Genomic DNA, 60,948 nt, shown 5'->3' with positions numbered 1-60,948 from the left:
CTATACTGATTTCGGCAATCTGTATCAATTTGTTCCTTTTCGAATTCAAAAACAGCTAAGGTTGAAATAATGGGATGCATTATAATTGTCTTTGAACAAAATAGTTTAAAACGATTGTTGGTTATTGGTGTTATTTTCAAGAGACTGGTCATTTTTTTACTAACAAACATAATGAACTACGAGAACGGATATAGTTAGTGTATTGAATAATTATCATTTCACCTTTGCCCAGTGTGAAGCCAATAAAATAACCAATGACTAGCCTGTATGAATAATATATTCATTGCAATATATTATAGACGCAATATTGTTTTAACTACCAATGTCTATTGTTTGTTGAGTCTTCACATCTGACTTAATAAATCTCGTCAAAGATGAACAGTTGGAGTAAATTCAGAGGTATGTTAAAATCACAAACCAATAATTTGAATATAATATATGTACATATGTATTTGGAAACGATTTTCATTTATAAATATTGTTAAGCTCATCACATGTGCAACAAGTAGTTAGAATTGTAAAACCAATTCAATGAACTATTTTCTTATTATTTGCGTCAGAGGTCTAAAACATTTAGGAGTAGCCATTTTGTCGTGACCCATTTTGTTGTAAATTATAATAAAATTACAAATTACAAATTTTCCTATGATCTTTATGTAATTTTTATTTTATACTATTAAATAAATTAATACAAATAAATATGTACTACGTGGGGCGTATTTAGGGGGGTGATATGGGTGTTAAAACATCTACCCCCATCGACCGTATTTTATGGTATTCCACCAAATTTCAAACTTACTGTATAATTTGTATAAACCTTGTGTACAACTTGTAGGTTTTACATATACTGTCTTAATATAATAATTTATATGAATACGTGGTATTTATTAATGTAATACGGGGGGGGGGAAGCAGATCCCCACTTATCATAAGTCTATTACATTTTAAAACATCCCCGTTAAATGAATCCTGGATACGCCACTGCGTTCCACAGAAATTTTGGCGAATCTGTGAATTCTTAATTTATACAAATCTTTATTTCGGCATCTCCAAAATGTCTTGGTTTTATCGTTGTTATATGCATCAAAAACATACGTGTATAAACATCATGAGTAAACATTTCACGGTTCCTTATACTTTTTATTGATTTCATTTTGGCTATGAATTACTGGTATTCAATTAAATTCTTGTACTTAATAAAATTAATATGTATAATATGTTACAATTAAGTATAATTTGTACTTCTTGATGATTTTCAATTTAAAAGAGTTAAGTACAAAAATTATATTAGTCCATATTTAAAAACGAAAAACGATCGAATTTTTGCACCAAACGTATAAAAAAATATTAAATATAGGTATCAAGCAATAAATATTATCTTATCTCAATATGTTTAAAATCTTTATTGCAATATAGGTAAAACTAGTTAGGGATCTTTTATATAGCACGCTTAGAATCATACCCTATATAGTATATGCACAATAAAAATTAAATATTTAATGCACGCCGAAATGGCCTCTACGTCGAAATTATTTAACGCAAAAACGTCCGATTCCCTCACGCCAATTAAAAATAAAAAAAGTTCGGAAAAAATTAAGTTTTTTTTGAAACTTGATTAATAATTGTTAATAGAATTATAAAATAATTTAACTATATTTGCAATGTATTTTTCATATTTACACTACTATTTAAACATAGTACTATTATTTATAATAGTGTACATCTTATACATAAAAATGGAGCTAAAAATGTATAACATTTCATCAATTGAGAATGTCTGGGCTGATATGGCTCAATTTTTTTTAATTGTTCGTAATTGACAGGAGAAGGTTTTTACGAAAAAAATGTTTGGAAAAGTGCTATTGTTTAATAAATATCGATAACTGCGCAATTGAAAATGAATTATTAAATGAAACTCTAAAAAAAACTATTAAAAAACTATTATTTTATTTTTGGTATTAAATGATGGGTATTGCATAAATATTAAATAACAAGTGCCAAAATAAACAAGAATGTTAGTTCGAAAAATTATTATGCATTTCAATTAATGATTAGACGCGATCAGGACATTTTTCTACGATGTTGCGGCATGCATAGGCGTGCGCACGGTGGTGGCCGGGTGGGCCGCGGCCTCCCTGCGGACTCTGGCTTTTTCTTTAATAAATGTACAGTCAACTCGCGATATAACGAATTTCAAGAGACCGAGCAAAAAGTTCGTTACATCGAAAGTTCGTTACATCGAAATTCATTATATGAAAAGCATAAATCAACAAAATTTGTTTAAACGATGTTTAAAAGAAAATTTAAAATTTATTAGATTTTTATAATTACATACCTACATACAATATGAGATTATTATTAAATATTTTATTAGATACATTCATACATTTTTTGTTTATTACATACATACATATTTATTTTTTAAAAAAATAGGATTTTTATACGTGGCGTGCTCTCGAACCATACAGTTTGTGTTGGCGAAAGATAGGATAACAAAGAATATTGTACACTCTGTTGCATTAAGGGATTGATATTGTTTTTTACTAATATTGTCATTATTAGTGATATATATAATTTTAAAGGATCAATTTTAATAAATTATTAAAAAAATAAATGTTTGATGTTTTCTTTATTTTTATATTTCGTCACCGTTCACAGCACTCCATACCTCTTCCACTTATATACCACATCCTTACACACTTATTATTAAATTAGTAATTTTTTTCAAAATAACAAAACAATGTTTGTCGGGTCAGCTAGTATAGTATAATCATATAAATTAGTTGAGCATAAGTCTAGCAATTAGTTTATTACATTGATATATATATTACATTACGTTAAAGCACCATTTTATGTAGATTATTTTATAATTGTATTGACAATTTTATTGTAAGAAATTAACAAGTATGCAGTGTTGTACATAGATAACTAAAATATTATCTAGATAAGATAACGGATAATATATTAAAATTTCATCTAGATAATAAACAAATAAAATTAGATAAAAACATAATTTTAAACAGTTTTATCATTCAGAACTTACATTTGTAAAATGGTTATTTTTCCATGAAAAAAAAAATTATTAATTATGGTTTAAAATAATCTTGATTAATTTTGCTAATTTAGACAACATTTTCCGTCCAACAGATAGTTTTGTATTTCGTCAATGATGGTATTTGCTTTAGTTGTAATTGTACATCCAACCGTTTCAGGAACTATTTTTTTAGATGGCCCAGGTTTCCCAAGCCTGGGGTTATCTGTTGTATCAGAAATTTCAGAATCATCTTCATGAATCCGTTTCCTCTCTTGAGAAATAAATTTATCCATGTTAAATTGAGAAATAAAGACAACTAGTTACTAACGTCGAACAATCGAAAATAACTAATAACAATGATGATCGATGGAACGTTAACGTAACAAAGTATGAATGTACGTATAGGATACTAAAAATAGTATTACTAATGTTATTAATACTGGTCTCTGACGGACAATTTATAATTTTTAATGCATATCTGTATGTATGTATTTTATATTTATGAAACTCAAGTTTGATTTAATAGGTACCTATATCATAATTTTAAAACCATTCCATATAAATCGTTATATTTATTTTATTTAATTGTACGTATTTACTAATAACTAATAAGTTATTATATTACCTTGTTGCTATATTCTCTGTATTCACTAACACGATTTAAGATCTATATAAACTAATACTATATAACCGTGGCCACTATTCAGTGGTTGGCTTTTTTATTATTTACCTATTACTTTAATCTAAGTTTATACATTGTTTATGGAACGTCCCAGCCAATGATTGACGTTTTATGTCCATGTGATCACACAATTATTATCTATATTATTATTATATGAGTATAATATTAGTTATTAAGTATAAGTATATTAAATTCCGGGCGGAAGCATTGGGCAGCAGGTATCGTCCAGTCGTCGATTATACAGAAAAAAAAAAGTTAATCGTTATAAAATTGAATGGTATTATTAGAAATACGTTCATTTTTATATGTTGTCTGTGTGCTGTGTAAATAATTATACAACACCTTTTTTTCGTTTATAAAATATGTATATTTAAAATTTAAAACGTACATACGGTAACACTAAGTGTTTATTATTTCTCGTTTCACTTTCCACAAAAAAAAAAAAAAAATATCTTTTTAAAAATTGTCTATATAATTTATCTTAGATCACCATTTTATTTAAAAATATGGATAAAAAGATACTTCAAATTATTATTATCCAGATAAGATAAAAAGATTCATTTTTTAACTAGATAATGCATAACACTGCAAGTATGTAAGTAATATTATAAGTTTTCTAGATTCTAGAAAAATTGAAATTAAAAAAAAATAAATTGTGAAATTTCTAGATCGGGTAAAGTATGGGATCTATTCAAATAGTACCAGAATTGAATTTTTAATAGTTACAAAAATGACTCTTTACTTGTTGTAAGAAAAATGTTGGCAGATTTTAAAAGAAACAAAGGCAAAATTTCCATATCAAAAACCTTCTATGTATGAGCGTAGGTAAGGATAATTTATGGGGGGAGGGTTGATATATTTAGGTAATAATTTTTATTATTACTTATTGGTTTAATTCTTCTGATCAAGATCATGTACACAGACCGGACAAATACACGCAAAAAAACAAATTATGGTAAAACCAATACGTTCCTCGTTTAACTCAGAATTTAATATGTATATGGGTTAAGTGTTTAGGTTTTTACTGAAGGCATAAGATACATATTTTATGACAGTAAATAATTTTAATGAAATAAATATAATCAATTTTATTTGAGTACGACTTTTGATTTTTAGGTATTTATGGAGAGTTGATTAAACATTATACAACGTCGAACCAGTCTTTTCCAGAATTACCTCCAATTGACTTCAAACCTTTACCGTATAAAGTAAAGTATTCATTTAATTGTATTTAAGTACATTCTGATAGAAGACAGAATTTAAATGTAGTAAAACTATTTACGTTGGAATTGTATAAAACCTAAAAAATACGTTTCATTGTGTTGTATTTTGAAGTTTATTTTAGCTAAAGTTTTGGATGGATAAGTTGCACCTATAATTTGTAATATATTTATAAAAATATTTTGAAAATTGGATTAGATATACCTATATACAAGTACATTTTAATCAGTTATTCTCAATTTTTTGGTATATAAGAAAAAACTTATAAATCATGTAAATTTGGTTTTGAGATTGATATTTTACTCGATAAAATAATTTCTTATGTATTGAAATTTGAATTTTAGAATGTGAAATACCTGTAATACTTAACCCTTTTAACAACTTAAGTAGAATAAAATCATATTTTAAGAAAAAATATAATACTTTTATAATATTCAATAAGATTTTAAAATACATAAAAATAAATGTATATAATACATTTTTAAGGGTCCATCTTATGAAAAAGCACAGGCTATGCAATTGGACAATGTGTTCCCTCAAGTGCAGATGTACGAAAAGCCATTGTACCTCCACGAAGGTAAAATGCAATGGTTATTCGACCATCAAGGCAAGCGATATTTAGACATGTTCGGAGGTATAGCTACGGTCAGCGTAGGTCATTGTCATCCGTCAGTATAAGTTTAGCCGTCACAACAGCACCGCGTTTGACAGTAAATTGAAAAACGAAACGACATTTTTCAGCCGAATCAACCAAGCCATGGCCAAACAGCTGAGCACACTGGGACACGTATCCGGGGTGTACCAGCATCCAAAAATGTACGAGTACGTGGAAAAACTGATGATGAAAATGCCGGGTGATCTGAAAGTAAGTACGTAAAACTTATATATTACCACCGGGAGTCAAGCTAATCGTACGAGATGACGGTTCGTCGAGACAACGAATACACCCGTTTAGCCAGATTGTGCCATTAGAACTCAAAAAAAAAAAAAAAATCGGTTCGGTGCAAAATACGCCACACTCCTAGGGCCCAGGCTATAGCCCGGTCCCGCAACACACACCGTGTACCTGACCGCGAAATGTTACAGACCGTGTACCTGGTCAACAGCGGTTCCGAAGCTAACGAGTTGGCCATACTGCTGGCTCGGTTACACAGCGGTAACCAAGACATCGTGTCCATCGAGAACTGTTATCACGGCGTGTCGGGTAACGTGCACGGGCTCACGGCTCAGTCGGCGGTCAAGTTCAACAACCAGCCGACCGGCAGTTTTGTCCATCACGTGATGTGCCCCGACGTATACAGAGGCATATGGGGCGGAAACAATTGCAGAGACTCGCCGGTCCAAACGCACCGGTGCTGTGAATGCAAACGGGACCGTTGCCAAGCCGCCGACATGTACTACGAACAGTTGAAAAACAAGTTTTCCTATTCGTTGCCCCGAGGAAAGGTGGCCGGTTTCTTCGCTGAATCTATCCAGGTTAGTTTGCACCAGGAGCGAACCCAGGAATTTTTTATTGAGGGGGGAGGGGGCAACATTTTTATTTTATCTGTTCTCTAATTATAATTATAGTTTAACTCAATACCAACAAATTACTTTTTAAAATATAGTATGGTTTATAAATTAAAGGTATATTATATAATCTATAAACTTTGTATATTGAAGACAATATGAAATTACACTATATACTACAGGGGTGGTTCCAGAGTTTTGGTTAGGAGGGGGGGAGAAGCAAGTTATAGTTCTACAAAATCTTATAACAAAAAGAAAACAACAATTTTTACAACAAAAATTCAAGTCGTCTATTTTTAAAATTGGCAAAAATATCAATAATATGATCTATTTGATCTAAAATATCTACTTTATGATACTTATACATTAATTACACATAATGCTGATAGTCCTGCGCCGAAAATTTCAAACCGATGCCTATCACCTGCCGAATATAATATATTTTGAAAAGACATATATATTATATATCTTTTCAATATGACGGTACAAAGCCCCCAACACTAAGGTGCACATTTTATGATATCATAAACATAGAACCTATACATAGAACGTTCTAACCTTTATATTAGATAATCTTGGTGTGAGTTCCAAATTATTGATCCATATTCTAAAATTGAACGAACAAGTGAAAAATATGACACGTAAACACACGAGGTCATTAAACTCCCAACAATTTCGGTTTAAAAATCCAAATACACGTATAGATTTATTAGAAATTACATTTATATGTTCTGTAAATGAAAGATCACTGGTGAATGTAATGCATAAATCTATTACTTAATATATAATTTTAATTTTTTATCATTTATTTGATATTGTGAATTTAAGTTTTGCTTATTTCTTGTAAACGTTTTTTGGAAGCATTTATCTGTGTTCAGATTAAGATCATTGTTTATATATCATAAATTAAGTTGATTAAAATCATATTGTAATTTATTGGAGTCTTCTAAAGTTAATGTAGGCATATAAATATTTAAGTCACACTACCGTGATTATTAAAATCGTTTAAAATAGGATTTAGTATTAGAACTTAAAGATGTTACGATTATGATTTGTTTACCGTTTTAAAGATATTTTAATAGCATTTTTTTTTTTTTTTTTAATATTGCTGGTTAAATTATATTTTATAAATATAATATATAAAATAAAATAAATAAATAAACTGGCGTAGGGAAAGTGGCGTCCCCATCGCCCGGTACATCTTAATAAACATATCGCAATTGTCCTACCCTGACCTTAATTGGTTGGGATAGCCTGGTCCTCCAGGTTGGGGGTTTGGCAACGGGCTAACAACCCATCACTGTAAAAATATCTTGTTAAGAAACCAAAACAAAAGCCTTGGGACAGAGTTATGGATAATGAACATTAGAATCGGACTGGACAAAATGGATTAAGGATCGGAACTTGGAATGTGAGAATTTTATACAAGGCGGGAGCCCTCCAAACGCTAATAGAAGTGGTTGAAAGATATAACGTACAGGTTATAGCGTTACAAGAAACTAGGTGGCCAGGAGAAGGAAGTTTCACGTCTAGCAATATGGTGTTTATGTACGGGGGAAACGAGAATAACAAACATGAGAACGGAGTAGGATTTCTGATTCATAAAAGTATAATGTCTCAGATCAAACAGTTCAAAGTAGTAAATGAGAGAATATGCTACATACGAATAAATATGAAACATCATGATCTGGATCTATAATTTGCACATACGTTCCTACAGAAACGGCAGATGAAGAAATAAAGAATAGCTTTTATGATTCACTAGAAAATATTTATGATACTCTACCAAATCACTGCGTTAAGATAATAATGGGAGACCTAAATGCCCAAATAGGACAGAAGGAAATACATAAATCTGTTGTAGGGAAACATAGCCTACATGAAAGAAGTAACGATAACGGGGTAAAGCTAATAAATTTTGCTATAAGTCGAGGAATGAATATCAGTAGCACACAGTTCCCAGAAAGAATATCTATAAATATACATGGGTATCGCCAAGTGGCGATATATCAGTCAAATAGATCATGTACTAATAAGTAATAGATACAAATCAAATATTACAAATGTTAAAAGCTATAGAGGAGCAGACGTAGATTCGGACCATTACCTCGTGATTGGAGTTTTCAAAAGTAAAATGGCAATAAAGTGGAATAATGAAGAAAAATTAAAAGCAACTCGAAAATTCGACGTTGAGAAGCTTAAAGAAGAAGAAATACGGAAAAAATGTCAGAAAAAGCAAAGATCGAAGAGATCAAAAGGTATAAACACAATCCAAGAGAATTCTTTAAAAGGTGCAATTAAATCTGGCTTTTTTCCACATATATTATACCTAGTAGATGAGAATAGTGCCTTGATCTGGTCCAGAAATGATAGCTAACGAGTTCAGAGAATATTTCAGAAAATCATTAAATAAAATGCCGGATAATGACAATAATGACCAAGAAACCAGAGCATATTATACAGTAGACCAGGAAGTACTAGCCCTTAGTTTAGATGAAACAAAAATGGCAATACACACCCTGAAAAATAATAAGGCACTAGGTGAGGACAGGATTAACTCAGAATTTTAGAGAATAGGAGGTCCAGAAGTAGAAAGGGAATTACATTCAGTAATTCTACAAATATGGGAAGAAGAAAGGCTTCCAGAGAGTTGGAATGAAACATTTATCTGCTCAATATTCAAAAAAGGAGACTAAATAAAAGTAAAAACCTACAGGGGGATAACCCTATTAAATACAGGATACAAGGTCCTATCATTAATAATATTAAAAAGATTAGAGAAATACGCTGAAGAAGCCGTGGGAGAATATCAATGTGAATTCAGGAAAGAAAGATCAACAACAGACCATATATTTGTCGTGAGACAACTAATGAAAACGCACAAAGAATACGAAAAGGACTTGTATATGATTTTCGTGGACTATAAGCAGGCTTATGATAGCGTAGACAGGGAAAGGCTATGAGAGGTGCTCAGGGCATTTGGTATTCCTATGAAAATTATCAAAATGGTAAAATTATGCAACAGTAAAACGTATAGCACAGTAAAATTAGGGAATGAACTGTTCATAGCTTTTGAAATTAAAAGTGGACTACGACAAGAGGATGCCATGTCACCCATACTTTTTAATTTGGCATTAAAAAGTTTGATCCGAGAGATGTCAAACTGATAAGCCTGGTCATCTGATGGAGGTATGCTACTTGCATACGTAGATGATATTATAATCACTGGAGACACTCAAACAGAAGTTCAAATAAATCTGAAGAAATTAATAAAGGCAAGTAAAATTATGGGTCTAGCAGTAAATGCGGAAAAGACAAAATATATGGTAGTAACAAGAAGACCAGAAGATAGCTCCAACCATAAAGTAGGAAATAATGAATTCGAACAAGTTAAAGAATTTAAGTACCTAAGAATAACTCTTAACAACAAAAATATTATGCATGAGAAGTAAATATGAGACTAAATGCAGCAAATCGATGTTATTTCGCAATGGAGACCCTCTTTAAATCAAAAACACTGTCAAAAAAAGTCAAAGAAAAACTTTATATAAGCTACATATGACCAGTACTGACTTATGCATGTACCACATGGTTCACAATCAAAGGTGATGAAGAGAAATTAAGAAGATTCGAAAGGAAAATCCTAAGAAGAATATATGGTCCAGTATTTAATACCAAACACACAATAATGGAAACTGAGATCGAATTCCCAATTAGAACATTTATACAAAAAGGAAAATATTGTGCAATTTGTTAAAAGTATAAGAATTCCATGGACCAGACGGATGCCTAATAAAAGGAGTAATGACTTGGACGTTAGCGGGGAGGAGACCAAGGGGAAGACCACGAAGAATATGGATAGACAGTATAAATGAGATATGGAACGCGGCAGCCCATGGTGTGGCGGATTGGCGAGTAATAGCGTATGATAGAGAGATATGGGAGGAGGAAGTTTTGACGGTAAAGATCCTCGATGGATCGTAAAGCCGGAGAAAAAAAAAGTATAATAATTAACAACATGCTAAACTATTGAAGACGAGCTAATTCGTTAAGCAATAAAAGTTTATTATTTAAAGTTATTCAAGTATCTTTGAAGTCATCAACAAATAATGAAAATTTACAATAACGCAATATGGAATTAATATCTTTCATAAACAGCATAAATAATAAAGGTGATAAATGACTATCCTGTGGTACTCCAGAAGTTACGTTTATAATTGATGAAAGTGATTCTCTTATTTTAACTTGTTGGGTTCGATTGGATAAATGAGATTTAAACCAAGAAAGGATTGGATCATGAACTCCTATAACTTTCAGTTTATCGATTAAAATATTTATATTTACAGTGTCAAATGCCTTCTTAATATCAGTGTAGACTGCTTCAACTTGAATTCCATTAGATTCCATTACATTTGTTAACGTGGATTTTGAGGTATGGACTGGAGGATATAAGCATCAGATAGAGAAAATTGGAGGCAAGGATGTATGTCGGGATGGTCCTTAGACCTTAGAGAAATAAGAATAGAGAATTAAAAGAAATGGGGATGGCTCAGAAATAAAAGAAATGAGAGATGTTTGTAAATTTGATACCCATTATGGAAAATACAGATTTGATCCTTCTTGATGTTGAAATGACTGATTATTTCCTAATTCTGCTTCAAATATGATATAATTTATTGTTCTTTTCACAAGTATGCATATTATGTGTCCAAATTTTTCTGCGATATATTGACCAAACGCATCAAACTGATCCTTCGTCTTTTTAGTAGTGGCTAAAGACTGCAACACTGCAACGTGCAAGTTATTTAACTCAGTTTTTAGTGAGGCATTTTCTATTTTCAAGTTATAAAATAGAACAGCTAAATTATCTAATGAACTTTTCAAACTAGAGACTTTTTTTCGTAGAATGTTAATTTATTATTTATAATCTTCATACCATTGTTGTATTTTTCTTCGATAATTTTAAGTAGTTGCATAACATCATTAATTGAATATTTGGATTTCGTGCTAAGAGTATTTGTGGTCCTAGTCTTTTTAATTAGAGTATCAATTTGCTTTTGCATTTTTATATTTGTAGCATTTTTCATTTGTTATTTAGGTAACTACTAATCTGTTATTATTTTTTAAACTGAAAATATACTTATGTCTAGTATAAATCTGATAACTATTAACAAATTATTTATTTTAACGTCGTATATGTCGTATATTAATTTAAAATGTAATAGATATATTGAAGTCATCATCCCTGTCTTGCTTAAACTGGGTTCCTAAAAAAAACCCCTTCATAATAGTCTTATTTATTAATATTTAGTAGGTACACATTTCTCGGATCCGTAGTGCACACTTCCAATTTCGGACTACACACTTTGTGTCGGAGTTGGAGCGGTAGTAGCTGTTACTATTAAACCATCTTGTATGCACCACGGGTTGTCACAAATTTCATTAATTTTTATGAGTTCTTCCTCGTATAAAATCCAGTACTGTAGTCAGGAATAAACTATGACCGTAATTTAATTTTGTATATTTAAAGGGAGTTGGAGGGATCGTTCAATTTCCGAAGGGTTATTTGAAAAAAGTCTACGACTTGATAAGAGCCAACGGTGGATTGTGTGTTGCTGATGAAGTGCAGACGGGTTTTGGAAGGACGGGCGAACATTTTTGGAATTTTCAATCACACGGTGTCACACCCGACATTGTGACCATGGCCAAAGGTATTGGGAACGGATTTCCAATGGCTGCCGTTGTAACAACACCCACGATTGCACGGTCATTGAACTTAGCGTTTCATTTTAATACTTTTGGCGGTAATCCTATTGCGTGTACCGTAGGTCTGACAGTGTTAAAGGTACCTTAAATGGGACGATAGGACATGATTAGTACTCTTTGTGTACATTAACTTAATCCTGATTTCGATTTACAGATAATCGAAGAAGAAGGTTTGCAACAAAACAGTTTAAAACTGGGAACATATTTCTTAGATAAGTTATGCGAAATGAGACGTGAATGGAATATAATTGGTGATGTACGAGGCAAAGGGCTAATGATTGGGGTAGAATTAATAGAAGGCAATCAAGACGACAGCGATCAAGGCCTAAGTAATCCTTTAAATGGCCGAGCCATTTCTCATATCAAAAACAATTGCTTGAAGATGGGACTTTTAATCGGAATCGGCGGAAACAAATCAAATGTAGATATTTTACGATTTAAAACATTAACATTTAAAAGACTTAATAACTTTAATTTTTATTTAAATGTTTCCTTTCCCTTTTTTAACGAATTAAAAATATACCATCAAAATATATTGTTGTATAGTTTGTAGTAAAAATTATAAATCAATTGAAGATTACAATGACACTATATTATTACAGGTGTTACGGTTCATGCCTCCCATGTGTGTAACAAAAGATGATGTTAATTTCACTATTGCTGTCTTGAGACGAGCTATGCAAAACTATTATGAAGCAAAGCATCAGAATAATCTTTAAATATATTTTCATTTATTCTAAAACAATAATTAATTTGTCTTCAAGTATTGATTTTATATAGATATTACTTAAATATTATTATATGTACAAAGATAAAGTAACATGCGGTTAACTTTAAGATTATTAATATACAACATATGTATATAATTATTTATCAATATTATAAAATACATTCTCCTTCGTGCAACTGACACCATTCTGGTGTAACTGCGTCTGCTTTAAGGCCCAATGTTACCAGTCTTTCGCGATGTTGCAAAAACCTAGAATGTAATAATTTCCAAAAATAAAACATTTATATTTATAATATAGAACTTTTACCATTTTAAATTAAGGAAGTCAATAGAAATTTTTGATTTTTTTTAATTTTAAGTAGTAAAAATATTATATAAATATTTTTTCTCTTTCACTAAATAATTTGGAATAGAATTAAATTTCATAAAATATATTGAATAAGAATTATTGCAAGTTATGTGGTTCTAACAACTATTATATTTTGCATTAAAAACTAAAATTAAACCATTCATACTTGTTCAAAATAGTTTTAACTATAGTTAAACATAATATATAGTTTTACTATACTTAAAACCTGACTCCACATACATTCAAAACTAAAGAGCAAAAAAATTGTTGTCCCAGCTGATTAACATTCATATTTTCAGTCAAAACGGCTTATATTTTAGTAGCTTAATATGATTTTATAAAACAATACCTATATTCAGCAGCAAGAGCATTGGTTTTTGGGTTAGCCCATAATCTTTCAGCTAAAGCTGCAGCTCTTGGCCACACTTTCGAATCAACAGCTTGATCATCAACATATTCAGACCACATGCATGTCTAAAAAATAAAAATTACAAAAATTAATTTCACCATAAGTGATCTTATATAATTTTTAATACTTACTTCTGCACCTAATAGAAGTTTTGGGTTATTCACTATAGGCATTTGATTGTTGTAAATTATTTTCCAATTATGGTAATTTGTTGGATACCAGAAACCATGATCTAGATAGTAAACATCTTTTAAAGCAATTATAGTCTTGTAACCTAACTTAACAAGCTCAATTAGAGAAGTTGCTTCTTCCCAAACTTCAATAGTATATCTTTTATTGTCGAGATATTTTTGTATGATATCGGGTTCAGTTAAACCGCTAGACCAAACAGTAATATCAGAATCAGCATTTCCAGCTTCTTTATCATATTCACTAAGTGAATTAGCATGGAACTGAGACCACAATTCTAAATAATCACTTTCATCTAAGCTTTTGTTGTTAGCTTTCATCCAATTAATAATTTCAGCTGTAGAGTTCCAGCAGTTTATAGCAACCTATTTTTAATAACATATAAAACAGCATTTGTAATTGAATTGGATTTTTAATTTTTAAATTTACCTCATCACCACCCATGTGAAATGCTTCACCTTTAGGAAATGCACTGATTAAATCTTTATAAATTTTTCCCAGCCATTTATACGTGTTGGTATTAATTGGATTAAGTTGTCCACATGGCGGTTGTACACAATATTTTCTCCAAGGTCCCTTATCCACACAAAGAGCCATTTCACCATAGCCAGATGCTTTACTCCACTGCCAACCATTACCTGCGTGTGCTGGGGAATCAATTTCCATAACGATTCTTACTCCTCTTACTAATGCATATCTAAGAAGATCTTTGATATCTTTATATGAATACTTTTCTTCATGGCTATATGCTCCGTATCTATGGTTAATAATATTCTATAGATAAACACTTAGTAAAAGACATATAAAGTCTAAGTTAACAAATTGTAGGTAAGTAAATAAATTAAATATAATTCTTGTTAAAAATATTGGTTAAATTAAAATTAAATATTGAATTGAAGAGTATTAGCAGAATTTACTTTGCCATTTGTGGAGCACTGGGTAAATCCAATGGGAAACTATGAGTGTCAGTGGCATGCCAATGAAATACATTTAGTTTAGAATGACCCATGGCATCAATTTGTTTTTTAATTGTAGAAATTGGGAAATAATGCCTAGAGGTATCTAACATAAACCCACGATAGGCAAATATAGGTTGATCACTAATTTGAACATTTCCAGCAATCACTAATTTTTTTCCAGATGCATTTGAACCATATGTAGCAATAAGTTGTCTTACAGTTTCTAAACCATTCCTTGCTCCATAAACGGTAATTGCTTCAATTTTAACAAATATTTGATTTCCTATGAATAACGTTCCATAATATAGTTCCAATAAAGTTTAAATCATATAAATTAAATGGAATAATACCTTCAGTGGATATTTTTAAATTATAACTTTCATTTGTAGTTAATTTTATATACCCAAATGGAGTACTGGTACTAATCGATATGATTGGAGTATTATCATATGATACACAATTAGGAATACAAAGTTTTTTTAATGAAGATATAAAAACTTGAGAAACTTCAGTCATGTATTCTTTACCGAGTTGATCAGCTACTGATGATGTATCAAACTTAATATTATCAACACTGAATTCGATTACCGATTTTCTATTATATAAAACCAATAATAATACATAAATAACATATAAATTATTTAAATAAATAATATGAATAAATATGTTATTATTTTCTTTACTCAATAGCAGTCTTGATTGTTGGCCTTGGCCAAAGTGATCCATAACTTCCACAGGTTAAACGGCAAACATCTACAGACCCATCGATTCCACTGTTTTTCTTTTCAGCTGACACGATTTTACTGGCGATACATGTATTGTTGATGCATTTAAATGACTCACTAAAATTTTTTTAGAAATTGCATAAAATATGAACAATTGTAAGTATTTAGTTATGCCGAAATTTAATACAGAGTTAACTATTACTAAAACAATGAGATATAAATTATTTTCTTTGAAAATAATTTAAATACCTACACGTAGTTTTGGTGTAAGTGTACACAGTATAATGAAACATTGTACTCAATACACACTAAAGAGTTTATTGTATATAAATCACTAAACTAGTTTACAATTATTGTCTGCCATTCATTTGTAATTTTAAAAAATAAAAAGAATAGTTGTTTTTTTTAAACATAATTAAATAGTGTTAAATTAGACTAAATCATCCAATACGTTGTAAATTCTTGTTTATATAATTTAAAGAGCCAAGTTAACAAATATGTCACTTGGGAACAGATTTTAAAATTCCGCACTTTAAGAACCTCTGTGGTGTAACTACAGAGGTGGCTAAGGAGTGCTTAGACACATTTATTTTTATAATGGTACTGAGAATATAATAATAATATAATATAAATATTGGATACATGTAATGTTGGGGGAGTAGATTCATAATGTAACATTCCAAAATTTGAACTCTAATTGCGCTACTGTCAAACTTATTGTATCGTTGTACCCATCATAAAAAAAAAAAAAATAATAATTTTAATAACAGCATTAAAATTGTTTAATTTATATATATATTAATAAACATTGTAACATCGGTAGTTTTAATATAATACGAGAACTATTAGTATTAAGTATGATCATTCAACATGCCCTTTCTATTCATATTGGTTCAAGAAAAAATTCCGTTAAATATTAAATCTATTGGCACAAATCGTAGAGGACAAGAGGTAGCCCCTTCCCCCAAAGTCATAATTAGCCCCCATAATTTATTAATGTTTTGCAATCTACTAAAAAATTAACAATTTTAAAATTTGATTTTTGATAATTTGTAAATTATTATGGCAGAGAAGTCTTTGCAAAAACCAATGAAATTGTATTATGTTGCAGAATTTGTGAGATAAAAGTGACGACTGACAAAAAATTTACCGTCGAGCAGCATATTTCGCGTAATAAACTCGTTAACGGAGTTGAACTGAAAAATATACAAGAACAAAGTACAAGTCAATTTCAACGTTTAATTACTAAACAACCTAAGAAATTGTCTTTTATCATGATCTGTGTCATGCATTATTATCCGCAAATATTCTAATGAAAAAATTATAGAACGAGGCATTAGTATTTAGATTGAGTTTTGATTGTCTACCTAAAAGTGGATAGAGTGCTCTTCGCCTGATATAATGATTAATGTGAGTCGTTTCTATTAGATGTGTGTTGCCGAGGTTGTCTTCTATCTAGTGTCAAACTAAATATTTGGCGTTGAAATAAGGTGGGATAACTTTATTGTTTGGATATCCTGGAGGTACTAAATTTTTGTTGAGAGTGAAAGTGATATGAGAAGATTTCTCGTTGTTTATTTGAATTTTCCATTTGGAATACTAGTTTTCTAGAAGATTTAGGTGATTTTGTAAATGTTGGCTGGCAAGGAGTGGATTTTTATCTGAAATGTAAATGACTTTGTCGTCAGCAAAGTCAGCTATAGAAGTATGAGGAGTGGTTGGTTGATCAGCTATGTATATATTACATAATATAGGGGAAGAGATAGTGCTTTGGAATACAAGATATGATTGAGATTGTTCTTGAATAAATTCAAGAACAACGAGAAATTTCAAACAACATTTTTTCTTCGCTAAATGTTAGTTGAAAAGGTTGAAGGGCGAAATAATAAAATCTGCTCCCACGTGGCAAATTTGTTAGCCCGGGACTACTTCAGACGATTTAGTGCGTTTTAAATGTATAAAAACATTTTTTCAAACAAAAGAGTCAATTTTATAACTGAATATCTAACAAAATAGGTAAATTTTAATTAATTATTTTTTTAATTTAAAATGATTTTTTAATTTTTTTATTTAATTTCATACTTAATTAAAGTTAATTCATTTTTATGCTTTTTTTTGTTATTCATTGTATTAAAAAATCCGAGTCCTAATTAAGATATTCGATTTTTAAAAATTAACAATCAAAAATATTGTGTAGTTTCTAAATTATTAAAAGAAACTACAATAACTTATAAACTCATATTATGATATTATTGTTGAGTATTATTATGTAAACATTCGACAACAGTACAAATTAATACATATAATAAATAATTTGATTATTGGTTTGTGGTCAAGTTGATATTTTTTTAAGTTACCCGCTTTATTTTGGAATACGTTAGATTTGATACACACAAAAAATAAATTAACACGACGATATCATACAAGTAAACAAGTCTGAATATGTGCTGAACGAAAACAAAAAAAATATTAATTAAAAATTGAAACTGATTAATTTGCAAACTAAATCGCTAAAATGAAAAAATGAAATGCAATCAATAATTTCTGAATCAGTTTTTAATATCAATGAAATTAATTAAATTATCAATTCATTATTAGCTAATTTAAGAACATTGCAAAAAAAATTATATAGAAACATTTCAATTTTAATTAATTAATAATAAAAATAAAATTTGAAACAAGACAATCGAAAAAGTCGAAATCGGTTTTGCTTTTCGTTTCTCTGTGATTAAAATCATATTTATGATTTGTCCACCCGAGCGCAATAAGAATTTTCCATCTTCTACCAATCAAAAAAAAAAAAAAGGATAGCTCAACATGAAATTAAATTATTTAGAAGAATTTGTATTTTAATTATGTAGGTACTAATATTATTAAAGTGTACACAATGAAATGTGTATAATAATATTATTAACTATTATGTAAGTGCAAATTAAATTAACTAAACTAATAGTTTATTTCGTACGTTTCTAAAAAAAAAAAAATCCTTTGAAAAAAATTGGCCGAGAAAAAGTATACAGGCAATGTCTAAAAATGAAAATTAAATACCAACAGCATTTAAACGGAAAAAGTTTACAATGAAATTAATTTACACGCCTCGAAATCGAAATAAAGGTAGGTAATCAATAATTACGGAATATTTTTGAAACACCATCGAAAACGTGTTTCAAGTAGCATGATAAAATAATATATGTAAGAATAATATATTATACGCTTAGAGACTACAATTAGATTAGACACAGTCATTAGTATATTTTTAGACGATAAAAAGTCTAAAAATAGCAGCGTACTATGTAAATATACAGATTTTTTTTCACGTACTACTAAACTTTTTATACATCTAATTAAAAATTTAAAACAGAGTTCAGCTGAAAAATTAAATTTTTATGTAAATTTACAACGCCCGTATTGAATATTTTCTCATATAGGAAATATTAAATATTTAATTTGATAAAAAAATTAATATTTTTTCATTGGACGTTCGAATGTTTTTTAGCATTTATTATCAAGTATTATTAGGTTACAACTCTAAGGTCATTGCGCAGCTAATCAGTTTTGTAAAAAGTATTAGTCTACAGTGAGATGAGTACAATAACACAAATAACAATTGATCGTCGGCAAGGGGAAAGATAATATAACATGAAATAAATTGCAAAGGGACGTTGTGGACAGTGTGACCAATGCACGGTAATTTGCATCGTTATCATATAGACATTGCCGCCGTCCGAACCTCGAGTGTACGTCTGGTCTATGATTTACTCTTATCACACGACACGGGGGTATAATAGCACTCGCTGAAAGCGTGAAATTATCGTCCAAACGATGATATAATACTCACACGAGATAGTGTTCGGAAGTGTCGGGACCGTCGGCGTTGTTCTGGCGCACATTCAGGAACAGAAACAGCAGCACCGCTCCGGCCGTTAACGTGCAACACGCCATCGTCTTCCGTCTCTTTAACATTACGTAGTACATGTAATACATGGTGTCGACCGGTTTCGTTTACGACGGGGGGAAGGGGCTAATACTCCGCACGCCGAATTCTACTTCGCCGTCACGGGTATTAAATAATAACATTCAACCAATGAAATAATTTATTCCATAGTCACAAGTTGCGACAACGCGCTCTGAATGGCGAACGTATTCTGAGCAGAGCTTTGACAAACGGTAAACTACGTCGGATCCGGGCGGCGGTCGCGTGCCGTTATGGTGGCGATAACACAAAACGCGGGACGTCGAACAAAAATGTTGCGCGATTACCGTGGTTTAAGATTTTCCAGGGACTATGTAGACGCGCACACGCGCGCGCTTGTGCACGTTCCTTCTCAACACGCCGTTGCGTAGAAAAGACAATTACGAGTGCGTTCGCGCATTACCCCCTTCTCACATTGTCGTTCAGCTGAATGCGAAAACAAAAACCGGACGGTCGCAAGTTTTGGCGCGGCCGATATTGTTTTATTATTTAATATTAGACGCGCTAATATACGAAAACTAGACTACGGATTTCGAAGGTATTTGTTTTTTTTTCTATTGCTCTAAAACGAAGCTGTCAGCTACAAATTCGATTCATACAGCAAAAAATAAAATGTACAACATTTTATTTTGCTTTTTTTTTTGTTGCAATTTTTGTATATTTTGTATATTTTTTGGGTATTTTGAGTACTATTTTTTTGCTTTTAAATTACATTTTTTTCAAAATATGTTTTAAGTAAAGGTATTTTAAACTAGTCGATAACCCAGAAATAGAAGCCAATTTAATATACATAATAAGTAATTTCGGATTTTTGGCTACTGAAATTGTACGCTTAGAAACATCTGGGATGCTATTATCAGAATAATCCTTGTATTATACAGAAAAGATTAAACAACAAATTAAACAAGCTTCGGGAAAGACTGGAGAAACCAGTTTCAAAAAACCTTAATGATTTACTAAACAAAAATGCATGAATTAAAATTCTTACCACACATATCAAATATTTTAAAAGGCAAAAAAATATTTAGAGAGAAACTTCCCGAAAATTTAAAATGTGATGATTTAATCCAATTCAAATTCTCTCTTATTTCAACTGTTGACATCGAACGTAGTTTTTCTAAATAGAAGCATGTATTGTTCGATCGTCGAAGATGATTTTTATTTAAAAACTTAAAATAAGTTAGCTCAATTAATTTAACTCGGATGATATAAGTAAAAAAAAAAAAAATTTTGTAACTATTACTTAATTTATTTTTTATGAATTATAGAATTATAGAATAAATTTAATTTATAGATAAATAATTATGGAAGAAAAAAAACTCGGTAAAACATTTGTAAATAATTTTATTATAATACCATTTTTTTTTTTTTTAAATAATTTAATGAACTAATAAATAACTATAATACTATTTTTTCTGATGAATAATATTTATAATACTTTTTTTTGAAAAATATATACAGCTTTATTGCTTTTTTTAATGCTATTCATTAATTTGTATTGCTTTAAAATCCGTATGCTAACAATAACAATATCAGCCGATATCCATTCAATCGTCATTTATGTTATAACATGAGTATTCACTATTTATTACAAAGTGTCATCGCAATCACGGTCATTCAAAGTTCGCTAGATTTCTCTTCTCACGACCACCTGCTCGTCCACATAATTTTGTTAATCATCGATTGTTTGGGATAATCGTTCGTTACTGGACACTTTTTTGTATCGTATTTTGATTTCAATTACAATATTTTTCAGTGCGACTTAGCCGGTCATCTTCATGAATTGTGTGTGTGTGTGTGTGTGTACAGCAAGATAATAACGACGAGGGCCCTGCTAAATATCCTCCGTAAGGAGGGGGAATGAAAATTGAATATACTATCCCGGTAGTTTCAGAGCCTTGAAAGCATAAATGAGAGATTTATGGATTGGATCAATATTCAAAACTGTGAAATTATTGGAAATCGTTAAATCCTTCTACACAAGTGTCATATGCATAGATATTTATAGATGAAATAAACACTGCTATCGCAGTGTAGCCTTTTAGCAATACAATCATGATAAATCAATGTTAAGCAAAAAAATCATGTATTCGTTAAATTACTTTAAATTGTAATCGCAAATTCTTGTTAAATTACAAAAACTAGAATTATTTTGATTTTTATAAGTTCGTCTTGATAAGGGTTGTCATACGTTCTGGTACCCTGGTATGTCACCAGATTATGACTACGGTCCCGGTTGTCCCATTACACCCTTCAAAATATCGATTAAGTGTACCTAACTAACTATCAAAGATTATAAATGATCATTTAAAATTGTGTACACAAAAACGTCAAAAAAATTTAATTTCACGTGGAACACTACTCTGAAAATATTATATATTAATATAAAATATGAGGTTCAGTTTTTAGTTTCAATGAAATTATTTGATGAAAAAGTCAATAATTATTGTAAAACATTAGAGGAATATTTAAAAAAGTGGAGTAACCCTCTTATAAAATTTGACGTCTTTCACGGATAGATCTTGCTTCTTCCTTACAATGGAAAGAAATTTAAAAGATAATAACTTATATAAAAGAAAAGTGTATTGATATCACGAATAGTTGCTTTGAAGAAATATTGTATGATACCTACAAATCTTTATTGACTAACAGATAGTCGATGAAGGTTGGAAAAAAAAAACACTTGTATGACAAATGGTTACATTTCTTTCAAAAAACTGATATATTGGATAAAAAACATCATTTAATTTTGATATACCAACACACATACATCATGCCTAGTCTTAATGCTAATGTTAAGAGATTATTTTCACTGATATGATGATGATATCTGATACTGATGGCCTAGTGGACCAAAGATTGCAATTGTCTTAAAGAATAAACTATAGAAAATATCAATCAATGCAGATTTAATTTAAAAATGACTTGTTCGGAATTGTAAACGGATGTTATGGAAAAATCAGTATATTTGAAACAGATGAGTCAGAAAAGTATAATATTTTAATTAATTAACCAAATGTATTGTTTATTTAATTACTGTAAAAATATAAATTAAAATGTATTAGATGCTTTAAAATAAGTATGTAACTGTATATAGTATATTCTATTGTATAAACTAAGTTCTATGTTATTATTATTTTATATATATATATATATATATATATATATATATATATATTATATTGTGTTCTAAGTTTTATAATTCAAAATAATTAAAAAGAACAGGTAGTTGAGATCATTTTTATAAATGCCCCGATCTGTACTTGAACTTTTATGGCAACTCTAGTGTAGACGATTTTTGATGAACTTAAATTTTAGTACAAATATTATTTGATACGTTATATTGTTATATAATAGTTAATCAAATTAAAAAGTAAAAATTAATCGGGAATCTGAATTCCAAATTCCTAAACAAGAGATTCATATTTAGAAGATGCAATGTTACAAAAAACCAACTCGCGGAAAAATGATTTTATTCAATGTAATTATCAATGTATTATGTAAATTAGTACTTATCTGTGATAAAAATTGTTCTGTTGTTTTTATGTTTTAGTAGTATTTTAGATTCTAAGAGAAGCGATATATATATTGATATTACACTTGTATATTTTTATTGTAAAAAAATCTTTTGGACAGGAATTCAATTATTTTGAACAGATATCAAATTTGTTGAGTTATCGAGTTAGATCAGGAATTTAATTTAAGAAGTATTTTTGTAATGGTAATTTTATAAATTTCACATATTATATATGATATAATAATATAAATTATTTTAAATATTACTTAAGTAATACAAAAATTATATAATTAACTTTTTTTTGTATTATAAAAGTATAATATATAAGTTTTATCTTAATATATAGTAGCTTGCCTGTTGTTTAATATTCTATTAATAATAAAAATAAAAAACAAATATAATATTTACAAACCTTTTTTTTAATTTTGTTTTTTCGTGAGAAGTTGGTTTTAAAGGTAGAAATTGTTTGTATTTGCAAGTAAATGGTCTATACGCTACTGAATAAAGAAGAATACAAACAGAAAATAGGTAAAACTACATGGTTTTATCATTACCGGTACTCGGCCGAACCCGAAACTGGTCTTTAACGACATAATATACCTTAATTAGACATTACAAATGTGCATTTATATTTGGGAACGTTATCAATAGGTTTTAAAAGAAATAAAAAAAAAACTTGTTATTAATTGTAGACCCGTATAATAATTTATATCTTTCATTATTTTAAGCAAACGTAACAAAAAACTGTCCGGCGAACTATTGTAAATGGCCAAATTTTTGTTGGTTTTAAGTTTTTCTGAGTTAGTTTTATTATTTGTTATTATTTTACAAAGATAAATTATATCATTCGAACATATTCTTCGAGTATTTAATATAAATGTACGATAGATAGAATATAATGCACGAATTACTGGTCTTTTAAATTTAAATGAGAAAGATGTATTGTCAATGTTTGTAAAAATAAGGATATACCTAATTTTAATTTTTTTAAAATTGATAAAAAAAAAATGTAATCAGTAAATTTTTTGAAATGTTAGCATTAGTTAGCATTAGTTAAAATAGCAAATATAAATTAAATGTAAACATATACAATTTTTAATTGATATAAAAAGTAATAAAAATTATAAAATTATTATATAATTATAAATTATAAAAATTTGATCAAAATAATGAGTAATGGTAAAAATGTAACATTAATTCCAGTTTTCTTCAATTTTTTTATCGTGATTAAAAAAAAACTACTGAAAACATTTATAAATTCTACATCTAAGGTACCATTATTCTCCAATGTCTGAATTAAAAAGTTATTGCATGAAATTGTTGCCGCAAATTTATCAATATTTGATCACAATATTTAAATGTATTTATTATTAATATAAAAATCATTATTAAATAATATATTTTATAGAATAAATTATTTACTTCATTTTTATTGTTAGAATTTAAAATTATAAAATTGTTCAAATTTATACATTAAGATAAATTATTAATTTATTGTTGAAATTTTCAAATAATTTTTAAATGTTAATTTTCAATTGTTTGATCATTGTTGGTTATATATTGTTACAAATTGCCGAAAAAATAAAATCTGTTTTGAATATTAAGTTTAAACATTATAGTTCATTATTCTACATAGAATACCGGTTTGTTATAAAACATGAAACAAGTTATTTCAGTGATATATAAAAGGATGTTTTAAATAATAATACATATTGATAAAAAAATATATTAATTGAGTATAATCATTCAATCACAAGCTTTGGCACTTAAAATAAAATTGTATACAATTTTATTCCAGTATTTAATTAATACTGAAACAAAAAATAACTTTTTTTAGCAATTAAAATATAAATAGGACGACATTTAAAAATTTAATTAATTTGACATTTAAACAACATTTAACATTATTATTTTTAAATTGTATTTCATTTCGCGTAAAATCATCACCAAGATAATTGAAAGTGGCCCATTTAAAAATGCATCTAAATAAAACTTATTTATTATCTAATAAATAAAATGAATTATCTACCCCGAAATTATACTAATTTCTATGTCAGTTATTTATAGGTTATAATTTCATAAATCATAATAAAAAATTAGAAAATTATTGAATAAAAATAATATTATTAGGCAAATCTTTACAGCTGATGGAGGGGAAAAACTATTATAAATTATCAATTGATTGATGTAATATATCTACTTTGTTATTACTGTCAACAATTTTTGTTTCATTTTTTGATAATTTATTAAATTCCAAATTTAAAAAATTTAAAAGTCAAATACCTAGTAATATTATACATTTTGTTTGAAAAGAAATTTGAAATTTTATATTAGTTATAATAAAATAAATATTTTTCAAGAACAATGTACCTATATTATATCAGTCATCTGTTTCTATTTTGACTATTTTATTTATTTATTTTTTTGGTTAGTAATTTTTTAGTAGTACTATTGTTTTCATATTTTTATTATAAAATTATGTTTTAATGTATAAATTTAAATCTCTGTAAAATCAATTTTGTCCTTGTTCCAAGTAAAATTTAAAATAAATTATTCTATAAACTTTTTAATTAAATAATTTCATTTTAGCTGTGAATTTATTAAATGTACAATACATATTATTTATAAATACTTTGAGATTTTACTATAATAAAACGAAGTCTTTCTACAGTTAATGCCTATATCTAAAATAAAAAAATTAAAAATAAAATATAAATAATTATTAAATATTTTGACACATATACGATACTGCATAAACGTTTTAGCAGGAAGGTGTATTTAGATTATAGTTTTATCATAGGCATATCGTATGTATTTAATATTATCATTATTATAGCAATAAACCGGTTATTATATTATAAAAAATTCAAATTAATTGTAAGTAATTTAAATGCAAAAAATTTTAAAATATAGATAAGTTGATTGTTAAATAATTTGTACTCTACTATAAATGTATCAATACTTACTGTGAATAACACGTATTTTTCGTCGATGTTCGGTTGGATGAACTTCTTCCAGTCTTAAACGCCGAAGTAAGATTGTTAAAGAACTCATACCGGTTTTATTTAAACGTGTATTTATTCCAGACTAGTATTATTTTATGGAAGGAGTTAAATAGGGAGCCATCGACTTAATATTATGATTACGTCACACATAACTTATGTAATACAGTGAACTGAGTGAACATAAGATTATAGATATTATTTTGAACAAATATTTTTATTATTTAAACATGGTTTTGTTAGAATTATTTAAAAATATACATTTGATTTACATATTTTAGAAATAACAAAGGCTCAAAAAAAAAAAAAAACTATGAAATTAACTATGAATACGTTAAAAAAAAAAGACAAATATGTACTTAGTAAAAATTAGAACAATATGGGAATATATGCTAAAACAACTTATTATAATTAATTTGAAAAAGGAATATTTAATAGTGTATTATTTGAATGCCTTAAAAATTCATAGGTATTATAAAAATATTAAATCAAAAATTAAAAAAATGACAATAAAAATAAATATAAAGCTAAAAATAAGCTTTAGCAATAAATGTAACATAAAAAAAATAGTTTAATTTGCACAGATTGGTACTTCTTTGACTTAAATTTTTTTTAGTTTTTAAAACTTAAATACAATCCATAAAAGTTCAATAAACAGGTAATTTTGTTTGATTGACCTAAATTGTAAAAAAGAAGAAGTGTTTACGAATATTTTTAAGTTTAAATGTTCTTTGGTTTTCACGCAAAAGATTTTTGTAATTAGAGTAAGATATTTCCACATTAATGTGTGTAATTAATGCACATTTAAAAAATTATTGGATCATTTATGATAAGGTCTTCAAGTTAACCACCTATGTCAGTATTCAATTTATGTCAGAGTTCAATATATTTTAAAGTTTAATCAAATTATGAAAAATTGTATTCATAATTATACACTTAAATGCTTAAATTAGGTAACAGACTCAACGTGTAAAATAATGACGATGTTATGAAATACCATATCAACTTAGATGTGTACTTGTTACCAACATAGATACACATTTCACACGATATACCTACCTATCGTGTTATATTCCCATTTTCTCTAGCTGCCGTCTTGCGACTCTATATATAATGTCGCAAAACGGCAGCTAGAGAAAATAGGAAGCTAAATATACTTAAATGTTGGTTTTTGCCCATTTTAAGCCTTTAAATTCAAAATTATTTAAAAACCTTTCTTATCGCATGCCTAGACTATAATACAAACATACCCTGAACATTTTAATTCGTTAGCTATCATAGTTTAAGCTGTGCGTTGATTATGAATTATGCAGTTGGACTATTTATTTTATATAAAAATATTTAGATTTATTAAAATATCGTATAAATCAAATTAGTTATTGTTATATACCTTATATATTTTTTCTAGAAGTCAGAATCATTATTGTCTTCGAGAGTAATTGGCCTATCCCTAAACTACCTTGGTCATGGAAGAATAATTAGGATTTGAAAAATGATATCAAAACCAGAATCATTAGATGAGGATGACATGACATTCCAACATAATATTTTATAAATTTGAAATTATTTAAAATACAATAATATTAATAAGCCAATAATTTTTATATAAAATGTTTGAGTATATTATGTTAGTAAATACAGAAAATTAATTACAAAATACAATTCAATTAATTTTATTTGATAACAAAATGTAAATAATAAGGAATAAACGGTGTTTCAAATTTTACTGAATAGAAATCTGACCATCAAATTATGGAACGAAAAACTTTGTAATTATAAAAACAATGTTTTATAAAACATTTTTAGTTTTTTTATAATTTGTAACAAAAGTTTTTTTTTTTTTTAGTAATTGATTCTGTGAACTTTTTTGCAATCGAATATAACTATTTAAAATTATTATTGGATTTAAAAATGATAATAATATTAGGTAATAATTACAATTTAATAGGTACTTATATGTACCTATACAGGTGTATAGTAATTATAACTTATTGGGGTACATATCTTAAATGGTGATCCATCAAAATATCTCCAATACAAAATATGTTTGCAAAAAATATTTCAGTTTTGATTATTATTGTTATTATTCTTTATTATAAATTTAAAATTATCTCATGCTTCATATAGCTTTAAAATTTGAGATTATGAGCGATTTCTCTTACATACTGAAGAACTGTCATTTCAATAAATTTCTCTACAACACAAAAATCTTTCGACATGGTCCTTAAACTTTTTCCTTTTTTTTTTTTGGACTTGGCTCTCCAGACATTAATTTTTTTAATTTTTCGAAAAAGTTATAATTAAAAACATAATATATTTCTAGATTTTTCTTGGAAATACTCTTATTCTGTATATACTATTAATACTTGTTATATATATATTATCAACATGTTATATAATATCTACATTAAAAATATTTATTGTTTTCTCTTAAAATTATTTTTACTGGAGATATTTTGTGACGGAGATATTTTTAACAGTGGTATTTTGACATGGAAGCTTTTAAACATTAATAACTAATAATACATTCACCTTCGCGGTCATTGCACCATTCTGGATTCATTCTATCTGGTCTGAGTCCTAATGTGATAAGTCGTTCACGGTGTTGCATTAATCTATAGTTTCAATAAATTACGATTTTTACATTATTTCAGTTTTAATATGATTAAATTAGTTATTATAAATTACCTATATTCAGCAGCTAATGCATTAGTTGACGGGTTAGCCCATAATCTTTCAGCTAGAGCTGCAGCTCTTGGCCACACTTTAATATCCAGACCGAAATCATCAACAAATTCAGTAAACATACAAGTCTAGCAAAATTAATTATACAAATAATAAGTAAAATAATGTCATAAGATTAATATAAATAAATAAGGTATTACTTCCGCTCCTAAAATGTGATCCGAATTATTACTCATCGGTAATTTGTTATTATAAATCAATTTCCATGAATGATAAGTAGTGGGTGGCCTTAATCCATGATCTAAATAATATATATCTTCTACAGCTACGACTACCTTATAACCCAAATTTGCTAAATCTACAGAAAGTGCATTTCCGTACCAAACTTCTATTATGTATCGATTTTTGTCGAGATGCTTTTCAATTATGTTTGGCTCAGTTAAGCCACTAGACCAAACAATTATATCCGAATCAGAATCGCCAACTTCATTATCATATGCATTTAAAGCTTTGCTATGAAACTCGGACCATAAATCTAGATACGCACTTTCAGTTAGGCTTCGATTATTGGTCTGCATCCAATCAACGATTTCAGATGTTGTATTCCAACACTTCACAGCAACCTACATGTGTATATACATTTAGAAGTAACTGCATTTTTTTTAAAAATTTTTGGTAAGTAAATGTATTTCAAATTTACCTCATCGCCACCCATATGGAATGTTTCTCCTTTAGGAAATATGCTAACTAAATCTTTATATAATTTTCCTAACCATGTATACGTATTGTTGTTTATTGGATTTAATTGTCCACATGGTGGTTGTACACAATAATCCCACCACGGGTGTTTACCTAAACAAACAACCATATCTCCATATCCAGATTCTTTACCCCACTGCCACCCATAACCAGCGTGCGCTGGAGAATCAATTTCCATAATAATTCTAATTCCTCTAACTAACGCATATCTTAGAAGATCTTTGATATCTGTATATGAATATATTTTTTTTGGACTGTAAGCACCATACCTAAAAAAATCAATTAACATATTCAAATAATTTTTTATTAAGGTATTTATCTGTTATTTTGATAACGATGACAATTTCATCGCATCAAACAATGATATGTAATTTATGTTTGAGTATGACTACTCAATTGTTAGTAACCAAGCAATTTAAAATATAGAATTGATAGTGATTAAGATTTAATAAAAAAAAGATGTATTTACTTATAATATATTGTGTGTTTTACTGTAATTATTAGGTTATTATTATAAATCAACCAACATTGAACATTTTTTCAATTCAGAGAATATTTTTGTAAATACCATTTGATTAATATGTGGATTTTAATCAGATAAACACGTAGTATGCACATTTATTTAAGTTATCAAATGATGATTGTGAAATCAAGTTAAATACATGTGTGTTTAAACAGCTATTTACGAGTTATTTATTTAAAATTAAACAAATATAGTTTTAAGTTATGTATTATACATATTATATACCATATATAGTTATATAATAACAAGTTCTGTTATTGATATGTTATATGAATGTTTATATTGATTATCTTTTACGATGGATCGATTACAATAACTGGTATGGACGTATAATTTATATTTATTTTTATTTAATTATTACCTAAGGTTATATTTAACAGTAATTATTGAATTATTTAAAAAGTATACAATATTAAATTGAAAACTCTTTGAAGATTTGAGTCAAATATTTCATAGTATTTGATTAATTTGTTGTATCAAAATATTTTCTTTGGTAGTAGGTATAGTCTGTATTATATTACACTTCGTTAAACTTAATTATACGTTGGTAGTTAAAAATTTTAATCACGTCTTACATTGCCATTTGAGGAATACTAGGCAAATCTAAAGGAAAGCTATGGGAGTCAGTTGCATGCCAATGAAATACATTAAGTTTAGAATGACCCATAGCATCGAGTGTTCTTTTGATTGATGATATTGGAAAGTAATTCCTCGAGGTATCGAGCATAAATCCTCTATGTGAATACATTGGTTTGTCCATTATTTGTACATCTCCAGCTATCACTATTGTCTTTCCGGAAGAATTATGCTCATACGTTGTTATCAGCTGTCGTAGTGTTTCAAATCCATTTCTAGCTCCGTATACGGTTTGTGCTGTTATATTAACAGTTATTTGATTCACTATAGACATTTAAATTACATTAGTTTTCTCTAGAAGTATAAAATTAGTATTACATTCTCTCACTTACAATGATCGGTGGAAACATGTAAATCATAACTTTCGTTAGTTGACCATTTTAGATTAGCGAAAGGAGTAGTTGTAGTCACAAAAATTGTCAAATTATTAGTTTTTGGAATACATTGGGGTTCACAAAGTTTTTTTAAAGATAACATAAATACTTGAGATACTTCAGCGATGTATTTTTTGCCAAGTTCGTCAGTCACCGATGATGTATTAAAAACAACATTATTGAGTCCAAATTTGATTACTGAATCACTATAATTTAAGAAAAATTGTACTTCATAAAAATAATAAATTATATTTATTGTAATAAAATATTAATAAATCCTTTATTTTTACTTTATGGTAGTCATAATAGTTGGCCTTGGCCAAAGTGATCCATAATGCCCGCAAGTTAAACGACAAACATCTATGGACTCTACAATTTCAGTATTGCTTTCTTTACTTTTATTTTGATATTCGCTTATAATGCATGTATGATTAACGCATTTATATATTTTACTAAGTAAAAAAAATTATAAATATTAGTGTGCTTATTTTAATTGAGTTTTTACTAATTTTCAATATTTTTGTACTTCATGTTAAAATATGTAACGTTATGAGTAATCTGATAAGTACTAATATGTATTTATTATTTCGGAACATCATGGATTTTTACGATATTTGTTTTTATATTGTTAGTTAAGCTTAAAGTATAAATACCGTTAATTTATTATGGAAATTTAACATAACCGCTATTTTTAAATTTAAGGCATAAACTAAAATATTGAAAAAATAACCCTGAGCGAAGGTCGAAATGATATGTTTCTTGAATACTTTGTCTTACATAGTTATAACTTAGATTAGCATGAAATTAAAAACATTTAAAAAAAATCGAAAAATAATCTATTATAAGGAAGTACTTTTATTTCTGATCGAAAGGAATCTTCTATTATTATTAGAGAATTATTAAACTTTTTGTGCAAATTTATTACCAGAAAGTATTATTGTAGCAAAAAACAAGACTTATAAAATTAACAACATTTTCATTTCACTTAGTGTTTCAATTCGTATAAGATTCTTTGAATATTAAGATGTACAAACGAATAAAAATATATTATTGCAACTCTAAATTTACCTGTTGAATAGTGAATTGGATTCGGCAGTGGCTAATTTAATGGATAAGAACTGGCACTGCAGTAATAGTATACTGGTAATATACCTCCAGCAATCCATGTTTTGTATTCTTTTTAAATATAAAGAAACTGTATAAAGAATATAATGTATATAACCATATTGTGAATATTTTATATTGTTTTTGCATCGAAAAAAACTTATAGATCTTATCATTAAAGTAACAGATATTAAATTAAGAACTACTTACTTATCATTCACATATAAAATATAAAGTTTTCTGATTATAATATTATCAAATAAATGAAAATAGGTATAACATACTTTTGGAAATAATAACTAAATTTAAAACAAATACCTTGCAGTTATATGTGCACTTATATCTATTTTATTGTATTCTTTTCTGGAATTATCAAAAAATAATTTATGTTAAAAAATAATTAAAATTTAAACATCAGCAACCAAAAATAAATAATCATAAATTATAATATTTAATAAATAACTCAAATTCGAAGCAGTGAATTTTACTTACATATAATATGACGTTCAACTGTTGAATAATTCTTCAGTTCTTCGTGTGTTTGATCTAATGTTTTCGATTCGAAACCGGTTTTATTCCATTATAATATATTAGAAGGTCCATAACAATATACATTTCCCACTTTCTTGCATTCAACATTAGCACTTATCGAAAGTGTGGTAAATTGTGTAATATTTGATACCTACCTAAACGTTTTTAATATGTCATGTTCGTGTTTCCTTTGACAGAGTATCATTGCCTGATTATCATATTGACGTGCTACTGTGCTAGTTGTAAATTATCAATCAGCTATTTTCCTCTTCCAATTTTATACTTGTCTATGTTTGTTGGAAACATAGTTAAGTTCAGGAAAACTAATTAGTTAACTTGTAAATGTACACTATGATTTATGAGCGAGTTGTTATCCTACTTTTACAAATTTATAACTATTGTATAAATTATTCATTTAAATAAAACTTGTAGACCATACAATTTAATTAATCGAGTATTATTTTCTGATTCGGCTTTATTCTATAACTACTGTGTATTCAAATTTGATATAACTGTTCAAAATGTAGGCACTTTGCTCTTGCGAATGTCTGCAAGATTAAGTCGGTCCTACCCGACTGGTGTGTTTGGTTGATATTAGTCAACACTGCAGGAAAATCATCGTTGTATATATATATATCAATTAATTAATTAATTAAAATAATAATATTAAATTAATCTACAAATAGTTTTTTTGGTCTTATTGGTATATCGCCCTATGAGGTAAGCAATGGTTTTGTAGATCTAATATCAGATGCACCTGTTCACGCAACTGAAACTTTTACGGATTATATTCTAGAAACTTTTGTTGATGAAAATAGTTTTTTTCCGTCATATTTGTGGACAGAAAGTCCATCATCTGAATATAAGACAACAAATGGGCCCGAAGCATTTCATCGAGACTTCAATAATTAGTTTTATACAAATCATACATATTGTTGTAATGCAATCAATACGTTGATGGAAATTCAAGAAGAAACTTATTTAAAGATATGTAGTATTAAAAAAAATATACAAATATTATAAGAAAAAAAGTTCAGATAACATTGAGTTTATTTTAAAAAAATACTATAAGTTTAAATTTTAAACCCATTGTATTTTGTAACTTTAAACTTGTAAGTTCATAATGACATAAGGAATTATTTATATGACATCGTTCCAATTTTTGTCGAGGAAAAAATATAGATAAGTAAATAGATAAAATAATATTTTAATAGTATTTTTATAATGAAAGACCAAATATTTTAATCTAATATGACAAAATAAAATAAAATATTAATAAATTATTAGTATTAAAATATTAATAATAATCTGGGTATTCCAGCAGACTTTTCACTTATAAAAAATACCAATTAGGAGTCGTTTACAAACATACGTAAACCAGGATAAAGGTATTTTTAAAACCGATGGTTCAATTTTATATTGCAATATTTGTGAAATTTTTATATGATTTAAAATAAAATATTTTTGATTTAATTATAAGTGTACACGAGTATTTAAAATAAATGTATATTTTGTAGCTCATTACAAAATTTTTAGGAGCATATTTTGAGGATTTTTTTTGTGTATATAAATCCATTCCCTATATATAACTAAATTGTGAATATTTTATTAAATAATATAAATATTATAATGCATTTGTAATAATTTATTACAAATGCATTACATATCTTGAATGTTGAGTATTTCTGCTTATATTGTGTATCAGTCTTAAATGTCTTCCAAATTATACCGTTGATCCACCAACACAACAAAACACTGTGTTTTAATCATCTTCACATAGGTCACAAAAAGCTTTATAACCCTCACTTAGGAATTTCGAAAATTAAATTTGGTCATTCGTTTGTGCTAATTTGTGCACTTATTCCCGAAATTTGTGCTTTCATCGTTCCCGAGATATTCAAATTTTGTTGTGGGAGTGCCGAGGATATGCTCAGCACCCCCACTTTGGAATTAAAAAATTAAATGATAAGTTTGATTTTAATTTTGTTTTTAGCCATTACTTGTACTGTATAGTTGATATACCGGCGCAATAGATGTATACTATACAGGTAGTGTTTCAAATTCGGCGCAATTGACGAATACCGTTTATAAAAATTCGGGACCCAACTAGTGTAGTCATTTTAAATTCGGAACCCAATTTGGATGCAGCTATTAAACTATTATACTTACAGTTTATACCTGTATAAAATTATACGATAAACAAATAAATCTTACTAATTTTTAAGCAAAGCTAATAACTATTCATAACATCTTTAAATAATAAAAGGTAGTTAAGTGATAAAGAGTTATACTATTTGTATTATTAATTAATAATCAATTAATAATTATTGGAATATTCATAATATTATAATTTTATAAATATTAAAATTTAGAGTGTATATGAATTCTGAATTAATATACAAGGGTATATACTGGTATATATATATATATATATTATGGTTATTAAATACTCAGGGTTTAATGTTTTTTGCCAGCGTGCCCGGACTGTGTTTACCCGTGTATTCTAATACCCGTTTACAACCATAAACTCTAATTTATACCAATGAATTTTCGATAAAATGTGTACAAGCCAAAGAATAAATAATTTTTGACTACAACATGGTTAGTGCGTTATCTGACCATACGAACTTAATAGCATAAGCTTAATAATATTCAACAATATATATATATATATTTGTAATAAACAAATAATCGTATTGAATTATGAAATGTACATCTTTATTAATTGCACCGTATAAATAAATAATGCTGTGCATATGAAGTAAACAATCATAGATTATTCTTATATAGTGCACAAATTCATTAAATAGTAGATAGTAGGTATTTAATAGTTAAAATACTGTTTTTCTAATGTTTTAATACTCATCAAAAATCTATACTTGAAAAGTATTGGGTTTCAATAATAAAAAAAAAAAGAAAACAATATGAAAGAATTGATTTAGTTTTAGTTACTATTGTATATATATTATTACTCCAGGTACACAGCTGTGTATAATATATTAGAAAATTAAATAAAACCAATCCAAATTTTCGTTTTAATGTATTCAAATATTACCTATTTAATATAATTATTATAAACATTTGTATTTATTATTATTAAATCTGATAAATTGCGTAATCAAATAAAACGTTTCAACAGATATATTTTCGATTATAGTATACTCGGATTACAAATTTAAATATGAAATTGTAATTATTCATAATAAAAACGATACAGAGATAGATAACGAGTAGGTATTCTATTTTTCACAGTAAGATAGATTTAGAGGAAAATAATATTATAAAGCGTTTACCTTATAATATTATTTTTTAGATCAAAGTTTGATGAGGATCATTTATACATGATATATATAGCTAACATAAAATATAAATAAACATAAAAATATTGATGAATATTTTTATTAGTAGTTACAACATATGTTAATATTTATTTATTTTTTTTTTAATTAAACTGACTTACATTATTATAGAATACAAGCAAACCTTCATAGTTTATACAAAATTAATATCTAATATGTTTTATTTTTCAATTTTGAATCATATACATTAGAATACTCTGAACTAAATTCTATGATGTATATATAATCAGTCGTTATTAAATACTTGAATATCATGGAAAAGAAGTAACTATTTAAAAAAAGTTAGGATCTTTACATAATATAATATAAATTAGTGAAGTAATCAATAATACATTAATCTGTTATTAGTTTCATGTTATATTACATAAGACGATTTTTCCAAAGAACATATACTTATTTTAAATATTTAAAATAGATAAATAAATATACAAATAAAAAAATGTTTAAATAAATTTAATTATTTACAGAAATAAATTTACTTTTTATTTATGTATTCATTTACGAGTATTAACAATTTAATAATTTTTGTTTTATTTTGTTATTTTATTAAAAAATGTTGATGTTTAAAAGAGTACTTATATAATAAAATATTTGCCTTATTAAACAATTCTGATTTAAAATTGTGTGAGCCTAACTTAAATTATTTTTTTCTTACATGTTGTACTTACAGTATTATATTTTTTATACACATACATTTTTAAAAAATTATTCGTTATAATAGAAAGTAGGTAATTAACTAAAATTAATATTTTTTAAATGTTACTAAAATATTAGTAATAATTATTATAATATTATCTGGTCCTTAAAAATTGTAACTAAAAGTAATATTTCATTTTGTTATTCAAAGTAATTATTTTATGAAAAAATCAATTTAATCGTTAACGTTAATGTCATTTTCTTCTTCTGGACTGGTCGAGCGAGATTTTGAGCATGTTAAATCAACGGAACCTACCATTAATGATAGATTTCCATTCATATCAGATCTAGATTCCTGATGATGAGCCAATCGTATATTCGAAACATCATTTCCTAAAAACGTAATATATTATTAACGCTTTGAAATATTATACTGATAATTCTACTGTTTACATAAACTAAATAATATTTAGATTTATAAGAATTAATTTAAAACGGCTTCAAATAAGTTTATAGATTATTTTTAATTAATTAAATAAATAAGTAAATTGATTGTATGATGTATTTAACACTAAATTGCATACTAAATTATTTATTTTTTATTGAACGAATATTAATTAATTTTTTCAACTTAAATACATATAATAAATATGTTAATATATATATATATATATATATATATATATATATATATATATAAAATACTTTTATTGAAATATTTTCAATCTTATACAGTTTTTGCAATATAAGTACATTTTTTATAGAAAATAAATAAAAATTGATTGCTTGACCAAAAAAGCGTATAGCTGAGAAACTATGAAATTTTTTATTTTTTCACATTGGTTAGTTTCGACACGATATTATAAATGTGTGTTTAAATAATAGCTTTAAATATTTATAAATAATTAATTACTTGCTTGGTTTTCATACTGAACATTTTTCAGTCTATGTAAAGCCATTCTATTTCAGAATACGAAATTAAATATACATATTGTGATCAAAAGAAAAAATATAAATTTTAAAATTATTAAGAAGAAAAATAGTCAAATCAATAATTGGTGTCGGGTTATGTGTTCGAAAATGATATGTTTGAATAAAATGTGTTCGAATGAAAAGTGTTTGAAAAAGCATATGTTCGGATGAATTTTTGTTCGAAAACTTGGTAATTATTATTTTGATATTATAGATATTAAGATATATATTATCTATAATATATAAAAATTAATAATCGTATAATCCGACTATTATACCGTTAACCAAGGAAAGACAGACGTGTATTTAACATTAATATAGTATCTGATATAGAGCAATATATTTTATCTACTCGTTATGTTATCGTAAGCGTAATCAATAAACATAATATGGGTTTCTGTAACATAGGCACCAACTGTAATTTACCGACTGCTGCAGTATATTTTTTATAATAATTATTGACAAATATATATATATATATATTTGTATGTCAAAATATAATATATATTCATAACACTTCTTCCAAAAATTCAGAACTAGAACGAAAGCTTAATTGAACAATTTATTCAAGGCAGAATTGCAAAAAAATTAAGGTATCCCGACAACAACATGAAAATAGAATTAAAAATTTAGTTTTAAGATTTAAAAATAGTAATCAAAATAATATAGTTTTTAAGAGGCATTGCGTACAATTTAAACATTTAATAATTTTTTACTATATAAATAATAAAGAAATAAATAATTTAATAAATGTTTTTTTTTAACAATGAGTTTAATTTTTCGAACTAACACCCATTCGAACAAAAATTCATTCGAACATATTTTTCATCGAACACTTTTCATTCGAACAAATTTTATTCGAACACGTCATTTTCGAACACATAACCCCTCATCCAATAATTGCTTTCGTAAAAATGTTTTGTGTATTGATACTTTTAAATGATGTATACAATTTTTAATTATTCATAAATTATCCGAGAAAACGTGTATTCAACATAAATAAATCACTCTGTATTAAAATGTTATGATCTTATTTTACCAGTAGAAGAATATGGGCAGAATAACTTGGTAGTTGCTGCATGTGTGGGCGGTCCGGATAAGGTTGATCTCTCTGTTACTTGAAAGCTATAATAAATTTGAAATTTTTTGATTATATTTAAATAATTTTCAACATTATTTAACACACTTTTGAAGCATTCTGTAGCTTCCCGGCACATGGGTAGGTGATGAGACGGACGATTGGGTAGGCGGTGATGTCGGGGATCCTTTTTCATCAGTTAAACGAGTTGTTCCTTCGGGTACTTGACGGCCTAAAAATAAATATACATTTATAAATAAAATTAGAACCATCTTTTTTATTTTATTATTTACCTAATAAAAGGGTTTGTGTGTTTAAACCCATACAGCGGATTCTCCAAGCATCTTGAATTATTTGAAGTCGAGCATGTTTACGCCATTTAGCTCTACGGTTCTGAAACCACACCTAATCGCAAATAATGAAATTGGTTGCGATTTATATTTTCTTTTCTTCTATTATATCAAATTTATTTAAATATATTTATATTTATATTTTTAACATCAAATTAATAATAATTAATAACTTATCATAATTACACACACACATATATATATTTAATTTATAAATCAATTAAGTATTTTAAATATTATTTTTTTAATTTTTTATTCTAATTGTGTTATATTTAAAACTTAAGAATTTCAGATTTAAAACTTCTAACAATTTTTTTAATTAAATTTTCATAAAAATAAAGTTTTATGGTTAAAATGATTTAAAATCAATTTAATAAAGTCATAGTTTATTTCATTTTACGAATTGAAAAAAAATATTTGTTGATTAACTTGATTTATTATTATACATTTATATCACTACTATAACAATTTCTTTTAGAATATCTATGTGTTAACAAAAACTAATTAATTCTAACCTGTACACGGGCTTCGGAAAGATTAATCCGAAGAGCTACTTCTTCTCTCAAAAATACATCCGGGTAGTGGGTTTTCTGGAATAGACTTTCAAGTTCTTGGAGCTGTTGTGGTGTAAAAGTCGTTCGGTTTCTTCTCTATTTAAAATCAATAATAGTATAATTTTATTTATCGATAATATAGATTTGAAAACTAAAATTCCATTCAGTTTGAATGTAAAATACAGTTTTTATTTATTTTATTAATTGTAGCGAACTTGCCTGTCTACGTCTACCAAACATGTACTCCGATAAAAGGTCGCCGGGCAACGGCGATAAGTAGGGTCCTCCGGCCATAGCGCACCACGATAGGGATGATTATGATTTCGAAATTTAACTGACAATACAAGCATCCCTCCGGAAAATACGGCTTGTCTAGAAGCTTCCCATTGGATGCAATGTCCGACCAATGGTAGCGTTTCATTCGGTCGCGCCCTGTATTTCCCTCCCGTATGATAATTGCGTAGTAAAGATAATATAATAAAAATGAAATAATATAAAATGTATATCGTGTTTTATTTAAATTTATAGTATAATCAAACTTGAAATGTTTATTAACTGTACAATTTACGGAATCATACAGTTAAGTATAGTTAAAACTATTTATCTAAGTCACACATATCAATAATAATAAATGTTAGAGGGCAATAATGGATTATATAACATTTATATATATATATGAATTAATTTATGTTGAAAATATTAACTAATGTACATTTTTAAAACTTTTACTAAAAAAGTTTTCATAATATGATACGTATAAGTAAGGCATTATCATGCTACTGTGACGTTCACATAATTGAGGGTAGTTATTAAAATCACATAAATAATATAAAAAAGATGATTATTTTTATTTCCAAATTAGTTTTAAGTACAATCAATTATTTTTAGTTGTTTTAATACTATTTCTTAAACATTGATCATAGTTTTAATAGTTTATTTTAAAAAGTAAAGTATTTTTGTCGTAAATTATAATAAAAATATATCTTTTTATCACAGCAAGTTGAATAGCAGTTATACATTAAATTATTATTAAATATTAAGCATTTAGATGTTATTGGATGATTATACTACTTAATTAATATAATAAAATCTTATGATTCATATGAGTTGGATAGCAAATGGAGTATGTTCTTATTTAGAAAATACCTTAAACTAGTTGAAACTATTGAAATAATGTAAATGTAAAATTAGATTATAGTTAAATATATATAAACTACCTAAAGTTTTAAGTTGCAGAACAAATCATGACTATATTAATTACTACTATAATAAATTAGTTAATTGCTCTTTATTACTCTACTGCAGTATTTTTTAATACATTTTACTATACTAAAAATGTTTAATCTATATACGAATTATCTGGTATTTAATTTTCTGTCTTAAAAATTAAAACAAAAGTGTTGTTAGGTATAAACCTGAAAATAAGTTTATTATGCATATTGTAGTGTGCAAAAATTGAATCTTAGTAAGACTAAACGTGTTTAATCTAACTTAAATTTAATTTTTAGATCTACAAGATAAAATTGAAATAATTTTAAAATTATGCCACAAATTTTATTTTTTTCCTTTTTATATTTGAATATACTAAAAATTTAAAATTAAATTAAAAACTTAATGTTCATATATATTATAGAGTTTTCATATTTATTTTTTAAATATTTTTAAACTATTAGTACTATTTTTTTTTTAATCAAATAAATATCATTCACAATTTTATAAAGCTAAGGTTGATTAATACAATCAAGTCGTGATAACTATAACTACGAAAACTCGAAAAACTTGACAACTCAATTTTTTATTTATTCCCCTAGAAATTCTCATAATACTCAATGTATTGTAAGTCTTGTTAACTCAAATATAAAATTGTGATAAATAACTTAGTCGAAGTATATTATTATATCTGTTATATCTGTACTCTGTATAATAAAAAGTAAACGAGTAGATAGGAACTGATTATTAGCGCATGCACAATAATAGTAAGTATGTATTAGTTAGTATGTATAGTAATGTACAACCAAATACAAATGTCGATTGTTTCAAAAAAGCTGGATTCTATTTTAATGAAGAGCAGTTTGATGGTGATGTACCTATGTTTAGAAAATAATGACGATGGTGATGGTGGATATGATTGGCAAATTGTAGCAGATATACTCAATATCGATCAACCGACTACATTTCAATCTTATGCTACAATTGTTGATAATGTTGTAGTCAGTGGACTATTATAAACTTATATTATATAGTATATTTGATATATACTTTTACTGATAACGAAATCATGGGTATAAAATGTGTATTATAGAATGTGTAACATGTATATCAAAAAATGATTCTTGATGAGCCTGAAAGACCTTTTAATATGATAACAGTGAACCAAGTAATGCTATCATTACAAGCTGTTAGGTAATTTATTAAATCTGTCGAAGGCGTGAATACTTCTACATTTGAAGCCATAGGCAAATTAGAAGATATTGTGTTAACATTTATGTGCATAAATTTATCATATTGTTTTTTATCGTAAATTTTTAAAATTATATTTCATTACATTACTCGAAGTTTTGATTTAATTTTGATAAATTCGTGTTAGGTATCTCGAATCATACATATCTCGAAGTGAGTTTTTATCCCCCTTCAATTTCGAGCTATCGCGACTCTACTGTATTATTAATACAATTAATTTGAATGTAAGAATACTCATTAAAGTAAAACCAAAACATTCCCTTGAAGTTGTACTAATATGATCAAAAGAAATTTTGATTTAAAGATGTAATCACATGTAATCACATTATTCTGACTATTATAGATTTTAGTTTTCTGTACACAATTATAAAATAATGTGCAATACGCTAAAGTAGATCAATTGATTCATTCATATCCAATGTTATTATCATGTTAGGTTTTTTAGTCTTCAAGTGCATTATCCTTTATACACAAAAAAAAAAAAAAAAGACAGATGGAAAAAAGGCGTGTCCTTTTAAAACATTTATTATAGTTGAAGGGTGGTGAGGTTCTGTTGTCCAAAATTAATAAAATCCAAACAGGGGTGACTCGAAAAGAACGAATGTTCAACAAGTAATAATTACATACACCATGATTTCAATCAATTCGTTTTTACTATTTATTTAATTCATAACTCTTGTTGGTTGCAATGATTTTAGATTTTTCAAGGGTGAAATAGGTATCACGTAGAGTTCTTTGTAAAACAAATATTCATAACAAAACAGCTATTGTCAATGGGAAATGGACATCTGTTGTGTTAGATAGTCATCAATTGACAAATGTGTGCTATAAAAAAAATCTATCAAAAATAGTTCTGCTAACACCCTTAAATATAATATTTCGTAAACATAATTAAATAATAGCTTACATTATAATTCACTATTATTTTATACTATCATCATTAGTTAATTTAAAACTCTATTATAGACGACACAATTCGTTTAAATTAGGGCTCTCGGTTTGGAACGTGTATTGATATACGAGTGTACACGTAGTCCGAATATTAAATAATAATATGTAGGAATACCCGTGTATTTAATTAGACGTGTTTTTAAAATTTGTGTACATGTGTATTTTAATACACGTGTGTTAAAAGTTCATATACCCGTGTATTAAAATTACCCGTGTAACAGAAACTTGCATACATTTTTTTTAAATTAATAATATTACCATATTATTCTGACGTGTGATATACAATTTTCGCATACTGAGTTATTTTATCTCTTATGAGTATGTCGTGTGTTATTGACCGATGATTGACATTTTTTTTTTGGTAACATATTGTTATTTATTATTAATATTCATAGAAAAATCAAATACAAAATTTATAATTTATATTATTTTGTATGAATCTAATTTGTAATTTATTAAAAGAATTGGTTTGGTCGTATTTATAAGTTATTTTTATAGAGTTTTTCTATAAAATATATTATAAAACAATTGTATAAAAAAAAACTCAAATTAATAGTTATTCATTTATTATTAAAATAAATGTTTCCTATTTAAAAATTAAATTAAATTTGTGTTTACTATATTTAAATAACAATGGGGGAGGGTCACATTGGTCACGTGCTCCTGTTACCCATCCTTGTATCCATCGCTGATCATAACGTATGGACTTTTAATACACGACTACATGGATTATAAATGCACATGTACACGTGTATTTTAATAACACGCACTTTAGCACCGTTTCTATAAAAACACGTGCGGAACGTATTCTTAAATACACGTAAAATAGAGACCACTAGTTTAAATACGAGTATACTGCACATTATTATTTTGAAATTGTATTTTATGTTGTATTGTAATACTTTAATAGATATTACATTCATTAATGATTAAAGTATATGAAGTATTTATACTGGCTATTAAGACTAATAAACAAAAATCTTAAATTGTAACATTAATATAAGTTGTTATATAATATATGAAAAGATTAGAACAGACACGCTTAACTATTCTTGCATTTTTTCATAGTAAAATTAAATCATAACAATAAATTATTTTTTATAAATTAAAATATCTTAAAGTTATGAACTATATGCTATTCAATACATTTACAATATTTTTAATGATAAACTTACCAAATTGCAAAAAAGTTATTCAAACTAATAAATATGTACCTATTTTGGGTACAAATATCATCATTTTTTCACCCAAAAGTGTCATTTTATTGAATATTTTTATACAGCATTTTTTTTTGTATGATGATTGAAATATCATAGATAGTTAATTTAAAAATCAGCACAGCTAATATAATAAAACTTAAACATATATAATAGATGAAAAAAAAAGTATTAACATAAATTAGTTTTTAAAAATAATTATCATGAAAAATTTATTTATTTATTTATTTATTTAATCATGATATTTTCAATAATACTTCGTTTATACCATAATAATTTTTTTATAAAATAAATAAATAATTTTTAAACAAAGAATATGATTTTGATAGTACCACGGACATAAAAGGAAAATTATCAGCAAAAAGGATTTGAGTTAACGTGATTAGATATTTTTCAATAGGCACAACATGGGCTCTTAAAAACTGAAATAAAATTAACTTTACCGCTTTATATTAGTATAATGGATTTTTTTGTGTACATGTTAATATTATTAGTTAATGACGGGAACTATATAAAAAAAAAAAATGAATAAAAAAAAAATGAGCGTATAAAAGAATATACTTGAAATAAGCTGAGCTGAATATTTTAAAGTTTGGAAGCCCTTCTTTATTGAAAATAATTTACATTTTTTTTATAATTGAAAAATGAAAAATATATCTTTATACTAATAGTCTATAATCAAATAAGAAAATATATCTTTATAATGATTTTGATAGATTATTAATAAATATTTAGCAAGCTTTTCATGTAATTAAAGTTGTCTTTAGTATAATTTTCCCTTCATATAAATACATAATGATATTTATATATTTACTACATATTATTATATTTTAAATGCGTGTTTAGTTATGCATTCTGAGATACGTTACAATATGGTATTTTTATGAAAATTATTAGTCTAATGCCTAAACACCTAAAATAAACATTTTTAATTAATACAGAGTGTAGTTCAATTGAAATTCATTAAAACGTGTAGGTAACATTTTTCAGATAACTTTGCATTATGGCTCTTTTATTTTGTTGTCACTTTTAAATCAGGGTTTTTTAATATTTTTTTTCTTTTTAATATGGCCAATGATTCGCTTTATAAGTATATGACATCATAAAAACAACATTAGTTAACAGAAGCAAATAGCATGAAAAAGTTACATTATTGTTTTTAATGTGTCTAATAATGTTAAATTGAATATAACGAAATAACAGGGACTATAAAATTGAAGAGTATTAAATAATGACAATCGGAAGTAGAAAGTATAAGTTTAGTCTTTGATATGATCACCATTCAACTAGTTTTTATTAGAAAATCAAATTAAATAACTTTGATTTAATTGCTAACATAGATCAGTACATATATAACGTACTAAAAAATACATAATGAACCAATAGTTTTTAGATCATTTAGTAATAAAATAAAAGTCATTATTCTTTTTAATTACTATTATTGAAACTATTATTGAATGCTTTTAATTAAAAGTCTTAAGTATTAGTATAATTTGCATTTCGGAGCTTAACAAATTACTTTCACTTTATATCCCGGTTTTGAATACTTTTCTTATTATATAATATACAAATCTGCTACCTTTCATTCAGTTAAAATATTAAAATATATCAATTGAACAACGCAAGACACTCACGTGTAATATATAGTATTTTTGTGAATAATGATACATTTTTAAATTCAGTTTATATATTAAAATTTATAGATAAAATGTTAAAAAACTCAAGAGTAAAAATTAATCAAATATTATGAAATGTATTCAATGCACTTTCATTATTCGAGAAAATGTATCCTTTTTAACATTTAAATTTTCAAAAATGTTTTATACATTTATTTAAAATGTAGGAGAAAACTGGTTAGGTTATATATCTTATGAAATAATATTCACCATCAGTTTTTACTTACGCCAATAGAAAGCTTATATTATCTTGTTTCGTAATATACATTGTAGGCAGTGTTGGGAAAATCGTAATCTGATTAATGATTAACGATTATGATTACAATTTGTAGTTATTAATCATAAGATAAATTAATGTAATCAATAATTACAATATCAAAATATTTGAAATTATTAAAGTAATAATGTAATAATATTGTTGATTTTAGAATTTTTTAATTTGTTATCGTGACTTATTATAATGATTAATGATACTTCAATAACGAGTTTAAGTTGAATAATAGCTTTATTTTGAGAAAAATATTTAAAAATATGCAGTGTATTGACTATATTGTATTGACCACATGTATCATCAATTGCTCCCACAGGTTATCAATAAACCAGTGCAGTTATAATAATTATAATTATTATAGGGCCCCCCAAATTCATTTTGATCTGAATCCATATGATCATATTTGTTTAATTGAAATAATTATTTTTCCAAATGCATTTTCAGATGCATGTTTATCTCAAATCAATTTAAAAATATTGCAAAATTCTGTACAACATTTTTTTAATATGGGTTTGAATTTAAAATTTTACAAAAAACAATCTTCACCGGTTGGTATTGCTTAGGGCAGTTTTCAAATACTATAACTTATTAATTATGAAAGATTTCAAAAATAAAACTACAACATACATAATAATTTTGATCAGTGATTAAATTTAAGGCATTGAATATGTGTTGACTTGTTTTACAAAATATATCTATTACTTCATCATAATTTATTTCTATTTATATTAGTTACATAACATATTAACGTAATAGCATATAAATCTTGGAAATGCTTTCTGAGACCTGAAAAAAATGATGAAAAAATTAAACGATTAACAATGTAAAAATATATTATATTTATAACTTTTTTATAATACATTTAATTAATCTAAATAGGTGATATATTAATAGTAATAATTTAACAATAATAATATAAGTATAATAATGAATAATTTAAAATCTTAAAATTACAAATAAATTCGGATAAAGGAGTATTAGGAACATACATATAAAAATTTAGCTTAACGACAAATAGCAAATGGCTTAAAAATGTATAAATAGATGACGTTTTATTAATCCCTAATTTTAATAAAATATAGTATGTTACCTAATATAAGATTGTAGTTGTGCGATTTTTTTGGCGATAATGATTATCAATCACGAAAATGTAATCATAATAACTGATTACATTAAAAAATGATTGAACGATTATAACTATTGTAATTTAACAAAGTAATTGTAATTGATTATGTAATTAAATCGTATAATAATTGATTACATCCAACTCTGATTGTAGGACTCTAGTAATAAATACGTAAACTGATATAAAGTTTAATATCATGGTTTTTTTTTTGTTATAATCTACTCTAGTACTGTTAACGTTAGTTGTAAACATAGTGCGGAGTAAGTTGTAACACAAAAAAATATATTGTTTACATTCTATATGGTTAAAAAAAACAAGAGAATTAAAAATAAAATAACTTTGTGATGTACTTACAACATGTACAATTTTCTACAATTTACTCATGTGTAATAATTTTTACGCACAAGTAGGTATTATAAATAACATCATTATAAATAATAAAAAATAATAAACAACAAAACAAATTATAGTAGTATAATATAGTTATAGTTAATATATAAATAGTTATATAGGTAAAAGAACTTTCATTAACTTAATAACAATAACTAGGTCTTTTAGTTACAATTATCACGTCTATAAAACGGACACTTACATTCCCTCCAGGGGCGTATTTAGATTTACTTCTAGAGGGGGAACTAATTTTTTCTTTAATTCTGGCTCAAAATTTACAAGTAAAATTTTTGGTAATATTTTAATCTAGTGAATCCTTAATATTTATGATTTTTTTTTTTTTTTAATCTAAGGCCGAATCCACTTATAATGGACTTTTGTGTAGTTCTTTTTTAACACCTAACATAGTTTTGAAAATTTCGCTTGTGTTTTATTTGATTTTTCACTAAGTATGGGCCGAGGCTTAAATCAAAATCATATTATTGATTACCGTTATGGGACATTTAAACAATAAAAGCAATTGAGCGTTTAACGCTATAAATTATTTAAACGTTATTCAATTTAAGCGTTTAAACGTTATACAAACTTAAACGTTTAAAAAATTTTCCGTTTACCGTTATTGACAATTAAAACGTTTTCAAATGTAGTATTTAGCAATCAATACTATGTAAAATAACATTACATATTTTAAATATTATATATATATATATACATATATTACCTTTAACCAGTGGTGTATTCGTAAATATATTTGTGGGTATACGCATTAAAAAAATATGAATATTAGTACTAAAATAAATTTTCTTGCTTCGCTCGACGATTGTTTTCTCTGGATACGTTCGAAAAAATGTAATTAATCCTTTGTAAGTACATGTTTATAACACTATAAAATACAATATCACAAGATATACATTTGCAGCATGTTATAAATTATATGATGCAGATTTAAGAACCATGAGCTGAATGTTCACACTCCATACTATTTTATCTAATGTTATTCACATTTCAGATAACAAAATACATTAAACATAGCAATGTACACTGTAATCTTCAATAGCTAAATATTTCAATCAATTCCATGGTTCATAATAATTTTTTCCAATGAACTATTAAATTATTATTGGTTTATTTTTGTTTTCGAGTTATTTTAGAAGCGTATACCCTTAAAATAATATTTTACATTAGATATGCGCCAAAAATCGAAAATCTGCTGATGTGAATACCCTGTATACCCGCGTATACATACCAATACACTCCTGCCTTTAACGATATTTATTTTTGTAATTCTCATAACTCATAACTTATAAATAAACCAATCATATTTGTTGTATAACAACAATAAAATACACATACCATGTAAAATATGTATTTATTGTCACCGAAATTATTTTTGATGAGGCAGTCAATATCCGATGTATTTTTAGATAGCATATTTATAAATTATAATTAGTAATGCTTATTTATATATTATCTGTTGATACATTTATTGCTGTTTTAAATATTCTTTTTATATATATTCTATTTAGATTACATAGTAATTTAAGTCAATTTTACAAAAATAACTATGCTCTAAATCTATTTTATCGATAGCTATAAATATTTTTTGATGGCAAATTTTTTTGTTTCAATCATTAATCGTTTTCTCTTATGTTATTCGATATTAATATTAATCGTTTTTCGTTTCTATTTCGTTTTTCTGTTACCGATTTCAATCGCTTTTGAATAATTTAACGTTATTAAAACGTTTTGGTTCCTTGGTATGGACACTAAGTATCGTTATAAAATGATCCACATTAAAAAAATTTGAAATGTTTATCTCTCATATGATTAATTCCTTAAATACGGATTCGTGGGGGGGGAATTGCACCCTTCTCCACCCTAAAATACGCCCCTGATTCCCTCACACTATTTACCATACATGAGTTAAAAAATTACGCTCATATAAAATATATTTCTACACAATTTTCAAGACTTTTTGTTGCACCAAAATTATTTTAATGACATTTTAAAAAAAAATGTAAAAAAACATTTATACTTCAATTTTCTATAAAAATTTTGACATAGACTGGCACAGGTATTCACTGAAAAAGTCTCTATAGTTATTATTTTTTAAGTTACGATGAAAAAAAAAATTCGACTTTATTGAAAATCAGTATATCATATATTTTACCGTATTTTTATAACTTTTCATTGGTTTCTCGCAATTATTAAGATCTATAATTCATAAGTTCTTCATACATATCTTTTACGATTAATGAAAAAAGATTGAGTCTACTCTCAAAACATTTTTCACAAGCGTTCAAATTTTAAATTTTGCCAAAACGATAAAAACCTAAAACTCGTTATTTTTTTGTACTCAAAAATTCATAAATTTTAAAATTTAAATACTAAATGTTTGAAATCAGAATACATTATTTTTCATAAGATTTCTTTAATAGACAGATAAAAAATTTACTGAAAAGTCACACATATATTTTTTAAGCGTTACAAAATTAAATTTTGACAAAATCGAATGTTTAAACGAGTTTATATTAAACGCTATTAGTTATTTATAATTTCGAATTATTTCAACAAAATTTGTTCTATTTATAAGCAATTGAAATTTTCGATTTTTCCTAATTTGTATGTTTATATATTTTTTTTTTTTTTGGATTTTTCTACTGTATAAATTTGAATAATAGCTGATGCACCCGATTTCTCACTCAGTATCGTTCATTCGAGAGCAATGGTACATTGATTTTAAGTTTTAAAGAACAATACAGCATTACTTGTATCGCATGCATTCCAGTTCCATTCCTCCAACCAAGGTGTTATAATAATTTTTTCAATTTATTTACTGTTGTATTAAAATTTAGATGTTATAACGTTTATCTAAAAATAAAAGTGTATAACTATTTAAAATTTAAAAAATAATTTTGCTCAGTTTATGTTTAAAATACTTTTTCAATCGAAATACTTAAGTATGAATGCTGTGAAAGAGGTAGGAATTATTAAAAATTCACTAGCTAAATATTAAATTGAAAATTTAAGATTTAACATATAGATGTGATAAAATTTTTATCACGTTTGGTTTATTGAAGATGTTTTGTTTAGTTTTTCCTTATAAATATATTAGTATATTACAATGTACAGTTATAGAAAAGTTCTTTAGTTTCGCATTACGTTTACACAGGCTAATATCTGAAATATTCTGAAAATAAGATTGTAAGTTATACGTAAGAGCTACTTAAGAGTGGAAATACTTGGGCTAACTAAAAATAAAATCGTGACGAAAATTAGCAAAATTCCCAGTGGAGAATATGCTTTTATTATGATTTTTTCCCTATTATCTTTTGTGTTATTGTTCGCATCATATTTCCAGTCTGATGAAACAGTGTTATACGTTGCCATACAGAGGCTAGACAAAAATTCCTTTTGTCTACACGAGCCTCTTCCCATTAGGCTAATAGACTGGCACTCTGGAATTTGCGGTAAGAAATCCGTTTCATATCATTTTTTTTTTTTTTTTTTTTGATTAAGTGCACTCTTGAGCCAAAGGAGTAGTGGTGGTAGTGATGAGTACGAGGGGAGGCAGATAGAAAGAACGGTACTGGAGACGAATGGAAATCGTTCGGGAGCTTCATCAAGTTTTCACTGTGTATACGCAGTGGCGGAGTGCGAGAAACGTGAAATCATAATCATAATAATCATAATCATAATAATCGTAATGATAATATAAACGAACGAACAACAACGAACAGAGCCGCACGGAGAAAACAACAATAGGAATTGTTGCAGACAAAGACTTTTGACTGACTGCGATGAAGTGAATGAGAATATTCGGTTCATGATGTTTTCATAATCTTCTGGCCAAGCCCTTTAACAATGGGCCGCGCGCGCCACCGCCACCGCAGCCGTTTTTAATCATAAAACCCTAAAAACCGATCCGCCCAGCTATTGTACGTATAATATAACAACGTATACGCCACCACCGAGCCGTCCCATTTATTCGCGTTCACGCTATGAACGCTGGAACACATTAATAATAATAATAATAATAATAATAATAATAATAGTAGTAATATGCAAACAGATGTTTAAGAGTAGTCTTAAAATAATATTTATCGTTTGTCCGTAAAAAAGAAGTCAAAAATCGAGTATTTTCATTATTACATTTTCATTTTTTTTTCTCGATTTTACTTTATTATACCTGTACATATATAATATAATTAAGAATCTGTCCCTGGACTAAATAAACTTGATGGTAATAGATACAGGTATATTTCATAATAAAATATTTGTTAAAAAATTTTACGTACATTTTCAATATTTCATCCATTATCATACATTTTTCGTTCAGGAGTATATTTGCATCTACTGTAGTTCATAAAATCTTTGCCTTCATTAGATCAATTTCTAGTGTTTTAGGATACATTTGTCCTCACCAATAAACTATTTCAATACCTAAAGTAGCTAATACTTTACCCGGAACGTTCGCAACAATTTTTAAATTTAACCACTAACATTTAAGATTTAAATTTTAAATAAAATTGTATTATGAATTTCGTATTGAAAACAAAATAATTGTCGACAGGAATTGACTCCACCATTCTGAGCTTATAAATAGTCCGGTATATTCATCCCAAAACTTTTGCACTTTTATTTTTCCTATGTAAACTAAATTTATTTGTAAATAAAGTAATGAACAACACAGCATTGTATGCAAACATCGTTCTTAATATAAACACAGCGGAAAAAAATAAGTAAAATTAAATATATAATATATTATATACACATGTTTTTTTTTGGCAACATTTTGGTTTTATGTAATTTGATATAATCAGTTATTCTTTCAATATTTACAAAACAGTTTTAGTTGAACGTATTAAATAATAAGAGCAACAATTATTCTCACCATAATATTTAGGATCAGACATATGATTGAAAAATACCGATGTCGCCATATAATTGGTCATATGTTATACATTTTTAATACTACGAGTAGATAAAGCTTATAGTAATAATTATTTATAAAGGTTTAGGATTATCCTTTGTATTTAACATTCAAACAAAAATCCTCATAAATATGTATTTAAACCAACTTTGATGATCGCTGTATTAATAATATAAATTCAGTTATTCTTAGCTGGTTATTGTATTCGAAATAACTTATATTAATGATTTATATGCAATTTAATGATTGTCACATTTACTCATATATAACTATATTGAATTAATTTTATTTAATACACGTATAATTTCGATATATACTTGTGAGTAAAATAATAAATTGTTAGTCGTTTGTTATTTATTACACTTATATCTATTTAAATTCACTATGGAGATATAATGATTTTTTAAACTAAAATATGTGAAGCACAATGAAAAATCCTTTAGGTTTTCTTACGTTTTTATACAAATTGTTAGTTAATATTGATTTTTTTTAACTAAATAACTATATTTAACTGATCAACTGTTCCCGGATAGTAGGTAGCTTTAATATTTTTCACGTTATTATGAGTTAAATTAAATTTAATATATGTAATATATGAAATATAATTTGATAAATTTAAAGTTTAAAGTTTAAAATAAAATGAAAAAAATATTAAAATATTATGAAACGATTATGGGATTAATTATAATTTAATATTTTGGAAGATGATAAGTATTAAGAAAATTAATAATAAATGTTATCGGAGACTAAAATCATTAGTACTATGACATATCGATATAATAAGAGCAATATGAACATGAATAGTTAGACTACCAATGACTACCATTGGATTTTAATCATTTCAGTAATCTTGTCATTTTCATTCGTGATTACGTTTTAGTTGTCAACATTATTTGACAGTGCAAAGTAAACAATACTACATTATAAAATAACATTGTTATCATTATTTATTTCAATGTACAGAGTTTAAATTAAAATATAGCTGGATGAATTATTGGAACTTAAGCTTTTTAATAATATTTAAGTGAATTTAGAATAAAATTTAAATGTTCGTTTTACCCATTTATAAGTAATGAACTAAAGACTTGTGTTTACATTGTTATACAACTCACGCCATCTGATTATTTTCCTTTTCCAGAGGAGGAAAGTGGAAGGTTCATCATGAATATACAATCACCTTTTTTTATTTTTTCCTCTTTTTTTTTTTTTATTTGGAATCGCCGACATTTTAATCCAAGTAAGTTTTTAAAATCCACTGGTTTATTTGTGAAAGGAGTGCAATAATTTTCATTAAAACATTCCTACCCTCCTTCTGTACTCTTACATATCTTCCAACCATCCAAGAACCATTTTTTCTTTCTATTCATGATCAGTAAAATGTTTAATGCAAATTGAAATATCGTTTGTTTTTCCTGTGTCGCTTCCATCTCATCCCACCCGATTCAAACTATTTCTGCACTATTATCACGTGTATTGTGTTAACTGTTATTGTCGTTGTTTATTTATTCTCCTACGAGAGGGAAAACAAAGTCTCTCGAATCTGCTGTTATTTTAATTAATATTTTTTGTTTTTAGAAAGCGTACATATGAAAAGAAAAATAACTAATTTCGCCCAAGTAACATAAAAGACGGTATTCATAAAAAATGTCTTAAGCGCTAATTATTATGAAATAATCAATGGTAAAATTAAGTGAAATGACGGCGGTAGTAGTTCAAAGGCTTGATGGACCGTGTATATAGTACATAATATATAATATAAGATCTTTTGATAATCGTGGTTGAAGAAGTTAATTAATATAGTTTCGTATTTAATTAGTTCTATGAAAACGGCCATGCATTATCTGTTTGTATACCGTTGATACACACAAAGACACAAAAATGGTTCCAAAACTGAGCAAAACCAAAACCTTTAATAGGTATCTTTTTTGATTTTTTATATTTTATTTTTATATTTTAACTGATTTACTCTCATTAAAATTGAACCATGATAGTTATTAATATATTTTGGTATAAAAATCTACATTTAATAAAATATTATGTATTAAATATTTAGATGTATAATTATATAATTAGATTAATAAAAAAACTTGATATTCATTGGGTTACAACTCACAAGTTATAATATACTTATATATAATATTCGTGTTATTTTTTAACAATCAGACAGTTGATTAAATAATAATTGTTGTCTTTCTCTATTTCTCTCTATCGCTTATATTTTTCCCTAACTCCCAGTATATTTTTATTTTGGTTTTCTCAACCTTCAGTATTGTCCAAGTCTTTGCTATAGGATTTTCATATAGTAGCTTACAGCTACGCTTCACACGAAATTTTTTATAAATGATTTCCTGACATCCATACTTATTCTATTTGAAGTAAAAATAATTTTTTTTTAATACTAGGCTTAATTGATCTATGCTATCCTACATATAGTGTATATTTGACTTCAATACATTTTTTCCTACCTATATAGAGTAATTTACTTGGGTTTTGTTCTAATTTTATATCATGTACACCAGAGTATATTTTAACACACAAAGTACGAGGCACTAATGCCCACCAGTGATGATTTAATGCTACCCAGTGGTGGGTGATCGTGCTACTAATCAACAAATTCTCATAACGACCGTAGTGACAGAAGTTGATTTTCCCTGTATATTTCTCTGTAGAAGAACACCATATCTATGAACCACGATGGTAGACAATTTTATTGAAGTGCCATTTATACGTTTTTTGTTTTTTTTATATAGTGTAATACTATTATAGTGAAAATTACTTAAAACATGTTCTGGAATATGTAGTTTCACATTGTTTTAATAATTAGATAAGAGATAAGATTTTTATATTTATTTAATAAACAATAATAATATGAAAATCTTATTATTATTTAATAACTATTAAGTATATTTTAATGTTTTTATTATTCTAACGGTACTCATATTATTTTTTAACAATCTACTCATGATATATTTTGTTCTGATCTTTAATATTAATATTTTGTTAAATATTCTACACCGAATAACAGCAATTATTCTGCACCGAATAATACCGAATAACGCCGATTATTCTGCACTAAATAATACCGAATATTTGGCAACGGATCCCGAATAATATTAATTTATAAAAAAAAATCGGTATTTTTAGGTGTTGAATACAAAATATTCGGTATTCGGTTTTTCCAATTTAAGGAGTGAAAAACAAGTGAAATTGAAACTGACCGGAACTGACGCGGCTGACCACTCGTTCGAAGGCGAGCAGCGACGGTGGTCGCAGCACGGCGCGCCGGCGAGAAAGCGACACGTTCGTCCGCCGCGGGATTGCCGTCGCCGTCCGAGCCTAAGATGGCGGGCGACCGGAAGTACCTCGCGCTGTTGCAACGGATCCGGCGAGAAGACGAGGTAGCGGAACCGCGGTCCGCTTCTAAGCCGCCGGTGCCGCTGAACGACCGGGGTAACAGTTTTAGCCGTGTAAGGGCGAAATTCGAGGACCCGGGCACCTCGGCCGAAGTATCATGGTACGGCGCTCGCAAGTCACTGTCGAACGACGTCGTCACTAACCGGACGTCGGAGTTGTCGTTCGTGTCGGTCACGCAGAGGGCCGCGGCCTTCGAACCGGTAGTCCATTAACAGGTAATGGTTGTGGTTTATACCTAACAGCACTCAGACCGTTTTCTCCCTCCTCTTCCCTATGGCTACCGGTGGCGGTTATTGATCAGGGAACTTGCGTACAATTATTTGATAACACACGGTTTCCGCCATTTTCGGGTGCTTAAAACGAAGAAAGTAGTGTGCCAAACTTTTAAGTAAGTATACCTTCGTAAGAAATATCATTTTAAAACATGGATTTGAAGTAAAAACCATTTCTTATTGATGTGAAACGTCTTATGGCTCGATAGTAAGGCCGACTATTGCCGTGACCACGCACCGTCCGTAGATCGTCGAGTTAATTTGCCTCAGATCAGCCATTCCCTCCCTTACCCATGCTCTGCAATACGTATAGTATTGATATACTAGTCCAACCATTTAACATTTTTTCCAAGTTAAATCGAAAAGTTTTGAAATTTTGTAGAAAGTTTGGTTATGGGCTCCTTATTAACCAATTACAATTCGCCATCACTCCAAAGTCTGGAAGTGTTCGTCATCTTAGAATTTATGCTCGGTTTTTAGTTTTTTTTTAATATTCTTTAAAGAAATTAATTTTATCATAAAATTATAACTACACAAAAATATTTCTGATAAATTTGTAACAAATGTATATATGTATATTTTTTTGTAACTGAAAAAAGTAAATGGAAAATCCTTCATGATTCATAATTTTTCCATTATATTTTTTCCATCACTTGCACTGTTACAGTTAATCAAATTTTAATAGAAAAACTCGCAATTTTATGTCCAAGCTCCAAAAAAGGTATTTTGCGGAATTAAATTGGAAAATTTAATTAAATTTTTGAAACTTAGCAGAAAGTTTGGCTACCGGTTCCTGATTAACTAAAAAAAGTTACCATCCCTCCGATGTCTGGAAGTATCCTTCATCTTGTGCGATTTTTCGGTTTTTTCAAATACTCTTTAAAAATATTAATTTTATCATAAAATTATACTGATACAAAAATATTATTGACAAGATTTACAACAAATATGTATATAAATATTTGTAATTAAACATGTGAACAGTGAAATCCATCCACGTGTTGTAATATTTAATGTGATGCGCTTTAATAATCTACTCGTATATGGGCAGCGCGTCACACTCGTGTATCCTATTTATTGTGTATTTAGTATACAATCGACAAAACATTTTTATCATAAACTATTAAATATTATTAAAGCGCATCACATCAAAAATTATAACGTGTAGATGGATTTTACAGTTAGTCTGTCTAAGCTACAAATATATAAATATATTAGTGGCAAATTTTGTGTAGGTATAATTTTATGATCAAATTAACATTTTAAAAGACCATTAAAAAAAACTGCAAAATTGCACTTATTATCCAAGATAATGGTAACTTCGAGACTTAGGAAGGATGGCAACTTTTTATAGGTAATTGGAAACCCATAACTAATCTTTCAGAAAAATTTCAAAATTTTCCGCAAAACACCTTTTTTGGACCTTGATGACATATAAATTGTGAGTTTTTCTATTAAGACTTGAGTGATAGTAATAAAAATAAAAGCAATAAAAATACAATACAAATATAAAGAAAAAATAGAACTAGAATGTGCACAGCTATTTACGTAACCTATAAGGTGATTGAAAGTGGGTTTGTATAATTGATGTCTATAATAGAAACTCTTTACAAAAGCGCACAACATTATTTGACAGTTCAGGAAGATAGTATGCAGATATTCTATTCCCTTTTTGTTTAGCATTTTCTTTAGATTTGCTAAAAATATTTCTTATTGATTTAAATTTTTTTTTCTTCAAGATTTTCACATTCATTTTCATTTTCTGGATCAATTGACAAAAGTAATTAGGAATTTATAATTTCCTCCATGTTAGATCCTTTCAAGACTGATTAGAAACTTCCCCCCTGCTTTTGAAGAGGTTTTCGTGCTATTGTCATAGCCAATCTACCCTAGTAAATCGTTTTGAAATCGTTTAGATTTTTAGCCTCCATAAGTAACCGTAAGCATCAAACATAAAACTCTTATGTGTTCTCTTTTTTCCAACTAAACATTTTATTCGAAAAAATATTTTCATCGTATATGCAACATATATATATATATATATTCTTATGTAACATTTGGAAAGCTGTACAGTTTGGTTAGATAAAAATAAAAACAATTTTCTGTATAATTCCGTAGACTTGATCCATCGCAAAAGAAACGTGTCAATGCTTCAAGAAATCCTCTTGAATAATCACACACGGCTTCATGCGGAGGAGAGTGCCACTTTATTCCATTGACTTATCCAACGGAATATACTTATAATGTCGTGGCTTTCGAATAACATCTGAATTACAGGAATTTATCCATATGCCGTACTAAGAACTGCTTCAAACAGTAAAATGTTGTTAGACGTAATATTAAGACTAGATTTTTTGAAGTTTATAATCAAGCCACCCATCGTGTCAATAGATAAACGTCAATAACCTTTACAAATATCTTTATAAAGAATAATTTGGTAATTTGACTAATAATATACAAAAAAAAGTGTCGCTACCGTAATATAAGTATACATTTCTTGCTATAATATGAAAGTATATGTATCTCGTTGATCTTCATGTAAATATCTACTTATATAAGTAAAAATTATTTTCAAAATGTTTGTAGGAAAAATATGATTTTCTGGTATTTATAAAATTGTTAAGTAATTATTTTATCGATATTGCGAATTGGGTAGTATAAAATTATTGTCTTAAATTGATGATTTGCTAATTATCAAAATCAATTTGCAAATATTTACTAACTAAATACATAATTTAACACCCATAACAACAATAATAATATCTATAATAATAGTATAATTTATTATAATAATTTGATTTGATTTTCCGAATTCCCTGGGAATTTACAAATTCCAAAATTGTATTTAAAATTATTTACAATAAATTTACAATTATTTTATTTTATTTTATTTTTTTTTTTTGAAACCGATAGGACAAAGTAGAGAGTCAATTTCACGTACATAATACTTACTAAGTGGTTTGGATTTTCCATTTTTAAAAATTCTTCTATTTTTTGCTCATTAATATTTTTCACATGTATTAATCCCTCCGCCCAAAAATAGTTTTATCTTACTTCGTCTCTTCAAGTATATAATTATATAAATATAATATAAAATATATATGTCGTTATTTATAGTTTATACAATGTTATAGGTAAGAATATATTTTTCATATTAATTAAAAATAATTATAAGTAAAAAAATAATTCTACGGTGCAACAACAAGACATCTCCAAGCCATTATTCAATATTTTTTTGTTTGAATATTTAAAAATAAATTTTGAATTTTTTCTTATGAAATCAATTATAATTATTGCCAAGGTATTTGAATATATTTTTTGTACATTTTTAAAAGAGTTTTTTGATCCTCCTGAAAAATGTAAATAACGGGAGATAACTTGTTGTTGGTCTGCTAAAACTTGTCTAACCAATTGCTGTAACTTGGTAAATTTTGAACTTAAGAAGTTGTTTAAGCTACCAAAATTCATAAAAAAATTATGCGAAAAATAATTTATGGTCAAAATTAAATAGGTGGTTGCCATTTTAGAAAAAAAAGTTGTACTGCTCATGCATCTGTCTAATTAATTTAAACAAATTCGAAGATTATAAAAGTATGTATTTTTATATAATAAAAATCAATTAAAATAGAATTCAAATTGCAGGTCTCTACGCAAAGATATTGAGTGTTTTCAGTTAGCGTTTACGCATTGTATAGATTATCTGATAAAATACATAAAAAAGTCAAAAAAATTCACAGTTAAAACTATTAAAAATAAAATATTATTCTTTATTCGCAAATAATCAGTTATTCATGCTTTTATTTGTTTTCGTCCAACTCTGCCAGTAATATCGATAAAAACATTTTTCATAATTATATTTAAAACAAATTATCAACATTTATTTTTATGAAAACAGTAGTATGACATATTTTTACGTAAAGGCAATAGTAAGAAAATGTAAATTATTTTCGTATTTCATGTAACAACAAATAATGTCTGTCAAATAAACAAGCTGTTCAAAGGAAATGTCTGAGTAATATCTGTCATTACAATTAAACTTGTGAATTAGTTATTAAAATAAGTAATTTTTTAGGATTTTATTTTAATAATTGTATGGCAGGTGTATATTTGACACGTAATTTTTTGTATTCATAATGTCAAAAAGTTGGTACAAAGACAAAATTACAAATTGTATTTAATATTTAGGTATAAATAAAATAAATAATAAGATAAATGACTAGAATACATTGGTTCTGTAAATATTATGTAAAAATAAATTGATAAGTCTTGAAACAATGTGAATTTCTTATTTGCCAACATAAAAAAACTTAAAATTGAAATTGTATTTCTATAATTGCATGTAGAGATCTTTATTTTATATTAATGTTTATTATATAAATCTGTTTTGTGAGACGGGTGTTTTTTCATAAAAATTATCTTTGATTATATATTGTGTGATTAAAAATCATTAAATTAAAATAATCGACTAACTATTTTCACTGATTGTTTATTTTAGGTTATGTAATTATAATGTTAGTTGTGATGACCATCGAGATATTATTCATACCATATTATATTATATTATATTATTAATATTAATATTATCATATTATATTATTTATTTTACAGCTAT

At 26.8% G+C, this 60,948-nt stretch overlaps 4 protein-coding genes across 7 annotated transcripts; 1 reads left to right on the top strand and 3 right to left on the bottom strand.

Moving 5' to 3' along the window:
• Positions 1 to 300: 300 nt before the first annotated feature.
• On the top strand, positions 301 to 12,952 carry LOC112690107 (alanine--glyoxylate aminotransferase 2, mitochondrial). Its single transcript, XM_025564033.1, has 8 exons — positions 301 to 399; positions 4,833 to 4,924; positions 5,424 to 5,605; positions 5,679 to 5,802; positions 6,024 to 6,413; positions 11,977 to 12,291; positions 12,367 to 12,633; positions 12,815 to 12,952. The coding sequence occupies exons 1-8, from the start codon at positions 375 to 377 to the stop codon at positions 12,929 to 12,931; spliced, it is 1,512 nt and encodes a 503-aa protein (XP_025419818.1). The 5' UTR covers positions 301 to 374; the 3' UTR covers positions 12,932 to 12,952.
• A 12-nt stretch (positions 12,953 to 12,964) lies between these two features.
• On the bottom strand, positions 12,965 to 26,131 carry LOC112690105 (chitooligosaccharidolytic beta-N-acetylglucosaminidase-like). Of its 3 annotated transcripts, none has more exons than XM_025564028.1 (9): positions 26,030 to 26,131; positions 19,412 to 19,527; positions 15,532 to 15,690; positions 15,199 to 15,443; positions 14,807 to 15,131; positions 14,319 to 14,646; positions 13,832 to 14,254; positions 13,641 to 13,765; positions 12,965 to 13,191 (listed from the first exon to the last, which is right to left on the bottom strand). In XM_025564028.1, exons 2-9 carry the CDS (start codon positions 19,513 to 19,515, stop codon positions 13,092 to 13,094), a joined length of 1,809 nt encoding a protein of 602 aa, XP_025419813.1. In that variant the 5' UTR covers positions 19,516 to 19,527; positions 26,030 to 26,131; the 3' UTR covers positions 12,965 to 13,091. The 3 variants fall into 3 exon arrangements, with proteins under 3 accessions (XP_025419813.1, XP_025419815.1, XP_025419812.1); XM_025564030.1 differs by lacking the exon at positions 26,030 to 26,131 and adding an exon at positions 23,476 to 23,571; XM_025564027.1 differs by lacking the exon at positions 26,030 to 26,131 and having other exon boundaries at positions 19,412 to 19,760.
• Positions 26,132 to 27,888: 1,757 nt separating this feature from the next.
• LOC112690106 (chitooligosaccharidolytic beta-N-acetylglucosaminidase-like) lies at positions 27,889 to 32,497 on the bottom strand. Of its 2 annotated transcripts, none has more exons than XM_025564032.1 (9): positions 32,465 to 32,497; positions 32,111 to 32,237; positions 31,333 to 31,494; positions 31,001 to 31,248; positions 30,608 to 30,932; positions 29,451 to 29,778; positions 28,951 to 29,373; positions 28,754 to 28,878; positions 27,889 to 28,680 (listed from the first exon to the last, which is right to left on the bottom strand). In XM_025564032.1, exons 2-9 carry the CDS (start codon positions 32,206 to 32,208, stop codon positions 28,575 to 28,577), a joined length of 1,815 nt encoding a protein of 604 aa, XP_025419817.1. In that variant the 5' UTR covers positions 32,209 to 32,237; positions 32,465 to 32,497; the 3' UTR covers positions 27,889 to 28,574. The 2 variants fall into 2 exon arrangements, with proteins under 2 accessions (XP_025419817.1, XP_025419816.1); XM_025564031.1 differs by lacking the exon at positions 32,465 to 32,497 and adding an exon at positions 32,357 to 32,396.
• Positions 32,498 to 36,837: 4,340 nt separating this feature from the next.
• Positions 36,838 to 40,030, bottom strand: LOC112690108 (retinal homeobox protein Rx-B-like). The gene is made up of 6 exons (XM_025564034.1): positions 39,846 to 40,030; positions 39,588 to 39,722; positions 39,016 to 39,127; positions 38,831 to 38,954; positions 38,684 to 38,769; positions 36,838 to 37,065 (listed from the first exon to the last, which is right to left on the bottom strand). Exons 1-6 carry the CDS (start codon positions 39,918 to 39,920, stop codon positions 36,908 to 36,910), a joined length of 690 nt encoding a protein of 229 aa, XP_025419819.1. The 5' UTR covers positions 39,921 to 40,030; the 3' UTR covers positions 36,838 to 36,907.
• Positions 40,031 to 60,948: the final 20,918 nt, after the last annotated feature.

This window comes from Sipha flava, unplaced genomic scaffold (genome assembly GCF_003268045.1).
Source record: "Sipha flava isolate LNK unplaced genomic scaffold, YSA_version1 48_pilon_pilon, whole genome shotgun sequence".
NCBI lineage: Eukaryota > Metazoa > Arthropoda > Insecta > Hemiptera > Aphididae > Sipha > Sipha flava.
The sequence above is the reverse complement of the archived record's forward strand: the minus strand, read 5'-3'. Positions and strand labels throughout refer to the sequence as shown.

Bases quoted from the DNA above. Each gene is read 5' to 3' on its own strand.
- LOC112690107 (XM_025564033.1), top strand. From the start codon at position 375: ATGAACAGTTGGAGTAAATTCAGAG. The intron at 400-4,832 runs GTATGTTAAAAT...TTTGATTTTTAG, and splicing joins CAGTTGGAGTAAATTCAGAG to GTATTTATGGAGAGTTGATT. The intron at 5,803-6,023 runs GTAAGTACGTAA...GAAATGTTACAG, and splicing joins AAATGCCGGGTGATCTGAAA to ACCGTGTACCTGGTCAACAG.
- LOC112690105 (XM_025564027.1), bottom strand. From the start codon at position 19,557: ATGTATTACATGTACTACGTAATGTTAAAGAGACGGAAGACGATGGCG. The intron at 14,647-14,806 runs GTAAATTCTGCT...TATTAACCATAG, and splicing joins AGTGCTCCACAAATGGCAAA to ATACGGAGCATATAGCCATG. The intron at 14,255-14,318 runs GTAAATTTAAAA...TATTAAAAATAG, and splicing joins TTCACATGGGTGGTGATGAG to GTTGCTATAAACTGCTGGAA.
- LOC112690106 (XM_025564031.1), bottom strand. The intron at 31,249-31,332 runs GTAAAAATAAAG...CTTAAATTATAG, and splicing joins ACTATTATGACTACCATAAA to TGATTCAGTAATCAAATTTG. The intron at 28,879-28,950 runs GTAATACCTTAT...TAATTTTGCTAG, and splicing joins ATCACATTTTAGGAGCGGAA to ACTTGTATGTTTACTGAATT.
- LOC112690108 (XM_025564034.1), bottom strand. From the start codon at position 39,920: ATGGCCGGAGGACCCTACTTATCGCCGTTGCCCGGCGACCTTTTATCG. The intron at 39,128-39,587 runs GTTAGAATTAAT...ATTTGCGATTAG, and splicing joins TTTCCGAAGCCCGTGTACAG to GTGTGGTTTCAGAACCGTAG. The intron at 38,770-38,830 runs GTGTGTTAAATA...AATTTATTATAG, and splicing joins AGCTACAGAATGCTTCAAAA to CTTTCAAGTAACAGAGAGAT.